The sequence below is a fragment of the Lepisma saccharinum genome, chromosome 5 (genome assembly GCF_977018435.1).
Source record: "Lepisma saccharinum chromosome 5, izLepSacc3.1, whole genome shotgun sequence".
Taxonomy (NCBI): domain Eukaryota; kingdom Metazoa; phylum Arthropoda; class Insecta; order Zygentoma; family Lepismatidae; genus Lepisma; species Lepisma saccharinum.
The window spans coordinates 4,034,338-4,106,426 of record NC_139233.1 but is presented as its reverse complement, the minus strand read 5'-3'; the positions used below and the strand labels follow the sequence as shown (position 1 = coordinate 4,106,426).

At 38.0% G+C, this 72,089-nt stretch overlaps 1 protein-coding gene across 1 annotated transcript; it reads left to right on the top strand.

The window, feature by feature from the left end:
* The first annotated feature begins 26,588 nt into the window (after positions 1-26,588).
* On the top strand, positions 26,589-40,067 carry eIF1 (eukaryotic translation initiation factor eIF1). Its single transcript, XM_083122005.1, has 3 exons — positions 26,589-26,770; positions 31,927-32,084; positions 39,005-40,067. Exons 1-3 carry the CDS (start codon positions 26,743-26,745, stop codon positions 39,149-39,151), a joined length of 333 nt encoding a protein of 110 aa, XP_082978131.1. The 5' UTR covers positions 26,589-26,742; the 3' UTR covers positions 39,152-40,067.
* The last annotated feature ends 32,022 nt before the right edge of the window (positions 40,068-72,089 follow it).

Here is a 72,089-nt window from a genome sequence, read left to right as displayed (position 1 = left end):
AAATTGAGGAGCTGACTACCAAAAAAAGTGTTCCTATTCGTAACCCCCCTTTCAAAAATCCTGGGCACGCCACTGCTTCTATAGGTGCCCTGATTGCCGAAATATTGCAATTTAAAGTTAACAAGATGTTGAAATCGCACATTTTGCACCCCCTGTAAAAAACCCTGTACAAAAGATATGGATATGGAACTTTGCATAGTTTTCTAGCTCAGTTGGCCCTCTCAGTATGGCAAATTTCAAATGAATCAAAATATGTGAGGTTGAAAAGTTCCTCTTCATTGGTGGAATGGCCCTATTAAGCCATTTCAAACTGTGTAAGTATTTTGAACTGTAGTCTCTTGCTTTGAGCTTGTAAATGACTTTCATGTTAAATTGTGCCCAGTCAGTTATGGTGTCTGTGGTTCTGTAAGCAAAAAAACAAAAGTAGGATTACAGGGGGGTCGGACGCTTGTCATATCCTGGTATGTATATTCCGGGTGTCTCAAACAAAAGTATACCCAAAGGTTACCACCACTTTTTTTTGTATACTTTTGTTTGGTACACCCTGTATAATCCTTGGCCTTCCATTCTTCTCTATCCAACTCACGCATGCATTTTCTTTTCTCCCTCCCACACCAAAGTATTCTCGGCTTTATTTAGCACCAGCGAATCGACTAAGTAATTGTGTAAAAGAAAATTTAAGCATGATAAATTAACTAGCATTGCTGCGATCTTTGCGTGACTGATGTAAAGGGTTTGGCTCAGCAAGGAGCGTATGTGTAGATCGGAGAACGCAGCAAGAGTCAACCAAAGTCGTATTCATTGACCTTGGCCAAAGCTCTGACGCAATATCGCGAGGCAAAAAAGATACGCGATTTGGAAGACCAGGGGGCGTTGAACTGACGAGGAGACAACGAAGAAACAAATGAATACTGCTTTAGTGATATAGACGCTCAACTCGAATGTTAAGTAGGGAACTGAACTTTTCTTTTTTATTTTCCCCTCAAATTCTAATTATTTAATTCGATGATATTATTCACGGTTTAGTGCAAACATCGGTGACATTAACTTAAAATCCATATCGTTTTATTATAGTTTATAAGACGTTTAAATTTTCCTTCTAAATGAACGAGGTGTTGTAAAGCATAGACAACTCGTAAATTTTATGCAACAACTTTGGAACAAGTTGCCTTCCACAGCTCTACTTCAGTTACAATGCTCAAATTACAGTTTTACTTTGTATTTGTATTTTTGTTATTTTACGTCGCTTTTCTGCCAGTTTTGACTTTCGCAAGGATGATGATAACTGATGATCAGATGAAATTGATGAATGAACATTTACAAAGAACACCTATGGCCCAGGTCGAGGTTCGAACCCGAAAAGTCCCTAAGCTGCACTTTATCTCTGTCTTTCTTCTTCTCATCTTCTCATATCAGTTTCACTTAATTCTTCACTTCTTCATTCAGAACAATCAAACACAAGCCGAGAGAGACCCTTGGTGTCGCAACGAGCTGCCGGTTCCAATAACAGTTAAAATTTATTTTACTAGAACTATAAATTTGATTTTACAGACGATAACATGAACAGAGAAAGATAAGAAAATAGAACACAGTGACGATTGTCATGTCTATTCTCTTGATAATAATAGGGTAAATTGGCGACCTAACCAAATTGATCAATGAATTTGGTGAATTATGGTACTGTATTCTGTTTAGACTTAGTGTGGTGCATATTCGCATGTGTTTAATTTGTTTGTATGTAAGTGTGTGTGTTCGCGTGTATATCAATTATACTGCTTATTTCTTCTCTTTTAAATGTAAATATGTTTAAAAGGTTTATTTTTGTGAAAACTGGACGAATGAGATTTGGATATGTATTTTGTGGCACTCTGAATATGAAATATTAACTGAATTATATCCACACACTTTTCTGAACACAACTTTATTTACAACCAAAGAATGAAATTTCCTGTTTTTGTAAATGACTTTTCACTTAAGCAACGAAAATATTGTTTTTTTTTACTTATCTGCAATGAGTGGAAATTGTGGCACGTTTCTATTAAACTTGGAACAATGCGTGTAACATACAACCTAAAAACTACAGAGAACGAAAATCCAATTTATTTATTACCTTAGAATTACAAAATTATTTTTTTCTATACTGCCTGTATTTCTGGGAATCGAACATGAAAATTACAGGCAGTAACCATAGCAATGGATTTTGTAACAGTATATGGGTTTGATTGATTTAGTTTATCTTACTTCGCGTTTTGTGCCTCTTGGCTAATTTGCGAAGATGGGGATGAGTGATGAAATTGATGAATGGACATTCACAAACAACCAAGTCCGAGCGGGATTCGAACCCGGGACCCTTGGCGTCGCAGCGCGATGGGCTAACCACTTTTTTCTTTTTCATATCATTTCATTCATATTTCAATTTCAGGACTTTTCAGGACAGACAATCACAAACATCCATGTCCGAGCCAGGATTCGAACCTGGGACCCCCGGCGTTGTAGCGCGATGTGCTAACCACTCCGCCACGGGGGCCGACTCCACTCGGCCACAGGGTCTGGCTAACAGTATATGGGGTAGAGTGCGGTTCATAAATATTACCAGGCAAATTCATCCACTTTGCTCTAGACAATCGAAGGTTCGTGAAAGAAAAAACGTAAGCGAAGCAGATGGATGACAACTTCTGTATCAAAGACATACTACTCTGTACAGTGATATGTCCTGGGAGAGGGGTTGGTGGAGGAGTCATAACCCCTCCCTTCGGCCTCAGTATTTCTAAATAAAAAGAACGTCAAAGGCGGGAAAATATGGCAAAATAAGGGCTGACTATTACAAAAATTATACGTAACCCCTGTCTTTCCAAAATCCTGGGCACGCCACTGACTGTATCGGCAACGGTACATTTCCATTCATTATAAACACATTCAGACGGGACGTAAGATGAAAATTGAAAATAATGATGAACAGTTTGCTTGGTAGTAATTATGCATCGCCCTGTTTATACAACGACTTCCTGCGATTCCGTTATATGCATTCCACACTGATGCAAGAAGACATGCAGGGTTGCCAATTCACGAAGGATTCCATCAAACCGTGAAGTTCAATTTGTCTCGCTCTGGTACATTACCTTTCTGAGAATGTAAAGGGTTTCGTGATGAAATTCTTGAGTTGATGGCCGGCCTCCGTGGCGGGGTAGTTAGCCCACCGTGCTACCACGACAGGTATCCCGAGTTCGAATCCCGGTGTGGGTACGAGTGTTCTTTTCGAGCGTCCCTTTATTAGTTGCATCATATCTTATCATCACTGATCACTGATCAAAAGTGGCAGAAAAGCGAAGTAAGGGAAACTAAAACAATCAGTCAAAATAACGCGCGTGTGTGTGTAAGGATGTAGCTGTAGGAAATTATAAATTTGTTTTGAAGAAAGTAATTAGGGCTACCAGGTGAACCTTCAAACCGTTCTATTTAACAAGATAATCACAAATTTCAGAAAACCAAGAACGTGGTTGGTTTCATAGAAACAAACGATGTCGTGAATAAAAAAACGTCGCCCTGTAGTTTATAGAAACTGACAACACAAATGGATCTGCTTGTTTTGGTTATAACTCGCAGTGTTAGTTGGAAACACTGTCGGTTTCCTAACTGTAGTTTCCATTGAGTTGAGTGGAAGTAGGACATGTTTGCGACGACGACTCTTGCGAAAGTTCTGTGGAAAAAAACGAAAGGTTTTGTTCGTTAGCACCGAAACAAAGTCTGCGCGGCTATTCGTTGAATTTGTTGCATATTCTTTCATTTATTTCCTCATGTTTAAAAAATCAACAGCAAGCTTCGTGTTTCAAGGAGGCACGTAACAAATAGTTGCCACCTTGGTTTATGACGACATGGCATGTGGGCGTTCCCAGATGTGCTGGAATCCTCAAATATTCAGAGGGTACACGCTAAGTTTGAGAAATGTTAGTGAAGATTTAACTGTGCAGATTTAAAGTGTTTCCAATAACTTGGGAGTATATTAAAATATATCGATGAAATAATTTAACTTAATAAAAAATGCAATTGGTTGTAGAGAACTGATTACTCATAAACTGGCATAAACAAATTTAATGAAGAAGGCATTTTAAAAATAAAATAAATAATACAAAACGCGATCGGCCACAGACCCAGTAATAGTAAAAATTGGGATGTTCTCGTTTAGGGTGAACCATGGGTTTATTCAGTTTTCATGTTTGGGTACGTGTAAGGTCTCTTTTATGGGGTGTATAGACATGTTTAGTGGCTGGACATCGCTCAAAAATATTTGAAGGTTACGAAAATAATCGGTGTTAGCAGGATTTTGGGAGTATGTTGGAGGTGATCATGTGTGTTCCACGTTTTTTTTTATCAATTGGAACATAGGCAAGGATTTTTTGCCCCCTAAAATAATGCTTGAGTTTGAAATGATCTCTTTCCTACAACGATTATACTTATATTATCAGTTCCTTAATGAATGCAAATTAATGTTTGTTTGTTTGAATTGCTGTTATGAGTCCACTTTATGCACAGAGAAGCTAATCGATAGTACAGTGTAAAGCGAGATCCCAACCTCTGTCATATGCCTCCACTGGGTATCGAACCTATGACCCCTTGATTAGAAGGCGATGACGGAAAATTAATGTGACCGAAATAAAATTACATGTGTTAAATATGTAAGTATAGTGTGACATTTATTTTCTACGGCTCAGGACACTCATGGCCACTGGCGTACGCAGGATTTTTTTTCGGGGGTACTGGAATTGCAAATGTGGAAATTACATAATTGTGTTATGTATACGTTCAGTGTAAAATACTTCGTATTTACAACTTTTGACATTCGTTTTAAAAGTCGTTCAAAGACAAAAATGGGAATCGGGAATCAATTTAAGGAGAATTTTCATTTACCCCTTTTTGTTTTTGCCCGAATTCTTGACTGCTTTCATAAGATTTTTTTTTGTTTTCTCAAAATTTCGGGATGGACTTCAGCCTCATCAGCTCCTTCCCTGCGTACGCCAATGCCCATGGCCGTAGCTGATCTACGACCGCCGACGAACCTAATGTAATCAGTGTCATTCATTTCACGCATTCCCCATAAGCTGTCTGTGAAGCCACAAAGTTTTGCCAAGTAATTTGTCTTCGTGTGACGCAAAAATGCGGTAGATAAAGCAGGCCTTCACGTGATGGCGATTTCAAGGTAAGGGCACGAGAAGTTACTCACCGCTTTTTACCCAAAACAATGTTCCTTGTTTTCAAGTTGCGAGCTGACTGACTACGATAACAGAACGTTTGTTATTTCGCCTATGCCAGTGACATTGAAGTTATTGTACTCGCAAGGCCTTACGGCAAATAAGGAAATCTATTTATCGACAATGACCGACGTCATGGATATCGTGATGATGATTTTATCGAACACAAAGCACAAAGGTTGCAGCGATCGAATAACCTTGAATTTGCCAACCTCCGTGGCGGAGTGATTATCCAACCGCGCTCAACGCCCGGGATCCCGGGTTCGAATCCCGGGTTGGTCATGTGTATTCTTTGTGAGTGTCCCTTTTTTCATTCTCATAGCATCACTCGTGTTTGGCGATATATCGCGATATTGAAAAAAAATCGCCCAGGCGATATCAACTAGACGATATATCGTCACGATATTTTGGCTTTATATATCATGTCGGCGATATATATCGTGTCAGCGATATATCGTCATGATATTTTGGCTTTATATATCGTGTCGGCGATATATTTTCACGATATTTTGGCGATATATATCTTGTCAGCGATATATCGTCACGATATTTTTATCTTTATATATCGTGTCGGCGATATATCGTCACGATATTTTGGCGATATACGTATATCCTGTCGGCGATATAACGTCACGATATTTTGGCGATATATATCGTGTCCGATATATCGTCGATATTTTGAAGATATATACCGTGTCAGCGATAAATCGTCATGATATTTTGGCTTTATATATCGTGTCGGCGATATATCGTCACGATATTTTGGCGATATGTATCGTGTCGGCGATATAACGTCACGATATTTTGGCGATATATATCGTGTCAGCAATATATCGTCACGATATTTGGCGATATATATCGTGAAGACGATATATCGCCGATATCACTATACGGAAAAATATCGTACCGTATCGTCTGTGATGATATATCGCGATATCAAATTTCCGATATCGTCCATCCCTAATCATCACCCATCATAATCTTCGTTGTTGATTTGGTGTTTTAAGTCCACTTTATGCACAGTAAGGCTAATCGGGACTGGACCTACAGTTTAAAGTTGGATCCGAACCACTTGTGCCTCCACCGGGTATCGAACTCGGGACCCCTAATCTTCGCGATTAGCCAATAGTGTCGGAAAAGCGAAGTAAACCAAAAACAAAGTTCCTGATTAATATTTGATGCATATTATTACAAGCAGTAGTTTGCAAAATCTTCTTTGGTACTGTCATTCAAAGCCGTATATACGTAAGTTTGGTGGATATAAATAACCCTAGATTGTACAACAAAGGGGCAAAATTATGATTTATGGTTTTTCACGTAAATGTATGGTCAATATTTAGTCACATGTTGTTTTCGTCTGTTGACAAAATTTCGACCTGCTAGTGTTGCCAGCTAAAGTGATATGCCCCTAAAATAGCACTTTTTCACTTAACCCATATAATCGCCAGTCATAAATCCATCAAATGCTGCACACTGCACATGATCAATATTGGTCGCAAATGACAGATTGACATGGCAGCAGTCATCAGCGTTTGATTATGGCCCTTCGATAATTTATTTTATACTTTTATCACCGAAAAGTGGCATTCAGGAAAGAAATTAACGCTGCCTTCCGCCAGTTATTAATTTATATGATTTTCTGTATGGAGTAAACTGACAATATTAAGCATTGAAAAATATCCCAATGGATGGGACTTTACAATGCAGAAAACTAGGTATAAATATCTCTTACGGATTTCATGATATAAATTTTCAAATTTTGGGTTGCGCGACTTTTGAAACAGTCTGTATATTTCCATTATTTAATTTCAGGACTTGGTATAAAAGTCATTGTGGTGGTGGTGGTTGTGGGGGGGTTGTCCGGACCCACGTCCTTGCCTGGCAATCACGATCAACTTCATGTGATTCAAATAAGCGACGACAATGGCGGCGATCAATTGGGTTCCAAAACCGGGGGGGGGGGGGCTGTTCCCCTTGTAGATAAGGGGGGATTTAGGTAGTGTATGCTGCCACGTTTTTTTCTGCTGTAATCCAAAAGAGACATGCGCGTGGCAGCAGACTCGGTCTTTGTTTTATCGTGATTTCATCATGCTATGTATGAAATTATGTCTGTAACACATACTGTGAAGTTTTAGCGATTACTTACACAAAAATGTTTTAAGATTAGGTCCCTTAGCATTCTTCTAATAATAAACCTAAATGCTCTCGTAGTTAGGTTATGTTCTGTTAGCATTAAAATAATATCCCTAAATGCTTTCTAAAGAAAAAGGTTCTAAATTATCTGTACATTCATTCCCACTAATCATAAACTTGCATTTTTATCGTCTTTATCTGTTCTTAAGATTTGTAACACCCTCTTAGCAGACGAATTACGTGGCAGGAGCAAATTTGACGCTTATTCTTACTGCTGACACGCGCGTGGCAGCAGACTCGGCCTAAGATTTAGTATTCGCGATTAAAATTACCACCTGAGCGCTAGTATCGCTTCCAATATGGCCGCTCTACGTAGAATAGATCTTTGTTTACATTCAGTAGTAGTACGTAATAGCAGCGTGTTTTCATTGCTGGTATGGAAGAAACGTTTAAATTACACGTTATATTTAAATATTGCGAATGTGAAGGTCAAGGTGAACCTGTGCTGAGAGCGAATAATTTAATTATGATAATAAAAATAACACGGGAAACGCACACGAAACTAATGTATACGCACTGGTTTTTCAAAGCGGTGCTGTTTCATCTGCACTGCACCTCGGTTGTAACTGCCTAACTGGGGCTCTCAGAAATGATTTGAAAATAAAGCAATTCACCTGTATTGCAAAGCTTGGGAGGAAATAAATAAAAACATGCTGTTGCAGTTTTTTTCCCCAAAGAGGCAGGTTGGTTTAATAACAACACCGGATAATTATAATAATAATAATAACAATAACAACAATTTCGTTGAGGCTATTTTCATTCTTCACTGAAAATTGACATACTGAATGAAAGAGCAACATTAGCATGTCAATTATGTTTTACTGACTTACCTTTATGATTACGGACATTAATTAATTCTCAAACTATTTTCATCTTCGCACTTAAGCGACTTGCACCTGTTCCAAATACATAATACATTGTTTTCGAGAAAAATGTTATATTCATAAAGAAGAATTTAAAACACTTTCGTGGCAATAAAATCATCTTTCCGAAAGATTATTAAGGAAAATATGGTGAACAGACTCGTACATTCTTCGTAATTTGTTTGCCGCATTTCAGTTATGGCAATCTTGTCAATCAGTTCTGTTTTCCCTGATTTATTTAAACATTTCATTTTGTTGATTCCACGTGGTTGAAAACACATGTAAGTTTTTCACTTGTCCTGAACCACAAAACGATTTAGAACAAAAAACTGAAGAGTATACGTTCCCCATGCTTTGAATGCCTTCAAGACGGCGAAGCGCAGCGAGGTGTCCTACGTGGAGTGGTACCTGAAAATCTCACCAGATGGCATATCGAATAATTTTAATCGCGAATAGTGCGGGGGAAAAAGTGGTAGAATGCCCTCCTAATCGCCGCCACTGAGCGACAATGATTATTAACTTTGTCATGTTTTCGACTGACTGAAATGACAGACATAATATAATCCGTCAGCTCTGTAGTGACGTCATCAATCATTTCCGTCACTTGTGCAACCTTCTTTTGTTCATTCGCCTGCCTTGCGTTAGAGCAAGGTTTCCAGCTGTAGACAAGGTCAAGCGATGTTGTTCTTGGGGTACCGTTAAATATACTCCCTCCCTCCAATGGCACGAGTCTAAAATTAGGCCCCGCGCAGAGAGCCTCATAGGATTGGAAAACCGACTTTTCCCGTCTGTCTTCGTAGCAAGGTCAATACATTGAGCTGGTGAGTTGTGATTCAGATAACAGCGGGTGGGAATGCACAGCGGCGGTTTATTTTTAGAAGCGCTCTCTCGAAATGAGGAGGGAGGAGTGGGGGGCTCTTTATTTTAATAAGTTTTGCTAAGACCAGGATGCGAAATCATTGAAAACTGATGGGGGGAGAGAAAGTTCTTCATTTACAAACTCCCTCCCTCACAAATATATGTGTAAATAAAACATTATACATATTTGTAGTGTTATTAAAAGTAAAAATAAATTACTCAATTAAAATATATTATTATTATTGAGTAGAGAAAGGAAAATAATTTGTTACTTGTATACATATCAGATATTGCAAAGCAACTAACTAATTCCTTTACTAAGTGTTAAAGACGTTAATAAATTATGGTTTTTATATGTGTAAGTTTTTGTTTAGTTTGTGCTTTATGTTAATGTAAATCAATTAGATTTTATAGTTATTATTTTCTTGCATTCTTGTTTTACTTTTATTGTGCGTATTGATGTACATTTGTTAATGATCTCTTCAGACAGAATGCATTCAATGCTCACAACTACACTAATTTGTGAGTTTTTTCGATATTATTCTTAGTAAAGTATAGCTATTTGAAATGAAAAGTAATTGCTTATCTTTTGTTTGTTATAACAAGAACTCTCCCCGCGGAAATTTTTATTGGGCGGGATTTTTGAGACCAAGATTCTTGGTGGGGGAATCCCCCCCCCCCCAGGATTTCGCACCCTGGCTAAGACGTACAATTTAATTTACAAATATATTATTTTCTAAACATAATATTATGACTGTTCAGTGTTTATGATGTAAGGAAATTACGGGGGCCGGGATCAGTTGAATTTTTTCCGTTAGTTTGGACCATAATATTGCAACTACAATTGTACGTTTAGCCAGCTCTAGCTGCAGTACTACAACACCACAGGATTGGTGGTCTCATGTAATACTCCAACAGCATTTCGCCGACCACCTTGGTGGAGTGTTTAGCAGAGCGCTCTACGACTTCAGGTATCCCTGGTTCGAATCCCGGCCTGGGCGTTTTTTGTGAGTATCCCTTATCATATTATCACTCATTCTCAACTTTGCGATTAGCCGAAAGTGGCAGAAAAGTGACATAAAATAATCTAATTTATTCTGTCCAACAGCATTTCGGATCTTCTCTTTGTTCCACAATTTCGGATCTTCGGGGGGCAAATCCCCCCCCCCCCAAGAAAATCCTGGTTAAGGGTGTGGCACACAGCATATGCAGAAAAGTCGTTAAGCCTTACAACACCGGAAAACTTTCCAGACCAATAACTTTTCTCGACATTTTGCTTCTCGAGTTTCTCTTCCCGAGATCGCGAAAAACGACAAATTTCGTCCTGTATGTATGCAGCCACGCAGCACAGATTCGTGCTTGCCACTATCACTTATTTTTTCGACGACAAAGTGTCACCAAGGAAGATCGTTCCTCTTGATGTCCCGTATACAGAGAGAGAAAGAGAAACATAAGGGAAAGGGGGAAGAAATGAAAGGTAAAGGGGAAACGGACAAGGAAATATAAAGAAAGGGAGTTTGAGAAGCAGAGGTAGAAAGAGAGAAAAAAGGAGATAGACAAGCAGACGAAGAGAAAGAAAGTGAGAGAGAGAAAGGAAAGTGGAAAGAGAGAGATAGAGAAGGTAACATTGGTCCATCTTACAGCCAAAAGGTCCACAAATTGGACCTTTATTGAAAAATGTTGGAGGGTGTTGTGTAAAATGAAGAGGTGTGTGCAGAAATCACTGCCAGTAGACTAGATCACCTCTGAAGCCAGCAAACGGTGATGTTCCAGACACATCTCATAGGAGATTCCCATATGTGGGCTGATTTGGCTCGTTTGCCGCATTCACTCTTGAAAGGACGTGTGGATGACCTTGGTAAACACGCACAGCTGTGAACAAAGGCCTTCACGTGATCCCCTTTGCCTTTGCGTGGCCTCTGCGTGGTCCGCATGGATAGAGAATCGACCGAATAAAATCCTCTCTCTCTCTCTCTTCTCTCCGAGTCGGATGCAACGGGGAGTTTCTACAAGCACAGCCTTTCCACGGACAGTCCAAGGTGTCATCTGATCTCAGCCCCCCGAGTAAGGAAAATTGCCCACCTGCTCTTGCCTGCTTTCTTTAATTTGCATCCTATTTTCTCTTTCTGTTTTTCTTTATAGCTTCTCGCTCTCCTTCTTTTCTCAGATCTGGAATCTGTTTTCCTTTCGCTCTTTCTTACTGTTCATTTCTTATGTTGCATTTTCTCTCCCATTTCTGTCTCGTTTTTTCCTTTGCTCTCCCTATCTTTTTCTATCTCTCTCTCTCTCTGCCTTCCTTTCTCTCCCTCTCTCCCTCATTTTAAGATTTCTATCTCCCTCTCTTTCTGTGTATATAATTTCTTCAAGCATTTTATATTTGTAAATATGATGCCACATGATTTTCAGAGGCGTATCCAACTGCAGACAAATAATTTGATTCTAAGCGTCACGAAATTTTATGAGCCAGTGTTCGCCAACAGATAAGAATGTGCCTAGGCATGATTCTCGTGTGTATATAAAACCTGAAATCAGTTCTTGTGCAAGCGTTTAATGCGTTATAACGAAACGAGACGTTTTCACATTAAATTCATGTGTTTTACGACCGTACAGTCAATGAGTTTGTGTGTACACTGTCAGTGTAAAGTTTGAAAGTACGAAATGTTACGTTATGAATAGGTTTACCTTTGGGAAATAGTTCTGTAACTATTATATTGTTGTGGGAATTAACCCTAGTGGGGGTGAAATCTTAGCTACTATTATTGTCAGGTATGCATGGGTCTAATCGGGGGAGGGGGAATCCCTCACACACACACCCTCCCCCTTAATTCGCACTATGTTTGTTTACATATATAATTTTATGTTGTCTCCTGTAGATAAACATGCATGTTCCTAGCGTAGCTCTATAGTTTTATTAAGCAGGTGTTTTTAAATCTGGTTATAAATCCAAATTTTATCTCTAAAAGGATTAAACAACAAGCATTTTGCTTCGATGCAGTAGCGGCGATTGGGTTCCAAAACCGGGGGGGCAAAGACGGTATATTTCCCTTTGTAGATAAGGTTTAGCATAGTGCTGGGATGGGGCAAAAGTGGCGAAAAGTGGGGGTGGGGGAACTGCCCCCCTCGCCCCCGCTATGTAACGAGTGCACTCACGGTCCCCGAAATGACGTGTCAATCATACCCCGGCACGGGGCCAAACGTCGTTATGTGTACGGGAGACCGGTTGTGACTCTCGGTCCAGGTTTTCAAGTTCGGTACTGAGACGGTCGTTTATTGTCATACTATTGCGAGGCGGAGATTAATACCTTGAAAAGTTACACTGTTTTGTTTACCTTTGATATGCAGATTCGAACATTCATAACACACTAATAGCATAATATCCGGTACCTGAAAAACGTCAAATAACAACACTGACGAACGGTAAAAAAGTGAATATATATTGTAACAACAAAAAAATATTGCAATCAACAACTGTTTACAAAGCCTCCTCACTCTCACAACATTCACTCTATCTCTCTTTCACACACATGAGGTATTTTTACATGTGAAGTATGGATACAAATCATGGATCTCATTAACATATCATTCCTTTTAATTTTTAAACCTTTATTTAAATTTAGGGCATTTGTCTGCCAGCTCCTGTGCTCTTTTAAATTAACTTGAATGCCAGCCCTCGGAAAGCGGTTAACTAAGACAATTGGGTCGGCGTGGTTAAATCTTTCGTTCGACTGAACGTTTGCACCCAGTCGTAAGCACGACTTTATACAAGTTTCTCGGACGGGGGTATTACACACAAGCCTCTCTCGTCCAATGAGAACAACTACACAATTACATAGTGATGCAAAAACTTAATTGGCTCCAGCTGCCGGAATACACTAATCAATCGTCGGCGCGAGCAAAAATTACCTTAAAAACCACTATGCAACAAATAATACTATTTCACGCACACGACCTTGCAATAAAATTTACGCCTTCCACAATTAAAAAGGACTCATCAGTCAACTATTGACAAATTAAATGGCGCGACGGGGCGGTCGGTTACACAAGAAATGGAGCACAATTTGACAATTTATACTAAATATTAAAGAACTGAAATGGAGCTTCTAACCCTGAATGCAGACAATTAAATTTGAACATCTGAACATGAAATTACCCTTTTTTATAACAATACCAAAACAATTTTTAGACGCGGAAGTTAGGTTTGGGTTTTCCTGAGTAACTTTGCAAATAAGTGAGACGTCGGCGTTAACTGTACGGTGTTGATACTAACGGCGCACGTTTACATGTACATGTGACCCTCTGAAGTATACTGTACCAGACTCTGCTACATGGCGTGGTCCTTCATCTCTCCTGGACGCGGGACTTGCACACGGTTCCTTTGTGGCGAAATTGTCCTCCGAGGTCGATCGCGACGAAGAATAATTGCGACGATATGGTGTACTTGCACCTCCTCAGAACTTCGGGCGTTCCTCTTGTCACTAGCGTCGGGTGTACGTGGTCACGCGTCGGTTCGGAATCTCTCTGGTGGCGGGCTTCGATTCGGCGTCGTTCTGGAAGCGTCGTTCTGGAGTCGTCCTTCAATCTCTCCCTCTGGCTTCGATCGGCGTCGTTCTGGAGTCGTCCTTCAATCTCTCTCTCTGGTGGCGGGCTTCGATCGGCGTCGTTCTGAAGACGTCCTTCGGGCTTTGGGCAGTGTTTGGCTTTGATGTCGTCCTTGGCGTTGGCTGACTGGCTTCATCGGAAGATGGCGATGCATCGTTGCGGGGTCAGGGAAGTCGACAGACTCCCTTCTCAATCTCCTTTAGCCGCCCATGATTATGTAGTTAACGCTTGGCAAAAAAAAAACAAATCACCGCGTAATCTTCACCAAAATAAGGCGCACACTGGTACCTCTCTATCTGCGATTCGCTCACGGTACGTAAGGAAACAAAGTCCACGGACACAAAACAATGATCACGCGAGAGTGTAGCGCGGAGATGCTCTCTCTGTGAAATCCGGGTAAAACTGTGTCTGGGATGGTAGCACCGCATATATATAAGAGATTCGAATTCTTCCGTTGAAAATGACGCTCAAGTGGCTTGGCTTCTGTTTCAGAGGGATGGAAATGACCTCTCTCCATTGTCTTGAAACGCGGTCAGCGACGCGTCCTGGATCCTTGCAGGCTTGAGCTCCAGCTGGTCTTCCTGGTCATCCGTGAACATGGGTTCGAACGCCTGCTGCGACTCGAGCCCGGTAGCGGCGAAAATAATCTTTCCTTATCTCCGTGTTGGTGCAAATATGTCATGTTCTAAGCGGCGGCTGTCACTCAAGAAAAACCCGTCCCCAGCTTCCGACGTCTGGCTCGGATACAAGTTTATTCACAAAATAAATCAAACCTCACACTTTCATGTTTGTGCATAAAATGAATCAATAAACAAAAAATAATTTATATCGAACTGCGTTTACATGTCACTAGATACCGTGACATCTCGCCCTCCTTCCGATCAAAAAATTCTGTAGGCGAATGCAATTTTTTACTACTCAGGGGCATGAAATTTTGACTACAAATTTTTTAACACCCTGTACAAGAAAAATAAAGCAGTTCGATAACACAAAACACATGATATAAATGATACCTCCAATTTACATAATAAATATACATATTACACACTCTGGGTATGGCGCAATGTTATTTTATACTTCTAAAATGGCGCGATGTCGCTTAACCATGTTTCGCCATCCCATTCCTCCCTTCGGCGCTGACGACCTGACGCCCCGGCTGTGGAGATGTGTTGCTGGGATTCGGCCCGTTCGCGTTTCGCGTCGGGCTCCTTTGAACCCTCGGCGGGCTGAGCCTTGTGTGCCCATTGTCAGAACGCGGGCTCTCCGGTCTACTGTCGGGGTGACGTTGATAATAACCATTGTTCACTCGACCGTTGTAAAAGTTGCTGTCGCCGCTGTTGCCATGGTGACCCGGCGACCTACGAGTTTGACCACCTCGACGTCTCCGTCCCCGATACTGGCGTCTCTGTCGTGGCGAAGGCGGATCATCTCGAAACTGGCGAACTTCGGCTCCTGGAGCGCGTTGCTGCCCATCGTACCTCCTCTGGACGAAATGGACGCGTGGGTGCTTGTTTCCCCGGTTTCCTTCATCCTCTGGTCGTCTCCTTTTGTTCCATCTGTCACTCCGCATCCTCTCGCGTTCCACTTCGCACTGGTTTAGGTTCTCGAGCGTGAGCGACATGGCCTCTGCATCGAAAACGCACGCCCCGTTGAGATGCCGTCTTATCTCTTGCGGGTAATGATAAATTAGGGCCGCAATTATCTCCGACGTGGTCATCTGTGGCTGGAGAGCTTGAAACTCATTGAACTTACGCCAGAAATATTGCGAAAAAGTAAGTCCCCCGTTCCTGTCGTACCTCTCGTTCCTCAGCTGGATGAGCATCCTTTCTACTTGCATAGGGCGCTGAAAATGTGTCAGGAACGCTTCCCTAAACGCCGAGTATGAATGAAAGCGTCTTTCATTCCGATCCAGCCAGTTCTTTGCCCGATCTTGCATTAGGCCTTTCAGCACGAGTAATCGCTCCCCATCCGCAAGTCCTAACTCCCGCGCTGTTGCTTCGAATTCCTCGATGAAGGCAGACGGCAAAATCCTGTCGGCCCCGGAGAACTTCTTGAAATGTTTCTTATATTCCGGCGGGAACAGAGCCCTTCTCGTCGGTGCTGGTTCGGACCGTATATCTTCCCGGTTTGAAGTTTGGGCTTCGAACGGTCGCGGCGATGGAAGATGTAGTCCAGGTTCCACTTCGCTTCCCCCGTTGACAAGCGTAGTCGGTCTTGCGTCACTCGCGCGCCTTGAAGACGAGGGGACCGCAGCTGGCTGTGGTGACGTCATAGCTGCCGGCTCTCGCGATGATCCCGGGACGTCAGCTACGTTCAATTGTTGCAGTTTATCCTCGATTTCCTTTATCTTGTCGGAATTCCCTTCCGCTATGCTCGCTGCTCGCCGCACTTGTCGCTCGAGGGCATCGTTGCTCCGATTGCAGGCCGTCTCCAGCTGTGCACACTGCTGGCCGATGTGTTGCAAAGCTCCTTCCTGTTCACGCACGCTCTGCGCCAGTGTTGCCACCTTGGCTTCCTGTTCATCGATGCGAGCGTCGGTCCTGGCGATCCTGGATTCGATTCGAGCCTCGGATTCTTGGATCGTCTGAAGGAGCCGTTGCGTCACTTCTTCTCCGGAGGCGCGAACCGTCCCTTGTAGGCGTTCTTCCATTCCTCGCACGTCAGTCTGCATCCCTTGCACCTCAGCCTGCAATCCCTGGATGTTGGCTTGCATCTCGGTCTGCATTCCTTGCATGTTGGCTTGCATCCTGGTTTCCATTCCTTGCATGTTGGTCTGCATTCCCTGGAGCATCTGGAGAACCAGCTGGAATTGGTTGGCACCACTGCCACTTCCTACGTCATCTTCTTCCTTGCTGTGGTCGCTGTCCGCACGTGACGATGTACCCCCTTGGGCACTTGGTATCTCCCTTTCCGTTTCCAACGGGCCCTTGCACTGAAGACAAACCGGTCTGGCCCCCTCGCTGTTGATTTCGAAATCAGCAAATTCCTTTCCACAAGCCTCGCAAACCATCATGACGTCACTCTTGTTCAAACAGTCTATACGACGATTTCTTAATCTCATGAAGGCCTTTCGCAAAATATCTGCTCGATTTTCTGTCGCACTTTGGAACAGTAACGCAAACTTACGCGAGCTCACACAAAATGTGAATTACAAATCGATACATAAAAAGAAAAAGGAGGTCCGTCGGGAATCCCTTATCCCGCAACTCAGCCTGATGCCATAAATTACGCCAATAACCAAAAATAGTACACAAAAAGTACATAAAAAATGCCCTATGCAGCTGCCCTTCCTGCTTTCGCCGAAAAAATATCTGCCCTATTGTTACCAATTACGCCGAATAACGTGTCCTTACACGTGAACCTACGACAAATACATGAAAATGGTGTCGGGAAAAATGCGCCCGGGAAAATTGCGCTCTCGCAATAAAAGTGGGAAAAATGCGCCCTCTCAAGAGTAACCACAATGAAAAGTGGGAAAAATGCGCCCAGCACACACAACCTTCACCAATATTATAATATGTTGATTAAAGCAACCTTTACGCAGCTTCCCCTCACACTTAACACAGACTTGGGACTGTCAGGAAAGATCATTTTGTTTTTAAAGTACAGTAAAAATATTCATTTTTCTGGCGTGTTTAGAAGCTGGAGATGATTGATGTCCGTTGTCATAATTTTTTAAAAATTTTACTTTTGTAATTTTTTTTTAATATGTTATAATTTTTATTTTATTTCATTAAAGTTTTTATTTACATTTGTATTTCCATTTCTTGTGACCTTCGTTGACGATCATTTACTCCATTTTTTGGGTGTACGCCAGACTTCTCAGGCACTTGGTAAGGTCCTTGGGTGTGCTTGTTTTGTAAGTATGTAAAATTTTGCTAATCAGTTCATCCAGTTTTATGTACGTTCGTTACCTCTTCGTTCCTTCCAAACCGATGCTAGCCCTGTCATATATGTATCCGCTGTATTCCGCTTCCTGCTTCAGCGTCTTCAGAAGGGTGTAGAAGTTGGGATGAAGTCGAACTTTCTCCTGCAGCTTATTGTTCCACCCTTCGACAGCATTGTTCGTGCGGTGCTTTGCATCTCCACAGTGCCACACATCAACTGGTAGATTTGGATTTTGCAGCCATTGTTGCACAAAGTAGTCAAGAAACGCTGTCAGTTTCTCTCCTGCTGACTGGTCATGTGTGCTGGGCGCATTTTTCCCACTTTCTAATGTGGTTACTCTTGGGAGGGCGCATTTTTCCCACTTTTATTGCGAGAGCGCATTTTTCCCGGGCGCATTTTTCCCTGATTCATGAAAATAAACCTCGAAATACAAAACGAAAAACACACAAATCATCAGGAACCTAACACAAGAATTTTATGCATGACGTATACAACAATGAAATTTCTACCGCTCTCGCAACCTGGTTTTCTTGGAAAGGAATGACAAAAGTTGCCGTCCCATGTTCGCGGCGCCAAATGTAACGAGTGCACTCACGGTCCCCGAAATGACGTGTCAATCATACCCCGGCACGGGGCCAAACGTCGTTATGTGTACGGGAGACCGGTCGTGACTCTCGGTCCAGGTTTTCAAGTTCGGTACTGAGACGGTCGTTTATTGTCATACTATTGCGAGGCGGAGATTAATACCTTGAAAAGTTACACTGTTTTGTTTACCTTTGATATGTAGATTCGAACATTCATAACACACTAATAGCATAATATCCGGTACCTGAAAAACGTCAAATAACAACACTGACGAACGGTAAAAAAGTGAATATATATTGTAACAACAAAAAAATATTGCAATCAACAACTGTTTACAAAGCCTCCTCACTCTCACAACATTCACTCTATCTCTCTTTCACACACATGAGGTATTTTTACATGTGAAGTATGGATACAAATCATGGATCTCATTAACATATCATTCCTTTTAATTTTTAAACCTTTATTTAAATTTAGGGCATTTGTCTGCCAGCTCCTGTGCTCTTTTAAATTAACTTGAGTGCCAGCCCTCGGAAAGCGGTTAACTAAGACAATTGGGTCGGCGTGGTTAAATCTTTCGTTCGACTGAACGTTTGCACCCAGTCGTAAGCACGACTTTATACAAGTTTCTCGGACGGGGGTATTACACACAAGCCTCTCTCGTCCAATGAGAACAACTACACAATTACATAGTGATGCAAAAACTTAATTGGCTCCAGCTGCCGGAATACACTAATCAATCGTCGGCGCGAGCAAAAATTACCTTAAAAACCACTATGCAACAAATAATACTATTTCACGCACACGACCTTGCAATAAAATTTACGCCTTCCACAATTAAAAAGGACTCATCAGTCAACTATTGACAAATTAAATGGCGCGACGGGGCGGTCGGTTACACAAGAAATGGAGCACAATTTGACAATTTATACTAAATATTAAAGAACTGAAATGGAGCTTCTAACCCTGAATGCAGACAATTAAATTTGAACATCTGAACATGAAATTACCCTTTTTTATAACAATACCAAAACAATTTTTAGACGCGGAAGTTAGGTTTGGGTTTTCCTGAGTAACTTTGCAAATAAGTGAGACGTCGGCGTTAACTGTACGGTGTTGATACTAACGGCGCACGTTTACATGTACATGTGACCCTCTGAAGTATACTGTACCAGACTCTGCTACATGGCGTGGTCCTTCATCTCTCCTGGACGCGGGACTTGCACACGGTTCCTTTGTGGCGAAATTGTCCTCCGAGGTCGATCGCGACGAAGAATAATTGCGACGATATGGTGTACTTGCACCTCCTCAGAACTTCGGGCGTTCCTCTTGTCACTAGCGTCGGGTGTACGTGGTCACGCGTCGGTTCGGAATCTCTCTGGTGGCGGGCTTCGATTCGGCGTCGTTCTGGAAGCGTCGTTCTGGAGTCGTCCTTCAATCTCTCCCTCTGGCTTCGATCGGCGTCGTTCTGGAGTCGTCCTTCAATCTCTCTCTCTGGTGGCGGGCTTCGATCGGCGTCGTTCTGAAGACGTCCTTCGGGCTTTGGGCAGTGTTTGGCTTTGATGTCGTCCTTGGCGTTGGCTGACTGGCTTCATCGGAAGATGGCGATGCATCGTTGCGGGGTCAGGGAAGTCGACAGACTCCCTTCTCAATCTCCTTTAGCCGCCCATGATTATGTAGTTAACGCTTGGCAAAAAAAAAACAAATCACCGCGTAATCTTCACCAAAATAAGGCGCACACTGGTACCTCTCTATCTGCGATTCGCTCACGGTACGTAAGGAAACAAAGTCCACGGACACAAAACAATGATCACGCGAGAGTGTAGCGCGGAGATGCTCTCTCTGTGAAATCCGGGTAAAACTGTGTCTGGGATGGTAGCACCGCATATATATAAGAGATTCGAATTCTTCCGTTGAAAATGACGCTCAAGTGGCTTGGCTTCTGTTTCAGAGGGATGGAAATGACCTCTCTCCATTGTCTTGAAACGCGGTCAGCGACGCGTCCTGGATCCTTGCAGGCTTGAGCTCCAGCTGGTCTTCCTGGTCATCCGTGAACATGGGTTCGAACGCCTGCTGCGACTCGAGCCCGGTAGCGGCGAAAATAATCTTTCCTTATCTCCGTGTTGGTGCAAATATGTCATGTTCTAAGCGGCGGCTGTCACTCAAGAAAAACCCGTCCCCAGCTTCCGACGTCTGGCTCGGATACAAGTTTATTCACAAAATAAATCAAACCTCACACTTTCATGTTTGTGCATAAAATGAATCAATAAACAAAAAATAATTTATATCGAACTGCGTTTACATGTCACTAGATACCGTGACAGCTAATCGCCGCCACTGCTTCAATGGATATTCAGTTACACTTTTCAGCTCGTCAGGAGTAGTGTTGCCCACGAGACGAGACTTTGACCTGTCTCGACTCGTGGAGTCTCGAGGAAATGCTGTCTCGTCTCGAAAATATTCGTTTGTCTTATGACACATGGTCAATCTCGTCTCGTCTCGAATTTTTAAAAGCCTGTCCCGTCTCGTCCCGTGGGCAACACTAGTCATGAGATAGAGAGGGAGACAGGTGACATAATTTTAGTGATTAACTCGACAAATCTGTCCGCTGACCCACATGCTAACACCTTGTAAATTATTACGCGATAGTTAACAGTGATTGTTTCACGTGTTCAAGCTCTCTTTTTCGACTACAACTTTCTACGCCTTTGCTAGTGTCGTTATGTTTTGCTGCGCTCGTCATTAAGATAATGCAAAGCAAGTTGTATTTAATTAACGAGAACAAGTGATGCCTTTGTAAGTGATAAGTGTATTAACGTTAATACAGTGTAAGGTGTATCTATCGGGCCAACCACGTATCATACAACATATTTCAAAGTGTCTCGCTTGTAATAATAATACTAATAGTTTATTAAATTAATATAAATATAATTTATATTAATGGTATTATTTGCATAAAGAAAACGAAGTGTAAAATAAAGATATAACAGTAACACTATTCTCCATCCACTGGAAGAATGAAGTTAATGTAAGCAGAATCACTGATTTCTAAGGAATGGTTTATTTCTAGTTCTGACAGACACTTGTCTGTGGTTCTGGTTCTGCAGTTCTCTTGCAAATCTCTTAACATCGAATTATCTCTGGACGAACTTATTTTAAAATGTTTATCAGACTTTATGTCGCATCGTGATGTATGTCAGGCAGTAGTCTGAATTACTAATCGGCACTGTTGTGTCAGTAGAGTGTACGATAGGTGGATCATCCGCCGACCTCTATGGTTAGCATGGGTATTCTTTCTGAGTGTCCCTTCAACTTCATCAATATCATCACTTATAATATTCATTTTCGCGATTAACCAAAAGTTGCAGAAAAGTGAAATGCGTTCGTCTACTATTGTTTTAGAAGCGCTTATGATTCTGGTAGGTTTTTTAATGACTTGCGTCATGCCGAAAGATTTCCTTGGTTAGTTGAGTGTGCGGAGGGAAACAAAATATTGTTTTGCTACACTGTACTATGTTTTGGGCAAAAGACTCCGAATGGCGTAAGGTGTTCTGACTTCAACAACCAAATTAGAAGCTATGAAACACAAGTCTTCCAAACCTTTGTTGCATAGTGAGGCATCTCAATTTCTAGCTTTTAAATATTCATGGATCATGTTTTATCGGAAGCCGACTTCAGGCAACAAAACAATATGAAATTGTACCTTCAAGAAGATAATACTTATATCGACTAATCCCATAAGTAAACTATTAGGCAAGATAGAGCATAACCTTCCTTTGGACTTGGCGTTCCCACCAGAAATGCTCATGCTACGCCACTGATATATATATATGTATATATATATATATATATATATATATATATATATATATATATATACAGATGGGGACAAAATAATACGAACACCTGTGAATGTAGAGAAAATCTTTATTAATAGGGGGTTGGACCACCCTGTGACTGAAGTACACTTTGTATGCGACGTGGGATGGACGCATAGAGGTCATGCACAATGTTTAAGGGAATATGGAGCCATTCTTCCTCCAGAGCAGTCTAGAATTCCGAAAGTGAGGCTGGAGGCGGACTTCGAGCACGAAGTTTGGATGGACTCCAAATATCCCCACAAATGTTCTATAATGTTCAGGTCAGGAGACTGTGGGGGCCATTCAAGATGTCCTACTTCATCGTCATGTTCTTCAAACCATGTTTGGACAGACCCAGCAGTGTGGATAGGAGCGTTGTCGTCTTGAAAAAGCGTCGGTCCCCAGGAAATAAAGTCTGGACAAAAGGATGGAGATGATCCCCCAGAATGTTGCGATAGTGACTGGCATTGATCTTCCCATGCAGAAAAACAAGTGGTCCCACACCATGCCAAGATATCGCGCCCCATACCATAATGGACCCACCTCCATGCTTCACAGTCGGCAAGAGGCCGTCAGGATGAAATGCATCTCGAGGCGTTCTCCACACATAAACGCGCCCCGTGGTCTGAAATAACGTGAATGTTGATTCATCAGACCAGATGACTCGTTGCCACTGCTGTGGACACCAACTTCTGTGAGCTCTGCACCATTGGCGTCGCTTGACAGCATTACGTGATGTCACCAATGGCTTACGAATTGCCACTCGGCCATGAATGTTTGCAGCATGGAGTTCCCTTTTGACAGTTTTGGTTGAAATGGGGTCCTGGAGATGCCTGTTCATTTCAGATGTTATCTCGGATAACGATTGCTTACGCTTTCGGGCCACTATGCGCTTCAACACCCTCCTATCCCGAGCAGCAAGCTTTGTCTTTCGTCCACTGTTGTGCTTTGAAGATGCCATCTTACCTTGTGTTGTGTACGCTGTCATAACGGCTGATACTGTGCTCCTTGCACACCCAACAAGCTTTGAGGTTTCAGTCACCGTGGCTCCAGCTGAACGTGCTCCAACAATCATGCCTCTTTGGAACTCTGTCAGGTCTGACATTGCAGTGTCTCTTGAGAGCGTATGATAGACGAATGCACCACCAATGACTGCTGTTGGCAAACTAATACCTTCCCTTTCACAGCCACTAGGTGGCAGACTTCAGTACCAGGTGGTGCTCCTGTACTGCCGGTGTGAAATGTGGCATACTTTTTCACAGGTGTTCGTATTATTTTGTCCCCCATCTGTATATATATCATACATTTGTAAAGTAGCAAACTAATTCCTTTACTAACAGGTTAAAGATGACAATAAATTACAAAATAGTTAGAATAATTTTATTATCTAAGTTTTTGTTAAGTTTTAACTTTCTATTAATATAACTAAATTAAATTTCGTAGTTATATTTGTCTGTCATTCTTGTTTTACTTGTATTGTTAATGGTGTAGATCTTTAATGATATATCTTGAAAAAGAGAGAGAAAGCATACAACACTTACAACCACAGTACTATGTATGTGTCTAGGGGGTTCCTCAGGGGGACACTTGTTGGGGGAATTTTTTTGTGGGGGGAATTTTTAGGACAAGATTGTTGGTAGGGGAGATCCCCCCACCCACCCTAAGGATTTGGCACCATGGTTTCAATAACATTATAACATTTTACTATAATATAAAAAATCGTATTCAAAAATGTCTGCATTAATTTCATATTGTAAATAAGAATCTTACTGTTTCTTGTTCAATGCAAAAATGAAATGAAGGACAAGGAAAAGAAATAAAAACGATAGTATGAATTTATCATTTGATCTTTCACTACAGTTTACATGGTTAAAGTGATTCCTTGGTTATGTACACGTACTAATGCTAATTCATTTCCTTTACTTACTGCAAAGGCACGTTGGTAAATCCCATTCAAAGCTCATTCCTTTGTCTTTTCCCCGTATTGTTTTAATTGCGTCAGACGTATTGGAGAGCCCTTGCACGAAGATTTTCGCGCACGGCGCACAAGTAGGTCATTTCCCAGCGAGATTTGGGTCAGACTTCGGAAATTATGTTCACAATATCTTTATTGCTGTAGTGCTCGTTCGGCTGTGTGACAAGGACTCTTTGTAGGAATTCGCAAGAAAGCAAGAGTTTTTTTTAGTCACATACTGGGAAAGGCACCAGTGTTGCTTTTTGAAAGTAACTAAGTTATTTTTCTCTAGTTAAGATATAACTCGTGTAATAAGTAGCTACTACGCATGAATTACCAGTAAAGTAAAACTAAAGTAAAGTGCTCCCCTGTGCTTTGCACCACGCCATGAAGGCGTATAGGGGTTGTGGAGTTACGGCCTCATACTTTCTTGATCACAGCCGAAGGTGGGGGTGATGTGATCAGCACCACGCCCCGGGCCTTATTTACCCCCTCCCCCCAGAGTTTCTTCCGGTGGGCGCCGGAGCAGCTTGAACAGGTGGGAAAAATCCCTGTTCTCCCCGCCGGGATCGAACCCGGATCTCTCGCATGTTAGTCATACGCCCTAATGACTGAGCTACCGCGGCTACAAGTCGATTTTTTTTCCACTGATGACAAAAATAACATTAATTTTCAAGGGAACACGAGGAACGTTCGAATTATCCAAATAACGAATTAACAAAAACATCCATTAAAGATGGTTTCCACTTCTTTTCGAATTGCCTAGTAATTCGAATTACGCATGTTCAAATTAAAGAGAGTCCACTGTATGTATAAAAATATATAAAGCATATAGAAAACAATACAATTAAAAGTAAGCCTGTGTACTTGAAATTGAAGTTAGATTATTTATTATTTATAAAGATTAAATATATTTTTTTAATTACTGTGCAACCAAGACGTTGTACACACAACAACAAAAGTAATAACAGGCAAATTGTCCATCACCAATTTCATTCCGTCTGTTTTCCACACTGTGGTGATCTTGAATGAAAATAAGCCATTCTCCGTGGCAGAGTGGTTCGCACTGCTAACTACGGTGCAATGGATCCCGGGTTTGAATCCCGGCCTGGGCATTTGTGTTCTTTGCGAGTGTCCCTTCATCAGTTTCATCGTATCATCACTCTTCGCGATTAGTCAAAAGTGGAAGAAAAGTGAAGTAAAATAAATCAAATTAATCAATTGATCAGTGAATTGAACTAAAATTGTCAATAAGTAGAGGACAACAGCTTATTCAACATACTCCACAAATCTAGATGAAGAAAATTTTATTCCATGCGTAAAGTAACAGTAATGTCAGTGTCGGCGATCAGGGTGGACGAGGTAGGGGCAGTTGCCCCCCACTTTTCGCCACTTTTACCCTCGCACTATGCTAAACCTTATCTACAATGGGAAATATACTCTCATTGCCCCACAGTTTTGGTATCTTGCCCCCCGGGTTTGGAACCCAATCACCGCCACTGTGTAATATTAAGTATAAATTTCATTACTAGTTACTCGAACAAAAAAAAAAGACTCAGTTACAGTTATTCATTTCAAAATGTAACTACTTTGGAATGCTGGTACGCACAATCAGTGTGTGCGAATGGAAATTTTCCTCGTTGGTATAATACGTACAAAATATATATACCTGCGCTATTTTCATTATCTAGCTTTACAAGTAGTTAAGGTCGCTGAAATTTGTATAAAAACAACTTCCCTGGCAAGGAAACTGATGTCAAAACATTTTTAAAAGGGAATATTAAGTGAATAACAAAAATGGATATTTTGTCCAGTTGATGAAAAGGAAAGTTTCTGATTAATATTATATTAGTAGTAGTAGTGTGCACAAATATTCTTAGGTATTGTCAATTCAAAGCCGTGTGCTTCAAATGTATGTAACCCTTGCCTTCGTTTGATTCGATTTTTGTTATTTAGCGTCACTTTTCTACCACATTTAGTTAACGAGAATGAGGATAAGTGGTGAAATTGATGAAGGGACACAACACTCACAGAGAACGCCCATGCCCAGGCCAGGAATCGAACCCGGGACCCCTGCCATCGTGTACATTCGGCGGAAATAAAGAACCCTCGTTTATGTACAATGCGAAACAAGTATATTTTGATTATTTAATAAATTACAAGTCTTTTGGGGGCGAGTCCGAACCATCTGGACTCCCCTCTAAATACGCCCGTGATGTACTTATATTCACGTATGTGAACACACACACGCTCACAAAAATGTATGTATTATGTAAATAATTATGTAGCATGCATACAAGATACATACTCTTGAGGTTATAGGTTGATATTGGATGCAATATTATTTAGAAAATATTTACTGAATTTTGTTATGCGTCATCATATGCAGTTCGCTGGTTTACTGCAAGTAAATTTATTTCAAGGTAGGAGTGAGTAACTTTCATGGAATTTTCGCTAACGTAGAAACCAATGAACACCCAATGAACATGCGCGAATTGCGAGACGAAACGGGTTTTACGTCACATCGATGACGTAGCAACCAAACCACTTCCATCCGGGTTTCCTCTTGTCATAAAGGTCTAGGAAGTTTTGAGGGTAAATTGTGAAAGGGAGTATCTGAAAACATCTTAAACTTTTTGTTGCGTGCAGTGCAGCTTGCAGGTGTACAGGGAAGGGTGAAATATTTTCTTTGTCGTATGTCCATCCAGAATCTCAACACATTCGGTAAGTGTACTATAATTAGTGAAGAAAATTGCAGATGTTGTGTCATGTTTTGCTCAAAATGGCGAAAGTGCTTCTTACAAATAAGTGCAACATATACAGGGATAAAGATTATGCTGTTGATGTGGGTGCCTATTGAAAATGTAATATTTACATTGTTTTAAACAAATTTAATTTTGTATCTACGTTGCAAATTTTGTTTTTATTTCGAATAGTTTTCTTGGCGTAGGTCTTCACTCGTGAAAGTAGATTTCTTTGGCGCATGAGAATTAGTTCTTACCTTACGAAAAGTTGAAACTAAATTCAAATCAGTTTTGTAGAGCACTCGTTTAAAATGAGGAAAGTCTTGTATTTTTCTACGTGGAGAGAAATGTAACTAGCTTAGGCTACCAGTTTTTCAATATTTTGGGTTGGGCTGATTCTGTTGTAACGCGTTCTTTGTTTCCGTATAATGCAAATTATTAGACTTTTTTTTGGATTTTAACTTGCTAAAGTAAGTAAGAGTAGATTCTCACTGAATTTGCTAAGGGCGGAAATTGAATGAATCATTAAAGACGTTTAAAATAATGTCTCCCACTCCTAATGAGGTTCAGCAAGTTTTAGTAGTGTTGTACGGCTATGCTGTTTGCTAGTAAGATTGGGAGATAAATGAGAAACTAATTGGAAGTGAAATTAGCTTTCTGATGGATATTTTGATGAAACACACCAGGTAATTTACTTGAGGTAACTTTTCTGTAGTATATAAGGAACCATGTTGAAAATGCCATAACTACTCTTTTAACTTCACTGCACCTTATTTAATAGGTCCACTGGTAGATAAGTACAGTTATCTTCAAACAAAATAATATTAATACAGCTTACTCTCCTTGTGTGATGGGAAAATTTATTTGATCTGTCCATATTTATTAACCTGCGCTAGTCTGGTGGTGAGAGTTACTGGAAATAAATATCTTCTAATTACTAAAACAACCCATCTTGAGCATTGACTTTCAGCCTGATGACTACAGAACCAAGTGAAGTATGATCTATATCTATGGTCTTTTATTTCCCAGCTATAAATATATATGGTACTAGTTATAGTGAAAACACAGTTAACTCCTTTATTTCCGAAATATATACATTTGTACTTACCTTATATGCATAGTGAAACATTTTTCAACTTGGGATTGTTTTTTTCACAGAAAAAGCGTAATTTTTAACATTACAAGTATTTATTGGTCGTTGCTAATTCGGTAGGCAAATCTAGACTCTCGTTGTCTATCGTCAGCTGATATGCAGTGTTTCCAAGCTGATGAACCAATAAATGCCACACAAACTATTCACAAAAGGTTTTTTGGTAACACTTTACTATACCTGAGACAGATTTCTTCAAATTTACAGGAGAAAGTACTTACGCAAATCATTTTCTGTAGCGTTGTTGATGTTCGGGAATGTAATTTTGATTCATTTTAATGCGAATGCATGTGGTTTTGTACGAAAATCTATTTCCGACGCGCTATTGCTGCTGCTGCCATTTGCTTCCTGCATGAGAGCACAATGCACTCTCGTATTGTCCGTATATGCTAAATTGAACGAAAGGAGTGCTAATGGAACCAAACCTAACAGGCCTAACCTAACGTAGTAGGCATACCTCGTCCCCGTGATGGTTTGTGGGGCTATCGTGAATTTTTGGGCTAACGTCAATGGTTTTTCTGGCTCAAGGAACGATCAACGGTAAGCTATCGCCATGTTGTGTGTGGAAATAAACAAGAACAGTAAGTACTCATAAATGTAAGAAATATACATTACTTTCCTAACAAATTCAATTATTTCACCTAAATAAGTGTTCCGGAATGCAGAAAAGTACGTTAGCAATGTAAAAAAGTGCGAAAGAAATGATTCCCAGGTGTCTCAGGTATAGTAAAGTAGTACCGGTTTTTTAAGCTAAAATTGATCCACAAACCATTCATGGAAGGTTAGGTTAGGCAAACATAGAAAATTAAATTGAAAAGAAAACCCGCTCACACATCATCTTGTATGTAAGAGTACTGCGTGGTTGCTACACTTACAGGGGGTTACATAATCAAACGCATGGAACATTCGTTTCACATAGTAGACTGTAATGGCACGAGCTATTGTGCAACGGAGATACATGAATGTCGAAAATTACATTAAGTACTTTCCCATCTTTTCTTTTGTAAATTTTGAAGAAATGTGTTTTCACTATATCTGTTACCAAAGCCTGATCAGTACAGAACCAAGTGAAGTATGATTTATATCTATGGTCTTTTAATTTCCCAGCTATAAATATATTTGTATTTTTGTTTCTCAATAAAAGTTCCAGGTTCATAATCTTGATACAACAGCAAAGTATGTGAAGTAGGATACATAAGTATTACCAAGCATATTGTCCATCACCATGTTTGTTTATTGTTTTACACAATAAGAGCTTCAATAATTCAAAATGGTAAACAAGCTGCTGGCAATCTCTGCAAGCTTTATGTGTGAGATTTTACACACACAATTTAAGGTTCTAGATGTGTGATTGGATGAACATATTCATAATGAACTGATTGAAAAGAATTGGTGCCGGATGATAGATGAAAAAATGAGAATGATGTAGCCCGAATGCATGGAAAGCATAAGCGAAATTGTGTTAAGTCTGTGACAGTAAAAATGTAGCATAATTTTGACTTCATTTGACTGAAGCATGCACACTACAGATGCTAATAATTTTTGTTGAAGTATGCAAAGTATATGCATTCACAAACATTTATACCTTAATGCAATTAAAAACACTGATAATTTGGCGATTAATTCATTTTGTTCCTTACATAGATTAGGACAAGTACTGCTTTTCATGGAATTCCCCATGGTATGGAGTGACCAGCTTTACTGGTGAATCTAGCTTTTGAGCCGTTTTCACCAGGTTTTAAACAGCACATGCTCATGATGTACAATCTAGCCTTGCACACCAATCTGCACACTCTTTATTGGTGTGCATTTATTTTTTCTGCACACCATAGATACTGCTAATGTATTACATGATGTAGGTTGTTGTTAGGGTAACGGTTCAGATTGTTTTAGGATTTCTCCTAGCACAAAGACTAATTATCGTATGCAAATCATTGTCACGAAATTTGAACCTTCCTTAAAGTAATGAGCACTGTTCGGACTCGAGAAAAAGTAATTTTTGTTGAAAAAAACAACTTGAAAATTACCTTACGCACTTCTCATGGACAAAATATTCTCCATCGACAAGTGACAGTAAATATCGTAGAAGCATGGGAATGAATGTAGGAGTAAATCGGAACTTTAGTATAATGCATTTAGGGACTTTGTTAATGTTAAGGGAACCAAAACCTAACCTGCCTAACCCAACCACGAAAGCATATATTGAACAAAATCTTAAGTAATTGCTAAAACTTCGCACTATGTGTTAAGACATACTTCAAAATCGAGCCATGTAAAAATTGCATTCGTATCATGATGAAATCACAATAAAACAAAAGGAACTTGGGCCGTTGTTAGTGCTGTTAGCATTAAAATTATTTCCGGAAGTACTTCCAACACATGATCATCAGTACTTTTTTGTTCTGCATACCATGGAATTGAAAAAATACCAGAAGGCACCATGTACCCTTTGTTGAAGTGCAATAATCTTGATATTTTTAGTATGATAAGTTTGTAGTCATAGAAATATGTTTGGTGTTCAGGTGAAAGAACATTGACTATGGACATTTTGGGTTGGTATTTTTTTTTAGTTTAAATTATTTTTGAGTATACCTGCAATTAAATTGATTAGTAATAGTTGCTTTTTTGGCCAGTAATTTTTTTAGACAAAAAAATGTGATTAAATATTAACACATCTGTTGACCAGGAACAGAATAAAACCACCACTAACAGTAAAAAAGAATATGTTCTAATTGTTCCGGAGTAGGGAGAAATTTTAAATTATTTCATAGCTATGGAAAGCTTGAGCAATAGGGTTTAAAATTACTCTCTATTTGCCATCTTAACCTGCGGATGGTAGACATGTTAGCACGGTTCTAACAAACATTTTTTCAAATTTTGTTTTATCTTTTTTTGGTTCTCATTATTATTTGCTCATTATGTGAATATTCTACACTGATGTTTTTTCATGTCCAGTTTTCTGTACCCCATGAACCTTTCCTTGATCGTGATTGTCATCTTTGTCAGCTGTTGCTTTCATGATGTCAGGCTGCTTCACAGCATCTTCTGAAATAGCACTGCTTCTCACCTACACTTTCATAGTCTGTATTGTCCATTAACCATTGCAATATAAGTGTTTGAAAGAGTCACTAAAAGCACGAAGACCAATACAATCCACAAAAACAAATGAAAAAGAGTCCTGCAGCAGGTCGACACGTAAGCGCCATGCTAACATCTGACAATGTGTTGACAGGATCCCTCCACCCTATTATATTTTCCCACCCGTAACAATACAAAAGACTGTAGACTTGTCTCGAAGAGTTTTCGTATTTTACAACAGAATTCTTGATTTCATTAAAATCTCTGCAATCTTTCACATGTTATTGAGCACTAAGTTGATGTAAGAGTATCTTGTTGAAATCAATATAGGGTCTGCCTGCAATTGATACTCTACAAGCACAGGTAAAAACAGCCAATGACAAGGATTTGAGCAAAAGTTGGCGGAGTATTTGGCTGCAAAGTCTAGCATATCTGCAAACCTGTCCCTTGAAAAAAAAAACTCATTTAAGAAAATGTGTAACTTAGGTCAGTGTTATTGCTGGATGTCAGAATTAAATGAATTTATAGTGGAGGGGGCTAAGGGATCATATTTTTAGAAGGCCCTCAAGTGTTAACCTAGCTTCCACATAGTACACCCTTGGCTGCATCCTTGCAGGCTAATGATATGTGCTTTAGCATTAGTAAGGAATTTATCTCCTTGTAGTGTTATTATTTTAATGCCTTGTCAGGAATATGAAACTGAAAACCTCTTTTATTTTCAATAATGCTGAATAAATAAATTATTTTGAATGACATGCAAAGTAGAAGCCGTAGGTAGGTGGTGTTACCTAGTAGAACTACAAGGAATTTATTTGGAAAATGAGCGTGAAACCTGATGGTGTAGTTTTACCAATGTTGCATCTGTTCTGTGTTGAAAAGTGGATATTGCTAATTTTCTCTCTTTTCAGACCCCTTTGCAGATGCAATTAAGGGTACAGATGAGGCGGTCCAAGATGGTCTTGTCCATATAAGGATCCAGCAGCGGAATGGTCGGAAGACACTAACAACTGTGCAAGGACTCTCTTCTGAGTATGACTTGAAGAGAATTGTCCGAGCCTGTAAGAAGGTAAGAACTCATTTGGCATATATTTCCAGTGAAAAACAGCTAGGTTTTTTTATATATATACTCCAGTACCTGGTGAACAGTGACTTTTTTCTTTTTTTCCAGCGACATAGTTCGTTGTTTTTGTTTTAACAGAGTAGGGTTAATTTCCTTGGAGAGTAAGTTATTTTTTGCCTTCAACAGAGAAGTTCTCCAGTCTCAGATGGTGATATGATATACATATTATATGTGTAATACATACATATAATGCAAATACAATAGCAATCAGATAAAATTTATCTCGTAAAACTGCTTAATATCTAGAAGGTTTTCCAGATCCATTGCATGAGCAACTAAGAAATACAGGATTATTCGAGAATTGCATCCTGTTACTGCCAGCTCTTGCATTTGTATATACAAATTTAAATTAAATTATTGGTGTCTACACATGATAGATGCTTAAACCATATAAATCTTTGGATCCCTACAATTATGTATCAGATCAGAACAGAAAATTTTTAAAATCCTGTCATTCGGGGCAGAAAAAAATTGACAATTCCTTACTAAATTGAGAAAAATAAAAAAAAAACTTCCCGCCACACAACCCCCTTCAAGTGATATTTTTTTATTTTTCAAAAGATTTCCGACATGTATGGTCAAGATTGCCTTGATTGCATTTTACATCCTACTGCTATGCACCCTTCAATTTCTTTCCTATATGACACAATGGTAACTCTGTAGCTACATGTTGTGGGCCTATAAATTGAAAGTTGTAGTGCTAAAACTATGGTGTCTGTGCAAAACACTTCTTCCGGTGGATATCCCCTGTACTACATGTCAACATATATCTTAACTCTTTAAGTTGCATTTCATAGCATTAAATCGCATTTGTTGAAGAAATACTATTGTGTAACATACAAACTTCATGAGTAAGATGATATGGTTACATGTGATTGATTCTCTGTGGTTTCTCCAAACTAAGAACATACGACGAAAGTAAAATGCTACGTTTGACATTGAGTAAAATTTTGTGCCTAAAATCAATAATTGACTTAAGAGAAAATGTACACTTTCATAATTTTGAAAAATGACCGCTTCATTAGCTATTTTAAAATACTGATGTGTGCACTTTGAAGATTGTGCAAAATATAGAATTCAAATTATGTAAATGAATGTTTCATATAGTGTAATTAAATTCTTTAAATATGACTAATCATTCATTTTTTAATGTTTATTGATGCATGGTATGGGTGACAGATATAAAACTGATATGATTCCATTTAACAAGTTCTGCAGTGGAAGTGTGTGCATCCATGCCTGTGAATGCATGAGGGCAAAGTAGACAAACCAAACAAGATTAATGATGCAGAAGTGTAAATGGGGAATAAAAGGGTTCTGCTGTTCATGATTTATTTGTAGAGGCACATATTTTTGGTAAATAAAAAAAGCAAAATTTCAGTACAAAAACGGTGAATTTCAGGTTCAAAAGTGGTAAATAAAATCAAATATCTGTGTTATAGCGGTGAAAAATTGGATGAAAAGTGGTATATAAAAAGACATTTTGGTTTTAAAATTGTGAATATAATCCTAAATTTGATTTAAAAACTACTTATTCCACAGAATTAACATTTCACTTCTAATAGCACATTTATGTAGTTATGAGAGTATTAAGTTTATTTCTGTGTAAAGGAGTCCACTTTTGCTTCTCCAATATTAACAGCAGAATTAACAAATTTTCCGGGAATTGCATAACTCTCAGGATAATTCCGACCTCAGAAAGTGTCGCGTCAGTGAATAAACCCTGAATTTCGTGTTTAAGAGTAAATTTCGCTTTTTGCAGTTCATTTCGCATTATTTCGTGACAAAACATGGTCACAAAATGCATCTCTCACCTTTCAAAAACATGAAAAATTAACACTACAATGTGTTTTTTCAAATTTCGTTTTTTTTGTCAACAACGAAATATGCATGCCCCTATTTATTTGCAACCAAATTATGCTAATGACTTGGAATATCTTACAAAAACTAATTCAAGGCCCTATTGTAATGAAGGTTTTGTCTGGAAATTAGGATTTGAATGAGGATCATATTATAGTAGTAACCCGTGGTGCAACAGACCGTGAGAGTACTTACACTTGGCAGCCTCACTCTTGCACACCTCAGCAGAGGTGAGGGATCATTCAACCAGTTACAAGGTGGTGTGTGGTCAGCACAACAAACCCCCAGTGATCGTTGTAGGTTTCCGTAACTACTCATTCGTAACACCCAATTTCCTCACGATGGGTGGCCACCAGTCCCACATATGGACCGAAATATCAGGAGAAAAATTGTTCTGCTTTCCTCTAGGCGATTCAAACCAACACTATTCCCATAGACAGTCCAAAGCCTGATTCCTTAGACCGCACGGCCAATGTGAAAGACATATTATACTAAATATACTATATTACTATTTAACATGTTAACAAAGCTTAAGTCTTGAGCTCAAAGTACAGTTAATGTGTGCATGCTTTTTTTAGGATGTATAAATGTTCATGACTGAACTGCTATTTCTCTCCTTCCTAAAATTTAATTTAATTGTTATTTATATGTAAAATATATGGATGCATATGAGATATCTGCAAGAGTGGCCTATTGTTATTTTTTGCCAAAAATTTCGAACTATTAGTATCCACAGGACCAATGTCGCAACGAAATTTTCCAGAAACTGCTTTAGTAAAATTGATAATACTGCTTTTCTTTTTTATACCTGATGGAGGCTCCACTTTAAAGTTTAGCTCCAGCCTGATGAGCCTTTCTGGCTCTCATTTTGCTGTGAACTGGTGTTTGCCCCACTGTGATGCCATCACTGGCTCTGACCCACGTAGACCAACTTTTGCCTTGAGTGTACATTTTGCAAGTGATATTGTTATATTGGCTGCATCGTTCCACCACCTCTTACATCCCCAATTACTTATTTTAAGAGCCATGGCTGATGTGAAGATGACATAACATCTAGGAATCCTTTATTTTGGATTTCATACGGTCATTGGTGGATTTTTTTGATGGGTGGTGCCACCAGACCTAGAGTGAAAACTAAAAATAAATTGACATCACTTTAAAAGTTAGCAGTAATAGCAGTGCCCCATCCCCTTTGACACCTAAAATTACTTTGTGAAATTTAGCTCTTTTATGCACATCAGGTTTGGCAACACTATCAGGATGTCCATAGGAAACAAGGAGAAATGCATTACACCTAAGTCTATTAAACTATTGATAATATCTAGATAACAGTGAAAGCAAACTACACGAAAATTCACGTCTAGGCTGATGTAATTTTTCATATTTTGGAATATCACAGCAGTTTTTCAAATGGATAGGATTTTTTTAAAAAAATTCGCTCATTCGGGTGCAAAAGGTCCAGCTGAGCCTTAAGGAGCTAGCCACAAATAAAGAAACTCATAATTGCAATAACTTCTAGTTATTTGCCAATCCAAACTTTCAATAAACTCCTCCTGAATGTGTTAAAAATTTAGTTGCATAAGACTTTTCCAAAATGCTAACCATATGTAAGGGATGTTTAATTATTCCTTGTTTTGTTGCCTGTAAAATACATGAGTATATAAATAATAAATTTGTCTTGGAACCATTTAAACATTCAACATAAACCAGTACTTGTTATGAATTCACACCTTTTGCAATTGAATATGTACCTCAGTAGGCCATCCAGTAAAGAAATGAGTTTATTTTTAAAGTGGCCAATAGTTTGACCAATGCAGTATATGCTTCAGGCTGTACTTGTGTAATTCTCATGTCACAATACACATTAGTTGTCTACACAAGTTTAATTTTTATGGAAATGTTCAAATGCATACAGTGTAGTGTTTGTGGTTATTGCATTTTTGTGCATAAAGATTTTTCCTTCCTGTGCCTGGTTTGATGCTCCCATTGTAATTACTCTTTTACTTGCTTGTGATGTTATTATTTACAAGTCCTTAGTACATAATGAGTTTTTGATTTCCTTAGTGTTTTGAAATTAACCTGTGTATGTATAAAATATTTTCAATGTTCAAACAATGGCAACTTAATGAATGCAGTGACTTGCAAAACCTACTTTTTTATGACACCATTCTTTAGAAATTAATATTTTCTCTTCAAAATGCTAAAACCGGGTGTCCCAGGAAGAATCCTGGCCTGGACATGAATGTTTGTGAGTGTCCATTCACCATTTTCATCATATTAGTCAAAAGTGGCACAAAAAATAAGTAAAATAAAGCAAATCAAGGCCAAAAAATTACTTCAGTACCTTCCAAGTATCAAATTATTACAGCCAAAAGTGTAATTTTGTGGCCTAAGAAACCCACCTAGTTCTCCCTTATTGCAACACAATCTCAAATGATGAGCTGCCTGATGTCTTGCAAAGCCAGAAATATGCTGGCAAAGTGGTTACCAGATTTATGCTTGTAAATATTCTTATTTGGTTTTTTGTACAGTAAAACAAGATTAATTCAAATTATTCTAACAAAACCAGCAAATTTAGTGTAGTATACTTGTTTGCAGGAGAAGGCAGTTCAATAGAACAATACATACTATTCCTTTCATACATTTTATGTCGTCTTTTTTTCTAATCTGTAGAAATGCACATTAGACAAAGTAAATGGAGCACTGTATCCTTGTCCTATATCTTTCCGTAAAAAAACTATAAATTGTGGTGCCATGCAACCACCTATTTACAGACTGATCTATAATTTTAATGTGATATGAACTAATACGATTGATTAGTTAACGTTGTCATTTTCATATTGTCATTGTGTCTATTGCCATTGCAAATTTTTATTTTGGTACCTTTTCTATATTTGTAGTTTTCCATATTGTACAAGTAAGAATTTCAGAAACACTGCATGAGGAGGTTGTGTAGCTTCAAACAGCCAGCATTCAATCTTTTCTTAACCACTTCCTTAAGGCTTTAAGCACATAGAAAGCAAATTGGCAGGGATTGGAGATCTCGTGGTCAATGCTTCTGCTTGTATATCTATAGGGTCCATGGACACATTGCTTGTAAAAGGAACCCAATTGCTGGTTTCTGAAAATTAGTTTTGGATGTCGACATATTTGGATCATTCATTTTCTTATGTATGCTATCAAATGAGAGGTGTAAAGGGTGACCCTTTCTGTAGATACCCAAATGCCAACCTCCCTTCCAAGTCACACACCCTGGACTGTAATTTGCAGACTAATGGGGCTTTGGCATCTGGACTCATGGCCAGTATAATCATCTGTGGGGGCGCATGTTGTCGTCCATATGTTTGTCCTTTCATTCATCCTATCTTAACACCATTCATCCTCCTCATCTTTGCGATTAGCCAAAAGTGGCAGAAAAACTAAGTAAAATAAATCAATCGATGCTTTTGAGTGGCATTGTACAAGCCTGTAAATGATGGCTGCAAGATAGGAACCAAAAATCTCATGATTCACTCTTGTTAATAAAGCATCTGTGTGTGGCTTTGCCTGGGCTTAGTACCAGGAAAAGGCGAAAGCTGTAGCGCAACTCTTGTCTGTATAGGATTTTATGGTTTTTGACCTGTGTATACCATCTACCAACTACCTGCAAATTTACCATCTCCTGTGTACACACAGCCTTAGTGTTTTATCCCAACATTCTGTTTTTCTTTCAAATCTAAATCTTCTGTTGAATCAGTTTGCTACATCAGATGTTTACTTCAAAAGTTAACCTCCATCAGGGTTAGGATCAAACAATATGCTGCAACCCACTTGGAATTTGCAGAATGGTGGTCTCGCATGTTTTAACATAATGGGGAAGAAATGGTGAGGGAAAAGTGCTTATTTTTGTACGTCTGACATGCTTGTTACAATATAGGGGTTTTGAAATCTTTTAGATAGGTTGTTCATATTTTAACTTTGAAAAAATTGATGCATAGTTATTACTGTACATACACTTGTATGAAGAGAAGGGAGTGAGTTTGCCACAACTGTCCACTTCTGATTTTAATGAAATCTCATTTTAGAAGTCGCACAATATAAACACAAAGATGCACAATATAAACACAAAGATCCTCACTATTTCCAAAATGTACTATTCATGCGTTTACGTGATGTCAATAATGTTCCATGAACTGTTACTCAGAATTGCTAACAAGTATACTCTGCAAATAATACATTAAAGCTAAGCAATGTTAATTTAGTGTGCACTAGAGTACTGCATTGGACCACTTTAGCTCAAAAATACTCAATCGAATCACCCACGCTCGAGCATAATTCCCTCCAATATATAGAATATCAAATATTTTTTAATGGGACAATAATCGTACAAATAAATGCGTAAAAATCTGTCCTGGTAGTTCCAGGCCATAATCATCTATTTTCATACATTGCTATGTGTTGTAAAGATGGACTAAATTACATTTTAACATGAAAATGATGACTATGTTCACTTCAGTTTCAATTTCACTTCGTCTTTCACTTCACGATCCATGTTTGAAGGGCCAATACTACAGAAAAATTACCGTTACACGTGAACTACTGGGTTTCGAGCATATACTAATTGTTTTGCCTGTTCGAGCGAAATTCGCTCGTGATGTCATGGTGATCGAAGAGCTGTCAGTTCCTAACGCTATCTAGAGTCATCCGTGTGAACTATTTGTCGGTCGAGCAAAAAACTCTCATTGCAGCACTCTAGTGTGCACTATGCATATGTGTGTACTTAAAATTAGGCCATTTGAGGTCAACAGTAGGACCCTGGATTTTTCACTTTTCCTACATTGTCCATGACTACTCATGGTCCCAACAGAGCATTTGAAGTATTTCTCGTAGATAAGTTCAAGGTTTCGCTGTTCATGTAGGCCTAAGACTGAAAATTGCTGGTTTATATATTTTGGCCTGTGAATAGGGTAGTAAGGAAAGTTAACGGAAGAATTTTGATGCTATTAAAGATGTTCTGTTCCTTCCAGGAGTTTGCCTGCAATGGTACTGTAATTGACCACCCAGAATACGGCGAAGTTCTCCAGCTTCAGGGTGACCAGCGTGAGAACATATGCCAGTGGCTTACTAAGACTGGTTTGGCCAAACCAGATCAGCTGAAGGTCCACGGCTTCTAACTCATCTCATCCACAGCTCTCCAACAGATGGTGTTCCTAGCCAGTTGGGGTTTACACTAAATTTTCTGTCATCAGTAACTCGAAGGATACCAACTGTGGGACTAAAATAAAAATAATAAAAAAAAAATAGTAGTTGCAGATTTGTGGGTACAATTTCACCTGGTAGTGTAGCAAGCAATAAGGATTTTCTTCCTGGGCCTTAATATTTTTTCTTTCCTAATGATAACTATAAATTTTTGTTCTGTGTAATTATCATAAATCCACATTTCCAGAAAACAAGTAAATGAATGCCCTTGGAAAAAGTTAACATGTATCTGGGTGCCATTGATGTTTTTAGAGAAATTTCGGTCTAACAGTAGGATGAAAAAGTCAGGAATGAAACAGTTTTACTTTATAGCGATAAATTTACATGCTTTCAGAATTTAATCATTTTTGTAATGTACAGGAAATATTTTTGTATGCAACATAATTGTTGTCTTTGAAATTAAATGACAATTGGTTACATCTGTTATAGGTCTTTTAGATCAGTGTTACTTTACGTACAGCAGACATGAATGGCACTTCCAGGTCAAAAACAAAACTACAAAAAAAAGAAGAAAAATTAATAATGCAGACCTTCAGGTAGCAAGAGACAGTTTTCAACATATATCCTGTGCCTTGTATTGGGTTTGATGTTTGCTGGGTACATTTTTCAGGGGCATTTCTCCTTTGTGTAATGAATTCTGAACCATTATATAAAGCTTGTCATAGGTAATAGTATCTGTACACACATTCTTCAGTGATTACCCTGTTTTTGAATTTTTAATGTGGTTTTTCTTTTTCTTATTTGATCTTAGAGGACATGTTAAACCTTCATCTTAAATGTGCATGTATTTCATTAAATGTTTGGATATAATAAACTCATTATTATAAAATACATTTTTCTTCTTTAATTTGTGTTTTTTACTAGGTTATACAGTGGAACCTCGATTTTGAGTTTCTCAGGGGACCAAGTCACTTAAAATGAGGGAAAATGTAAAATAGAGGAAAATTTTATAACCTGTTGCTATGTTGGGACAATCAAGATTGAATGTATAATGTGGGAAAATGTAAAATCCGGGAACGTAAAATCGGGATGCCACTATACAGGAAAATGTTGGACTAATTCAAATTATGTATTTTATTAAATTATGTTACCAGATTGTTTCCGTAACTTCTGTGAATTACTCTTGTTGATAAAATTTCTTGTTTTCATGTTAAGTTTATCTGGTGAGATGTTCTATAGTAATTTGCATGCTAATTTTAGATCTGTTTACCAAACTATGTTGAGGGCAAGGTATTTTAAGTCATAAGCTGCTATTAAACCATGTGTGTCTCAAATACCTGGACATGCCATAGGTAGCCAGTTAGAATTTTGTGTAATTGGGATCATTGAATGTACACATGAGATTTTCTAACTCCATTACCCTCAATTATTTAAAAAAAATCACTTTGGTCTTAGATGGTTGTTGAACTTAATTTGCACATTCATAGAATGAATATCCACTCTTTGCAATCACTATCAACTCTATATTATACAAAAGAATTATCAATATGACGGGCATTCTGTATGTTGAACTCAACCGCACGCATGTTGGATATTAACCATTTCTTAGTTGTTGTACCAGTTTTCAAAGCAGTAGTTGTTAATATTGTAATGTCCAACATTATGCACCCATTTGTCAAACGTGAATTTATTTCCATTTCGTCAAAATGAATAAACTAGGAAAAATTTTCAAAAAAATAAAAATACTGGGGTGGGGCCAGTATCCAACTCTAGTTTTTACATTATTGCTGGTATTGTAGTTAGAGGTGTATTGAACATTAAATTGAGGGGATATCAAATTCTTGTGTATTTACTATTGTCTTAGACTGTTGTGGAAATTCTGGTGTAGACTGAGAATTAATTTTTTTGGAGTATGAAATGTTGTCTAAAATTAGCATGGAAATTTTGGTGGTAGGATTGAGTATTAAATTTAAAGGAGGAAATAAGAAGCTCTTGATAAAGTATTAAATATTAGATTGTCAAGAGCTTTCTGTAGGGGAGAGAGTTCAAACATTAAATTTTGGAGACTGTATTTAGCAATATTGTATCTACGCGTTTTCGACCCCAAACGTGCCAAAAGAGAAGCTGGAAAAGACCAAATATCTCAGGATCTTAAAGTATTGACACCCCATTAAATTAATATTCTTGAAATCCTGCAAAGAAATGGATGTAAACATTTTCTTGCTCGCTTCACTCGCAATCATGTGTTGCGAGAATGAGTGTTTGGTGCTTTACTGAGGTGAATGTGAAGTTTTATACTATAGCTGCATTACAAGACATAAGCGATATTCTCGATGTTCATTAATAATATCACTTCTTAAAATATAATGCTTAGTGTTGGTGTACTGCTCAATTTAAAACGGGTGCATTGCATTTGCCATACAGCTGAAGCATATTATTTGGTTTGCCTAGGTTGAATTATTCTATCTTTATCTTAAGTTCGGTAACAATTTGTGTTAAATACTGAAATTGAGTTTTATAAACCCACTCAAAAATACTATTTATATGCATATTTTAAGACATTTAACCAATCAATGTGCTAGCTTCAAGTTTTTTCGAAAATCGAACAATCAAAAATTATGGACAATGTAACATGGTATTTCATTCAAATATACCTCAAGTATTACACATTCATCCAAACTATTTTCGAGGGATTATGATGAACGATTTTAGGAGTGGTCTTGAGTAATGGGCTCCCTGTTTAGGGAGGAGGGTCAGATCAAGTATAGTGTTCTGTAAAGCTAAGGAAAAAGTTACTTTCGGTAGACACGCTGTCGTAATTAAATACTTTGTGGGGATTACGATATGGTTTGATGGTGCATATATTTTTTTGGGGGGGCGCATGACATGATTTTTGGGGGGATGGGCACCTCTGCTCTCTATGAAGGAAATATCATGCAGTTTGGGATTTTCACTAGCAGCCGTGAGTGATAACTTGCATTATGCAAAGTCTAAGTAATAAACAAAAAGCACAACACTATAACAAAGCAACAAAACAGCACCATAACACAATACAACTAGTTAAAGAAAAAATCAACTCCGCACCAGGTTATGGTGGAAAAATAACGATAGGCACCTTGCAACTACAAGAAATGTAAAGAAAATGGTGGCAACAACGTCTGAGTGCACGTGCTTATCGGGAGAGGTTTGGCTATTGTTGCCAGTGTTAAGTTTCATGAAAGGGTTGCCGATGGGGACATAATAAATGCGGGGACTTTACTTGAGGCCAGTGTATTACCCTGTATTAATGGGGAATATGGAGATGTGATCTTATGTTGTGGGCTTGAATGCATCCTGAAGAAACTTCACGTGCATCGAAATGTCCACATAAGTAGCACTGATGGGCTACAACTAAAGTGATCTCATTTTACAAAAACTTTTGCTGTTACTAGAATACATTATTTAGGTAATTGAAACTGCCTTGGATACTAAATCACTTATTAATGTCGGGAATCTAAAAATACTTATTTTTTGTTTAGAAATGTAACGGACATTAAAATTATTTTACCCTGAAACTTAACTGTCTTCAAATATTGACCAAACCTGTCTTAGGCTCAGCTGGACCTTTGGCATGCGAGTGCGCAAATTTTTTCAAGTTTTCCTCTCCATTCGAAAAACCTCTTGGATGTTTCAAAATATGAAAAATTACATATGCTTAGAATTTCTTCTAGAGCATTGACGTGAATTTTTGTGTATTTTTCTTTCACTGTTGTCTAGATATTATCAATAGTTTTGTGATTACGTAAGTCTAGTAAACTATTGATAATATCTAGACAACAGTGAAAGAAAACTACACGAAAATTCACGTCGATGCTCTAGTAGGAATTCTAAGCATACGTAATTTTTCATATTTTGAAATATCGAAGAGGTTTTTCGAATGGAGAGGAAAATTTGAAAATAACCGCCCATTCGTATACCAAAGGTCCAGCCGAGCCTTAACTACAGAAACTAATGTCTTCTCAACTCTTTTGGCAAAGAAGAATGTATATCTTATTTTTTGGATACTTATGAAAACTTGCGTGTCTGCTGAATGTTCTGTTGCAAATCTTTCAAATTTCCGTTCATAACTTGACCACTTGATAATAGCAAAAGTGATGTTTCTTTGTTTTTCTCTACTTGTTCTGGCATGTGTGCTGTACATTTGCTTAGTGTTAATGTAGCCATTTCTGCCTGTATTAAAATTGTTTCAGGTTGGCAGTACTGTTTTACAAGTTATATTGTAACTTTGAATTTGTATGCAGAATTTAAGACCTGTAAGGTACGTGGTAACATCAATTTTCAGAAAATAATGAAAAAAATGGGACGTTTGTTATGAAACAATTTGACAGGAAGCCTTGGAGCTCAAAACTACTGAGAAAGATGTAGATTGGACAAATACAAGGTGTGGCTAGAAAAAAGATGGATTGATGTTGCTGTCGACAAATGGCAAGTGCGTCAAGGTCAAGCAGTGCATGAGTGTATAACGTGATATCCTGCCTATCGACTGTGTGATTGCTCAGGCTGCACAGCGCTCAGTTCCACTGTAGCTTGTGGATGAAGTAAACCGTACGTCTGTGCTCAGTCGGAAAAATGTTAAGTGTGAAAGTAGAACAGCGTATCAATTTAAAGTTTCTTATGAAACTCGAAAAATCCGCCACAGAAACTTATGGTTTGCTGAAGGAAGTGTACGTAGATGAGTGTGTGAGTGGTTTCAAAGGTTTAAAGAGGGACAAGAAGTGATTGCGGATGACTTGCATCTTGTATGGCCTTGCAGGTCAAAAACTGAATCAAACATTGTAAATGTCTGTGAATTGATTCGAAAAGATCGTCGCTCAAGTATTCGAGCTATTGCAAAATAACCAACATTATTACATCACTGTGCTGACGACCCTTCGTGAAGAAGGCGACGACCTGATTTATGGAAAAGCAAGTAATGGATTCTTCATCAGCACAATGCTCCTGCCCACACGGCATTGTCATTCAAGGCTTTTTTGGCCAAGCATGGGATCACAGTGTTAGAACATCCACTCTATTCATCGGATCTCGCTCTGTGAGACTTTTTTTTATTCCCAAAGGTCAAATCAGCACTGAAAGGAACCATATTTACGGCCGTAGAATCTGTAAAAACAAAAGCAACTGAGGTCATGAACATGGTTTCAGAAAATGATTTCCAGCAATGGAAGATTCATATGGAGCAGGCTATAGATAGTTCAGGGGAGTACTTTGAAGGGGATAATGTTCGCATTGTACAATATAACCAATAACAGATTTTGTAGCAACAGTTTTTTTCTAGCCCCACCTCATATATGAAATAAGTATTCAACTCGCTGCATCAAAATAGGTGGCTGGACAGAATTGTGCTGGTGCGTGCCACATATGGGAAAAGCAAAGAGAACTGGACAAAAATCTCTAGTTCCCGTGCGCTGTGGTATCGTCAACCAGGCTGCATTGCCTAATTCAAGCATCAGACTGATCTCTTTCTGGGATACTTTGCCATTCCTGATCTTTCCAGCAAATACTGTCGGTTTGTTTGCATTGATTACAAAGAGAGATCTTTCGTTCTCTTAAACTTCTGAACACATGGGGTTGTGCTCTGACGTGCCAACACCGTGAACTTCTGCCACCTGCCTAATTTCACGGCCATGCGTTTAGTTCTAAGAAATGTGACCACCTTGAGAAAATCTGAGTTCACATTCTGAATCAACACTTCCAAAAATCGTAGAAAACACCAAAATTAATCATTTAACAAAATTGCTGCGCTTAAACTTACAGAACGATTATCAATACAAATAAAATTGCGTAATTAACGATAACCGTTATAATTAAAATAAATACAATACAGGCGCAGAAAATCCCACTACTTCCATCACCATTTTAGTACTTATTATTTCTCGTTGCTATGGTTACATCAATTCCATTTGTATTTTATACAGCGTGATAAGATGATTATAACAATATATATATAAAATAAACATGCATAAGTTAAAAACAACATCAATAACATAAATAATATTAACTTTGAACATGACAGTTTGAGAATAGGACAGTCTCAATCTCTCCCCTTCTCCTGGAAAAAAAAATGAACATAACATTTTTTTTTTATATATAATATATAAGATTTGAGTCCTGCTTTTAATATACACTCGTCAGGATAATGAGAAAGTTCACTTGACATAATGAACCAATTCACAAATTTACAATACTCTTTTTACTAAAGTTCTGAAAATGTCATCTTAGTGTTCGAATTTACAGCTACTTATGCATTACTACATAACAATTACATTAGTTTAAGCAATTCTTCCCTTTTCTCATCAGAACAATTAAATTTCTTGATATTTGACAAGTTCTGCCTTGTTGTTATCTTATTTCCGTCCATAGACATCAAAATTGTATAATTGTTTTTCACAGCATCAACTATATAGGGTCCAAGCCATAATTCCATAAACTTATGAATTTTCTTGTTAATTGCACTACTATGTTCATGATTTTTCACTAAAACAATATCACCTGGGACAATCTTCAATTTATTAGCATCACACTCAATAGTTTTGGGCTTATATCTTTCCTTAATACGTGCTTTGGCGATAAAATACTTATGTTTCCAGGGCACAAACTTTAAATCATCTGGTCAGTTAATTTGACTGATAATTGAATCCTTTAATTTGTGATGAAGAAAAAGTTCACTAGGTGTGAAACTTGTTATTTCCGAAACGGAATTATTAAGAAGTCCTGTTACATGATTCAAATATTTTACCCAGTCCTGATGATTTTGCAAAGTATATAATCGTAACAATCGTATTAACTCTTTGTTGTACCTTTCCACAGGATTTGCGAAAGGCGAATAAACTGACGTGGTGATATGTTTTATGTTACAGTCATCCATATATAACTTCCACTCTTGTGATTTAAATTGGGAACCGTTATCTGATAATATTACCTTACATGCTGGATAGTGGTAAAAATACTGGACCTTGAATTTGTTAATTATTTCACGTGACGTTGCCTTCCTTAACGGATAAGCCATTAAAAATTTGGACATCGTGTCAACTATTGTTAATATGTAACTATATCCTTGTGATTTGGGTAACGGTCCAACGAGATCTATTGATAACATATCATGTGGAGTAGTAGAATATACATGCAATTCATCCTTACTAATTTTTGTGTGAGCTTGTTTAGTTTTTGCGCATGTTAGACAGTCGTTCAAATACTGCTTGATACTAACTTTCATTTTAGGCCAATAATATAAACTTCTGCACTTATTAAATAATTTATAGTATCCAAAATGACCTTGTAAGTCATGTAATTTATGTAGAATTTTGGGTACAACAACAATAGGTACTACAAGTTTCCACTTGTCCTCTTTCAAATGTTTCAGGAATAATATATTACCTTGAATCGAATATTGCCTTTTTATATTCTTTGACAAATTCCCATTTTGAAACTTTTGTACAATGGCACTGCAATAAGAATCCGAATTTTGACTTTCTTGCCGAAATGTTACACTATCTTCGTCAAGAAAATCAAGACTTATGTTATTTACATATAGTTCCGATAGAGTTGGAAAACCTGTACTTAAATCAGGATATCTGCTTAAAGCATCTGCAGCTTCATTAGATTTTCCCGGCACGTGATATACATTATAATCAAACATTTGTAATTTCAAACTCCAACGATTTAATCGTGGATTCAAAGTTTTAGTAGATTCTAGCCAAGATAAAGATTGGTGATCGGTAAACAATTTCACCTTAGTTCCAGCTATGTAAATGTAGAATTTTTCGAAAGCAAATAATATCGCTAAGCATTCAATCTCGTGAGTATTGTATGATAATTCATTGCCTTTAAGAGATCTGCTAACGTATTGAATTATACGTGGTCCTTCTTCAGAATTTTAAGTTGAGTCTTGCCATAGAACAACTCCTATTCCTTTCTTCGAACCGTCTGTGTTGACATTGAAAGGCTTCGTGAAATCTGGTTGATACAAAGCCTTTGGAGATATCAGTGACTTGCGGAGGTTTTCAAAAACTGAAGCATGAACATCATTCCATTGCCATTTTGATTCCTTTTTCAACATTTCATACAAAGGCTGTGCCATTTCAGCAAATCCTTCAATAAACTTTCGCCTCCAATTAGCTAATCCTAAGAACCTTCTCAAGGAGCGTTTGTTTGTTGGAATTGGAAAATTAATAATTGCTGAATTCTTTGCAGGATCAACCATAATTTTATCACCGGACACTATGTGTCCAAGGAAGCAGATTTCTTTGTAAGCAAACTTACATTTGGAAAATTTAATAGACATATTGACACCCTTTTATCTTTTGTAAAACTAGTTCTACATGTTGCATATGTTGAGACCAATCTTTGCTGAAAATTAGAATATCATCCAAATAACAAACAACAAAATTTCTGCAATCGGTGGAGAATATTTTATTCATCCTGTCCTGGAACACTGAGACTGCTGATCGAATCCCAAACGGAAGATAGCGGAAAAGATATTGTCTGCCTCTATAAGATAAGGATATGAATCTTCAGTCAACGGTATTTGAAAATAACCGCATGATAAATCAATTGAAGAAAAGTAAACACATCCTAGGAACCTCTGTAACATTTCGTTAATTGCTTCTACCCTCACTTGTGGAGAGATAACATGTTGATTAAGTTTCCTAAAATCGATCACAGGTCTCCAAAGACCTCCTTGCTTTGGCACTATATGTAGAGGGTTAAGATATGGTGAAGAATCCTGGTAAATAATTCCCCATTTCTCCCACTTTGAAAGCTCTTCTTCTAAAGGTTGTCTCCTTGATATTGGTATGGGATAAGGTGTGCTTGTAATAGGTGTTACAGTATCTAATTGAATCTTGTAAGGTTCAACAATTGCTTTTCTAGGTTTATCTGAAAATTGTACGTGATAATACGACAGAAGTTTGAATAAATCAGCTTTCTGCAAATTGTCTAAATTATCATTTCTAAAAACAGACTCATAAATGGACTTGTTAGCTGGCATATATTCTACATCATCATTCAAAGTTGACGCATCACGTAACAATCTACATGAATAACTTTCATTATCATTTAATGTATCTTCGGAACAAAAGTTAGACTTTGTACAATACTTCAAATCTTCTGTAGAAGAACATTGCCGAGTTAAAACAGGAAATTTCCTTTCCTTTATCATTTAGCAAACTTACATTCCCTTCTTTAAAATCAATTACAGCTTTATATTTCCTCAAAAATGGAACTCCTAAAATGACATCGGCATTCAACTCTTTAAGAACAAAAAATTCCATAGAAAAGTATTCGTTCTTTATCTGCAGATTAATAATTTTACTGCCAACAACTTTACACTTCTTGGATCCAGCGAAACCGGTGAGTTTTACATCTTCCACGTTATCCAGTTTAATGTTGCCAATCAAAGGCGATAGTTTACACCAAACGTCAAAATTTAGAACATTTGCCTGACTTCCAGAATCTATAATACAAACTACAGGTATTTGACAAATAATTCCATGAATAACTGGAACTTCAGTTAATGAAACCGGAATATCATAATCACTAACAGTCCATTCAGGTTCTTCTTCAAACCATTCCAATAAAAAATTCACTTGTAGTGGTTCCGATATTAAGTCTTTATCATCACGTACATTCATAATTTCCTGTGTTTGAAATGAATTTCGTTTGTTCAACTTTGGCCTCTCTGAAAGAAAGCAGAGTGAACAAGGCACTTCAATCCGCTCCTTTAATTTAAATTTGTTGTTGATTGGTAAGATGTTCCAATACCAGATTGTCGTGTAAAGGTCCTTGATACATTTCCAGAAGGAGAATTTGATATTCCAGAAGTTGTAGATGCATCTTGTGGTTGTAATGAAGTCACATTAACAGGTTGACTGTAAGTAGGAGCGAGAGCAGGCTCACTTGAATACTGCGCTTGCCTATTGTAGAAAATTCTTCCATTCTGACTACTGTTAGGTAACTGAGAAGTTATAGCATCCTGATTATAATTCCTATTTGTAATGTCACCGGAAATACCAGAGTATGCATTATTTCTTTGGAATCTTAAATTATTTCTGTTATTATATGTAAATCCTGAATAGCCACGATTATTTCTACGTCCTCTAAAACTACCATTGCTACCTCTAAACTGTCCATATCTTGAATTAGCATTGCCAAATTCATTAGTAAAAGGTACTTGAGCATCCATCGCCGAAGTCTGAGTAGAAGATGAGCAAGTGTTTTTGGTGTGTTTAACATTAATTTGCTTGACACTAAATTTTGATTTCATACTGTCAGGATTCTTGTTGGGTTTAACCTTACTACTATTATCGGTTTCTTCCGGTAGGAAAATAAGTCCTCTTCTACTAGTTCGGACAACATCTAATTTCCTTAACATAGTTGTTAACTGGTCCATAGAACGTATCTCATGACAAGTTATGTTATTAGCTATATTATTTGGTAACTGGCTAATAACTAATTGAATAACATCCAATTCGTTTGGATTCTCAACTAAATTGCAATAATTTGAATATGTTTTCAACGCAAAGCTTTCTAATTCACCATGTACTGTAGGATTATACTTCCTGTTCCTTAAGCCTCGGCTGGATGTTGAAAGAAATCCAAATTTCGAGCGTGTCGTTAGTTCCGTTCTAACAACAGTACCAAGGGAACACGAGGGAGGCGCTGACGTCGCTTTCAAGAAATTCTCCTTTTTCCCAGTCACAAATCTCCCATATTCTTACCATCGTTACCCAGTTTCAGCAACCCGACCTCGCTGCTTTTACGATCTGGCAGGGAGAGGGGGAGAATGAATGGTCGCTCCCACTGGCCATTGACCATTGACAGATGTGCCGAAACCCTGAAGAATAACTGTTTTCCTTTCCTTAGTTGAAAAAAACCTTACACATCGTCCTTTGAGAATACCAGCCTATGCACTGTGAAGCTGCATGTTTCTTCTTGTTTCCGTCGTAAAATGGCCAACTAACATAGATTATGTAGTAAAAGACCTAAAATATAAATTCTCAGCTTTGGAATCAGGATTCTGTTGTTACTGTTCTCCATAGGCGTAGCTACGGGGTGTGCCTAGGCACACCCTAATGGGCTGCTTTATCAACGAGAATTAAAGACAGATATTTCAATAAGAGAGAAAATAAGCGGCAGTTTGTAAGAAGTTGAAAATGTCATTACTTGGTACAGTGGGATCCACTAGTATTATCTTGCAAATTGTCCATCACCATGTTCGTGCACTTTATTTGACCCAATAAGAGCTTCAAGAATTAAAAGAAAACTCAAAACAAGCTGTTGACAACTTCTGTACCAGCATACATAAAAATCCATCGCTCAAAAACGCATACTGTGTAAGAGAATAATTAATGAAAATAGTCCTGGACAATTTGCAGGGTAATACTAGTGGATCCCACTGTACAAACGTGTGCATTATCGCTGATGAAACGGGTGTCTATAGATTTTCGATTTTTTGATGTCATTGGAGAAAGAAGATATTTACTGCATTTTATTCTGTACTGCAGCGCTTTTCTTCTATACCTGTCACAAGCTGCACGTGTGAGAGAGCTTTCTCCAAGCTTACCCAAGTTAAAACTAAATTAAGAGCAACTCAGAAGCAGGATAGATTGGAAGCCCTACTCTTGCTATTTGTGGAACAGGAAAAAGCTTGGTCGATTGATGTAAATGAAGTTATTGATGAGTTTAAGAACATTGTACCGTTTGACAGACGTCTCTTGTTATAGATGACGTGTATTTTGAGGTATTTGTTTGTAACATTTATGAACATTTTGTGTGTGTAATTTCTATGCAATTTGATTTTTTCTACTACGTATATTCAGAAATTTTCAACACTGTCCTTTAGTGAATTTATATTCCTTTACAAACATCAGTGCAGTTAAAGAGCCAAGTGGTTGTGTTGCAAAATATACTATTAAAAAGGTACAAGACCTCATTTTCTTCTTTGTGCACACCCAAATATAAAGTTCTAACTACGCCTATACTGTTCTAATACAAGAAGCTACACACTTCGTGTTATCAGGACCTCTCCGATGGCGTAGTGGTGACGTCGTCGCCTTGTAATCAAGGGACCCCGGATTCAATACTCGGTGGAGACGTAGTGGCTCCAGTGGGGTAGCAGCCACCCCCGCAATCCCCGCAACTAGGGGGGGGGGCGAGGTGTAGGAGCCCCACAAAGAGCTCTTGAAGTTTTTATATAATCGCAGAAATTCCACATATAGTGTCGCTTATAAAAAAATCGATTTACGAAGCAGAAATCTGGTTCCCAGTAACATCATATACGACGTCTGCGATAACAAGCAGTGACGTATTATCTCAGCCAGAGGGATCCCAGTAACTTGTCATATGGGTCCCCCTCCGAAATGCAGAATTAACTTACTTGCTCGCAGATGTCCATCGATAGGAAAATATCCCTCATCTCATACCTTTCTATCTACGCAGTTTGTCGTAAACGTAGTGTAGCGTGTCAATTGTCTACAGTTATGAATCCAGTAGAAATATTCAGTTGCTCAACCAGTCTATCCTTATTTTACAATAAACATCAAAATTGTTAATTCGTAACCTTTTAGTTTTACACGTGATATTTAAAATGTAACTTCCCATCTAATATTTTCAAGGGGGTTCACAATTCTTTTCATATTGAAATAAGAGCTGCAATGAATTTCGCATATTATCTACACTTGTTACGTTTTACTTCAAAGGGCCCGAAAACCTCAGTTAAAAGTGGGTCCCATAGTAAATTATCCCTTTGCTGTAAAGACCATTATCCCATCCTCTGCCACGCAGGGTATACAACGTATGAGTTAAATGTGACCATTATTTTGTGTAATTTTGTAAGTTCATTTTTCTTACAATTTGGCATTTTGTGGACATTTCTGTCGAACTAGTTCTTATTTTCCAATGTGTTACGATTTTTTGATCTGCAATGTTCGAAGGGAAAATTCCTCGCTGCAAATTTCCTTGTTCGCGTTGGGGATAGAAAAAAGGAAAATTCGAGCACTGATGGTCTATTAATAAAAAGGTTCTTGTTTCATGAAAAAGTATTTAAGAAAGTATGATCACTGGTCTATCGAAAAAAGAATGGCAGCATTAAAATTATGAATAATGATGTTGAGGTCTACTAACCTGTGGCAACCTTCTTTTATTTTGTTGGGTGCGGGGGAGGGGGGGGGTCAGTCCTTCCAAGCTGCATTTCATGGAGTGACAAATTTTCAGTGAATAGAGTTCCTTCGCAGCTTTATTATCTATCACTCAAGACTAGAGTCCGCAGTCATTTCTTCGTAGCAGATTGAAATTTACCTTGTGATAGGTTACTACCGACAATCTAGATATCCGGTTCAACCCCCATTACTGAAGGATAAGTTTGTTGCTTGAGTATATTACTCACTCAGTATTAGAAGGCTAATATGAGCGACTCTTACGTTGAATCTTGGCCTGGAGGAACCAGGGGATGGCTTAGGGGCTGAAGGCACATTCACCTCAAAGTCCAAAAGAGGAGTGTTTACTATCTTTTTACAATTCCACCAAAACAGTATTTTTTTAATATCTGTGTAATATATGTAACTTCATTAAAAAAAATATTTCAAGCAAAAATACAAAGCAACAGGAACAAAATATATGGCAGCGGGAAGCTTCCCCCTCCTCCAAAAGTGATTCCTGGCTGTGTCCCTGCGTTGAAGTAGAGAAAATATTTCCAGATTCTTCTTCCAGTTATTTTTCAGAGATTCAGACCATCCTGATTTAGTTTCAAGAAGGTACTACAGTGATATAAATCGATAACAAAAAAATGGGAAGGCATAATATTTGAGGCAAAAGTTAATTTCTTGAACAACGAAGGGGGGAGGACAAATAACTATCTAACTATTGTGCCTCCGTCCCACTCTGGCATCATATTTTTTTTTTTGACACTAGGGAGGCCCCTCGATATTTTACTTGCGGGGGGGGGCAAAGATCTGCGCTACCCCACTGAGTGGCTCGGATCCCACTTTAAACTATACGTCCAGTCCCGATTTGCCTTTCTGTGCATAAATTGGTCTTAAAACAAGTATAACAAACAAACGTTTTGCTATCAGTTCACAATCATAATTGGCTGTGCTCTAATAGTTGGAGATATTGATAGATGCACGTAAAGAGTGAGGTATTTGCAAAATTTCCGGCAACTACTCTTGAAGCATCGATATATTATAAATTGTACATATATAGTCTCCCCACAATAACCAAATATTAGCAAGCAGATGAAGGACTTCCCCTTCCCTTTCAAATACCATTCTGTACATAACCACCAACTCCGGACTTCTATTACTCAAGATTAGTCTGTCCGATACCCGGTGGAGGCAAATGGCACAGTGGTTCGGATCCCACTTTCAACTGTAGGTCCAGTCCCGATTAGACTTCCTGTGCATAAAGTGGACTTCAAACAACAAATCAATCAATCAAGATTAGTCAAAAGCAGGCACGTATCAAGAAATATATTTCGGGGGGGGGGGAGAGTCCGAACCAAATCTCAGAAATAATAATAATATAAATGATGAAATTAAAGTATTCACATTAGATTGATGACATTAATTAAATATGTAAATTAATTAATAATGTATTATTATTATTATTATTACTTGAATAGGCAAAAAGACGGTGTAAGAACAGGTAAGAACAGGGATATAACAACACATATTCTTTATCTAGCTTAGGTGTAGTTAATATCGCAAACAAATGAAATGAGAAATGAATGTCAAATAGATGAAGGATCGAATATTTATTGAATATGAATATGGTCCTATTAAATACACACACATGGCATTTAGACGATTAAGAACGTGTTATTTATGGAATCATGTCAGCCAAGACACATTTTCACCTCACTCAAGGTCAAGGATTATGTGAATTCAATTGAAATTGTACCAATATCTACAATTGAATGTGAATGCAGGTTCCGTGTCATGAATCTAACCTTTACTGAACAGAGGCAGATTAAATATTTGGTTGAATCATAGAATACATTGCCGTAAATCCATTTCAGTGTTGGTGTTTTATTTTCATTTGGTATGAGCTCAAATTACTATTTTAATCCTTCGTTTTAAAAGTAATTCAAACACAAGAATGGTTATTGGGGGTCATTTTGAGTTTTTTCTACTTTATTACTACCTTAATTTGATTTTTTTATTTTCTAAAAATTTCGGGGGGGGCTGTAGCTCCTTTAGCACCCCCTCTGCGTATGGCAATGCCCTCTGGATCTCCCTCCCCTAAATAGTCCTCGGCTCAAAAGTGACAGAAAAGCCAAGGTGAATTCCTTTATATAATCTCTAATTCTCCGAAACTATTCTTTTTGGAATGAAAAAATAGAGATTAAAGTTGATTCCCCCCCCCCCAAAAAAAGAAGAAAAGAAGTATTGAAGGACAATAACAGGGAAGTTTTCTCTTTGTAAAGTCGGCTGGGCGTCTCACTGGCCTGCTGGAAACTAAGATTAGGTTCCTGGGCGTGTTTTGTGAGGTCGGATTTTTGCGGCCTTCTCTCTTCATAAAGCGGCTCTGGGGTTCACCAATTCTCAAATAAACAGGTACCATTGAAGGACGACACCCCAAGGGGCGGGGGAGGCTAAAGGAGGCTGGAGCGTGATGCTTAAAAACCAAAGGATAGAGAATGAAAGTGAAAATAAAGATTGATTGATTGATTTGTGGTTTTAAGTCCACTTTATGCACAGAAAGGCTAATCGGGAGTGGACCTACAGGAAGAGAAAAACCAACCAAAACAGACTATAATAACAGAGTGAGGGGTGGATTGAGAGAAATGAAGATAAACATTTCTCACGATGGAGTGAGAAAAGGAAAAGAAACAGTACAGAACGATAAAGAGATAAAGGAAGGAAGAGAAACAAAAAGATAGGCATGCAGAAAAAACTATAGAAAGAGAGAATGAGAAACAGAAGCAAAAGGTAGAAAGCGAAATAGAGAACAAGCAAGTGGAGGGAGAGAGAGAAAGAGAAGGGCAAGAAATGAAGGAAGCTCTATATCTGAAGAGCCAGGGAGAGAGAGCAAAGAACGCAGGAGGGAAAATGGAACAAGACCTAATCGTGAAAAAGATACTATGGTTTTACACACACAGAGATAAAAGAGTTATAAATAAAAGTTAGTTTTCTGTATTACAAGTTCTAGACTCTCCCAAGTATCATTCCAGCTCAAATGAGGCGAAAAAAAAGTCGCCCTAGTTTCGAGTGTAAACGAAATTTTAAAATTTTACTCGCTAAACTGCTGGAAAAGGAACACAATTCAATTGTATTCAAATATTATGCATTACTAAGGAGGGCCTCCCAGGTGGCTTAAAAGAAACACCTTGTAATCAGAGGGCCCCGGGTTCAATAGCCGGTGATGGCACGTCTCTCCCGAAGGAGTGGTTTGTATCCCACTTGTAACTAAATATTAAGATTTCACCAGATTTCTGACTGTGATGCACCGCAAGTTCATAAGTCCTATATGCTCGAATGTCAGTTAATGAATGAATGCTTCCTTAGTTAATGTTACCAATGTCAAGTCACTGTTCAAATTCAAGGGGATTCCAGGAAAGTGTCTCCTGTCTCATTTTCCCCAGCCTCTACATCTTCCAACCAGTAACATAAATTTTCCCCTTCGTAAATTTTCTGTTATTTTTGTGTAATTTGTCTTTTAATTTTTAGGTTCATTTAACGCCGACACGTCAGTCAAAATTGTCAATTTTTACATAATCTTACATTAATTTTTGTATTAAGTCCTATGTTATGTACAGATAGGCTAATTGGGATTGGACCTACAGTTTAAAGTGGGACCCTAATCCGGGAACCCTTGATTACAAGGTGATAACGTTACCACTATGCGATCGGGGAGATCATTAATTTCAGATGAAATTCATGGTTTGGAAATAAATTTATTAAAATTTTGTTACTCCACACCAAACTCACACAGAGCATTGTCGTCCTATTAAATTTTGCGCTTTACGTTTTATAATAATAATATGATGATGATGAACGTTAATTTAAATGTTTATTTTATTATTTAATTTGAGCCTCAATAAATTAAAATAAGTCAGTTCTTGGGTCTCAGATTTAGTATAAGTATAATTATTGTATTAGGTAAAAACAAAAGTCAAAATGCGAAAATGGGAATCTCTGAACCACCCTCTTCCATCCTACATTTTCTTCAATTCCCATAATGATGCATATAACCTAGATATGTAAAAGAAATCGGAGAGCATCACAGAGTAAGTCAACGAAGTAACTGGCTTTCTTGTTTCGGATCAGACTTGTACGAACCGACGTAATTTGTGTAAACTAAGTGAAGGCGATTCACTTCCTCGACTTCCAAGACTGTCTGTCTTCTATTTTGAAAGTAGCCACCCACTGAAGGAATGAATGCACTTCCCTGAGTTTCCAAGGTCTTTGCGCGGACAAAACATAAACCAGATGTCAAAGCAAGATAAGTTTACAAATTGCGGTGTGAAACCATCTCCCTCCCCCTCCTCCGCTCCGAGCGGCACATGACCGGTGCCGCAGATGGGAGCATACACATTCAGAGGGTTGCTTGCCCAGAAACGACCATAAGCGGAAAATCCTCGAACTTGCAGAAGGCATGGGAACTAAATACTTGTCTTTCTTTTAATAAAATTATGTAATTTCTGTTGAAGATATTGTACAAACGCTTGGAATTATCTATATAAATTCACGACACTAAGATGCACAATATTGAACTTAAATGCTAAAATGGTTTAAAACTCTTCAAACGCCCCATTTAAAGCTGCTTTCAGATCCAATTAATGCTGAATTTCCAATTTTTTGTACGCCAAACTAGAATCCCAAAATGATTTTTTTATCATTACATCCTTCCGTGTATCCTTCTAGAAAAGCCTTGCAGAGTATCATCGAAATTGGAAGCATATGTTAGGAGATTCTGTCAATAGAAGGAGAAGCAGTTTTCAGCTGTTGAGAGAAACATCCAGCCGAGGCTTAATACTGATAACTGAGACTGTAGTATTTCCGGACTTGCAAACTGTTTCATGAATTCCCTTTGAAAATGATCATATGAAGAAAACATACGTTTGTGAGTTCTATACCAGTACGCAGCTCTGTTGGTGAAACACTGCTGAATACTCTGTAGCCTTTTGTTAATTGGAATACCCATAAGATGAAGCATAGAATTAAGATGTTCTAGATATTCTCGAGCCGATTGGTCTTCTATTTTCCCAGAAAATTTGGGTAAATGAGACAGTTCATTTATCTTCACATATCTGTTTCCTCTATCCCCAACAGTAATTACAGGTAAAGACGTTGGAGAAATACAACGATCAAACTGACTTTGTGGATTATCACAGTAATTGTTATTTGTATTTGACTTATTAACACCAATTTCAGCATTTGGACAACTTGTGCCAGTCATTAAATTTGCATTACGCCTTTCACCTTGAAACCATGGTCTGCAAGCTTCATTCTGCAAGGAAGAAATATGACGAAACCCAAACGTTTCACCAGGGACATTACTATGATTAACGACAGGGAGGTTAGGTTCTTGCGAGTATGTAAACATTTGATTTATGTAACTATTTTCACCATCAGCAGAACAACATTGTTGAACATTGGAATGTTTATCAATATTTGTAACGGTAGAATTCAATCTAGAAGTTGTCTGCATATTGTTAATCGCATAATTACTTGTATCCTTAAACTGTACACTATTAGGTGACATATTAGTTCGATAATGTTCCTCATTGCAGGTTGGAATAAATCTTTTGTTTCGCTTCCAGCGAACACGATTTCGAACATGCGGTTCATCGAACGTTGTTTTCACATGGGTTGTTAAAGATTCATCAGATGAATAAGTAGATGAATTAGTCACCCCAGAGTCAACTGCATTTCTAGCCCTTTCACGTGATGTCTTAGTTTGAGAACTATTTTGTGCAAGGGAGGTTTCAAATTTCCTTTTGTGTTGCGTTGAGAATTTGCATAATTAGTTTGCAAAACATCAATACGAGATTCTATATGTTGAAACCTATTATTACAATCAATAAGATACGTTCCAAAATGTACATTTTCCTTACCAGCAACTTCCAACGATGATAATCTATTATTAATATCAGTTATTTTGGATGAACATACTGTAATAGATTTATCGTATTCACTAATCAAATCTTTATTTATTAAAATTTGTTGTCCTTGAATGTCTTGTTCTGTTCGGATTTGAGAAATATTGCTATTTAAAATACTTCCCAAATGTTCATTTTTCTTGACACATTCAGAAGCTATTGAATCAAGTTGTGTTTTAACATCGGAAGTCAAGTTGTCTAATCTTTGATTAACAGTATTAATTTCTTGATGAACCGATTCAAATTTTGAAGTTAGGTTACTATAAATATCCAATTCCAATTGTTCAAACTGAGACTTAATATTCTCATTAAACTCTGCAAATTCTTGATTGCATTGCTGTAACTGTAATTTCATATCTTGGTTAGCAAGATCCATTCGGGTTTTTAGTTCTTCGTTAGACTGTTCTAACTGCAATTTCATTTCAGCATTAGACTGTTCTAACTGCGATTTCATTTCAGCATTAGACTGTTCAAACTGCGATTTCATTTCAGCATTAGACTGTTCTAACTGCGACTTCATAGACTGTTCTAACTGCGATTTCATTTCAGCATTAGACTGTTCTAACTGCGACTTCATAGACTGTTCTAACTGCGATTTCATTTCAGCATTAGACTGTTCTAGTTTCGTCTTGAGGTCTTCATTAGAAGCGACCATAAGCAACTGAATACTCTTAACAGTACTTAATAAATCACCAAAATTCGGGTTAAGAGTTTCTAGATAAGCTGGCAAACTAAAAGGATCATAATCTGGTTTGCAACCTTTACAATAATAATTTTCTAGTGTAGTCGAATAAATTGTCCAGTGAGTGACTGTAAGTTTGAGACAAGATATGTGATGCCATGACGAGCACTGTGTACACTGAACATATCTCAAATCATTGTCAGGATCATTACAACAAGATAATTTGTCGGGTTTTGTAGAACAAACATCATGTTCTGTAGTATTCGCATTACTGGAAGCGACTAAGGGATTACCAGCATCAAAATAAGTAGTCATTATATTAGCCTGAATGTTTGTTTCTTTACGCGACGATTTAGATTTACTTTGCTTTAACTTATCAGCCATTGTGATCTTCACACATATGACGATTCACTTAAGAAGTTACGTTATACACACTGAAGATTGTGACGTAAGTCTTACTTCAACATATGACAAAAATTCTGTTCCATTACAACAGACATTCTTACCACTGTCAGAAGATTGCACACTTTTTAAACAATCCTGGCTTCTGGGTCGCCACTCTTGATAACCGTCGCTGCGCTTAAACTTACAGAACGATTATCAATACAAATAAAATTGCGTAATTAACGATAACCGTTATAATTAAAATAAATACAATACAGGCGCAGAAAATCTCACTACTTCCATCACCATTTTAGTACTTATTATTTCTCGTTGCTATGGTTACATCAATTCCATTTCTTGTATTTTATACAGCGTGATAAGATGATTATAACAATATATATAAAATAAACATGCATAAGTTAAAAACAACATCAATAACATAAATAATATTAACTTTGAACATGACCGTTTGAGAATAGGACAGTCTCAATCAACACTTCCAAAAATCGTAGAAAACACCAAAATTAATCATTTAACAAAATTGCTGTTGACCACTGTTAATTCTGGGTCAATCCAAATCAAGTGGTACAAAAAAAAATATATATATATTGGTTGCTTGACCATTTTTAAAAATGCCAAATTTGTGTGGTGCAAGCCTCGTATGTTGACAGTTCAGAACTACTGTTGTTTTATTTTTGCTATCACTGATTTCAAGATGGCAGGCATTTGTTTTATCATGGTGCGCGTCATTTTCTCCATTCGTAAGCATCAACGGTAACTTTTTATCTCGGTTCCGGTAAGTAATCTAAATCTAATAATCTAAATATTATTCCTTGATTATACATTTTAAGGTAAAATTTGTGTATCCAAATCACTCAAAATGTTATTTTCAGATAATTTTTTATGGGGAAGGCAGTTTTTCACACTTCATTATTATTATTATTATTATTTGCAATTACCTGTGTACTAATAGTGTGTCAAAATTATTTGAAGCGTGAGATTTGAACAACTTTTTTTCTACAGGGTCATAAACACTTACTATTGGATAAAAAATTCAAAGTTCAGGGTTAAATATCTTATGGGCATTTGTTTAAAAGTCTGAAATTTGTACATAATACAGTTCTCTATGGTAAGTAACTTCAGTTAAAATTTTGAGTTTGAGATTCAATTGGTTTTAAGAAATACGGTCATTCAAATCTCATGGAAAATTCATTAATTTGCAATAAATAAGGTATGACTAATTTTATTTCGTATTAACACATTTTGTGTTAAAATTGTGCAAACTGTAATTTGGAATGTAAATGAACATCATTACAATCCTGAAATGCATCTGTAATAAATTATATATACGAGGACATGTTGAAAATTATTTCCTTTTTTTTTGTCACAACACATTTTGGATTGTGAGCAAAGATGCATTTTACTTGTCAGACTTTTCTGTTTCTACATTGAAAGTTTCAAACTTCTATCGCCAGAGGGTGCTGAACTATAGCGAGGAAAATGACAGCATGTAACCATGCAATGTTCGTGGAACACCTGAAGCAGCCTGCAGTGATAGAGTTTCTAACCACAGAAAATGTGCCGCCAATTGACATTAATCTGAGAATGAAGGCTTTTTAAGGGGATCAAGGTGTAGACATCAGTACTGTGCGACGTTGGGCTGTTCATGCTTGTAATGAAAACCCCAGCTGAAGAACTCTCAACCTATGTGACAATGGAGTGGAAGGTCGCGTACTGCAACTAATGGTAGTTCATTGGAATTGTGTCGATGAAGTCATGAGAGAGAACCGTCAGCATAACACAGCCAAAACTTGAATTCAAGTGTGGCATATCACGGGAGCGAGTGCAGGCGTTAATTGCAGATCTAGGATACCGAAAACTTTGTGAATGGTGGGTGCCTCGGAAGCTCACTCCTGACATGAAACAGGGGGCCTGTTCCGAAAGTCGCACGAGTTTAACGCGTTAAACGAGTTATGGTAACTGGCTGTCCACGTCCGTAGGCAGGAAAAAGTTTCGGAGGGGGGTGGTTCATTCATAATTGTTCCCATGGGCGTCGTCAGAAATTTGAATAATAGAAATAATAACAATAATTGTAAAATAATTATTAAAATTTCATAATAATAAAATAATTTTATTCCATAATAATACTAATAATAATTATTATTATATTATTGTTATATCCTTGAGGGGGGCTTACTCAATCCAGCAGATGAGTGAATATCCAACATAAGTTTCTTTTTGTTTTTTTACGTTTCATACAGTGTGTACTGAAATGCACAATTATTATACTTCGTCATTAAACTTTAGACACCTTCAAGAAAAAGCTTTAAAAGTTAGATGGAAATTTTAGTCATAAAGTTTTTGTTGTTTAACTTTAAAATTACATTTTTGGAAATTTGAAAAGTGTTGAAGCAGTTATTATTTTTAAAAACTTAGCCTGGTGCATGGATTGTAACCTCAATCGCGAACGTAGCGCTACGAAACTGGAGATTCTAGGTTTGAACTCCTATCAAGGGGGTATTTTCAACTTTATCGGACAGGAAATTTAAAAGCTGGAAAGGGAATTTTGGGACAATCATAAGGGAATCTTCAGTCTATATTCCTTGTAGGGATGGGATCGATTAATCGGTACTCTATCGGTATCGGCCGATATAGGCATATCGGTGTATCGGTAAAATTACAGATTATTTTACCGATCCGATATATCGATAAATATCTTATAATTTAGTGCAAAATTCTGCCATTTTGTTGTAATTTTTATGGATAATACTTTCTGAAAAAGTAAATGTCTAAATATTAAACTTCTTTTGCATTGCAATCAGCTCAAAACACCCTTTTATTACGGAGATCAATGAAAATTTCAGGTATTCAAGGACCATTTCTAATTTTATATCGGATCGGTAGAATATCGGTTATCGGTATCGGTAAATTTTATATCGGTACTGTATCGGTATCGGTCAAAATTGCATATCGGCCCATCCCTAATTCCTTGTGACGCAGGAACAACACTGGAAAGATGACAGCAGAAGTGAAAATGGAGGGGTCGCGGGTTGGTTACGATTCTGAGAATAAATCCTGTTTCACTCAACTTTCAGAATTCCAAATGTATGAAAATTCTAGCTCGATCGTTTCAACATTGTCTCCTTGTATTTTTGTGATGCTTCGAAAAAAAAATAATTGAAAATTTGTTACAGATTTTGGTTTCTGAACTTCCATTAATCCAACATGTCAGAAGTTTCGAGGGGGTTTGAACCCTAGAACCCCCCTCGAAATACGGCCATGTGGCTGTCCCATAAGTGCTTCCGTGCGTTTCGTGAGTTTCATTATGCTGTCCCAAAAGTCGCATTCAGTGCATTTCGTGCAAGAACGAGATTTACCAAACGCACGGGCTAGGAGGCTGGTTTGTTCCGTGAGAATCGTATACTCCTTGCAGACAAAGTGCGTGCTGATGGATTTAAACTGCACTAGTTCGGAAAATGTATTATAATTTTAACACAGACCGATATGAAGCAACGTGCACAAGATGAGTATGCCTTGACCGTTTTTAGAATGTGATTAAAATGAGTAACAGTGTCCATAGTAGAGTTTATTTTTGCCATAAGGACATTCCTTCTGCTGACGCCATGTGGAAACTTTCTCTAAACAAAACGCTGCGCCTGCGCTTTTGCCTAGAGTGTCCCATAAGTGTAAAATAACTCGTTTTACCAGATTCACGAGCCCAGATATTTTCGTTGAATGCGTTCGTTTCGTTAAGACTTTCGGAACGCACCCAATAATGACTGGGCAGGTGCTTCAATGAAGATTATGCGTTTCAATGCTTAAAGATCTCTTGAGGAGAGAGCACTCTGATTCTGATGATGCAGTGTGAATAGAAGTGAGGCTGTGGCTTCATCGTGAAGATCAATAATTCTACAGAAACAGCATTATAAACTGGTCTGTTGTTAGCAGACGTGTATTGATTGCCAGAGCAATTCTGTGGAAAAGTAATTGTGCAGATATGGACAATAAAGTTCTAAAAAGTTACCTGCGTTTCTTTTATTCAAATAAATTCAACAGTTTTCCAATAAATTAGGAGGTATTACTTTTCAGCATGCCTTCGTACAAAATATTTTTAATTGAGATTACAATTTATTCTTCAATGTAGCTATGGCTTGCATTGAAGAATTATTTTTCTTGTAGTTTATGGATGTTAGAAACGTAGATATTTCATGTCATATTGAGATTACAAATGCTTATTGTTAGCTATTTACTTTAAATTACGCTGTTCATTGCTTACCTTAGCCTATTTTTTATGTTTAACAACACTGAAATTTCTTCACATAATGATGATGAAATATTGTGTGAATATCCAGTTGCTGTAGATAGTTCCGAGGGGCTGAGTTTAGATTTAAATTTTGACCTTCCAGTTTTACAATCTGCATTTCTTTCTTTGAACTCTCAGTCTTTCTTGCGTGGACAGAGTCGACTGTAATCATCAGTTTCATAAAACTCTCAGACTTTAGTTACGGTCTCTGGTTCAATGACATCCCTCTCCCCTAGTTCTGGTAGAATGCACTGATCTTTCTTTAGGTCTCTCAAGCTTACCAGATGCCTGGTTACATTGAACTCTGCAGCTATTCTCTTTTGAGAAATACTTTTCAGCATGCCCTCGTATATATATACTTTATTGTAGATACACTTCAGGATTGTAATGTTGTTCATTTACATTCCAAATTAAAGTTTGCTATGTTAATTAGTCATACCTTAATTAATGCGAATTATTGAATTTTTCATGAGTTTTGCATGACCGTATCTCTTAAACCACTTGAATCTCAAACTCAAAATTTTAACTGAAGTTACTTACCATAGAGTACTGTATTGTGTACAAATTTCAGATTTTTAAACAACTGCCCATCAAAGATATATAACCCTGAACTTTGAAATTTTTATCATGTTGATGACCCTGTAGAAAAAAATATTATTCTCAAGTTTCAATTAATTTTGACACACACTATTGGTACACAGGTTATTCCAAAAATTGAAGTGTGAAACAAACTGCCTTAACCGTAAAAAATATATCCGAAAATGACATTTTGAGTGATTTGAATACACAAATTTGACCTTAAAATTTATAATGAAGGAATAATATTTAGAATATTATACACAAATATAATTGTAGCCTATAATGTGATTAACATCACAGGTTTTGTCTCATTGTCCTAGGACTTACCGGAGCTGAGGAAAAAGTTACCGCCGATGCTTACGAATGGAGAAAATGACATGCGCCATGATAAAGAAATGACCGCCATCTCGAAATCAGTAAAAGCAATAATAAATAACAGTAGTTCTGAACTGTCAACATATGAGGCTCACACTACACAAAATATATAGTTTTTTAAAAATGGTCAAGCAACCAGTGTTGTAGTACCACTTGATATAGATTAACCCTTCTGTGTGTTCAGTGACATTCTCATGGAAGTTTGGTAGGTGAAAAGGGTAACTGTGAATACACTCAAATTTCAACATCTTACATGTAGTACACCCTGGACTGCATTTTGCAAACTAATCTGAATCCACGGCCAGTATAATCTTCTGTGGGCTGCTGTCCATTTGTCCTTTTATCTTTTTCCATTTCATCTTATTACCATTCATCCTCACAATTAGCCAAAAGTGGTAAAAAAACAAAGTAAAATATAACTAAATTATGGAAGTTTTATATAAAGTGGATATACAGTCACGGACACTGCTGGGTTGTAATAATGCCATGGAATGTAAATGAAGTTGTTACAAGCCGTAAGTGTTCGTGACGGTACAAGGTCGTTTTTTGCTGCTTTCACTAGTGAGTAATAGACATGTTCAACAGTGTTGCAATTTGTATGTCTCAGCAGGTGATGCAGCTACTTGGAGATATCACCTTGCCTCCACTTAGGGTGACTGATTTGGTCCCCTTTTCAGAATTCATCAGTATGCATTAGATTGCTGAACCCATGAATTCTGGACTTCGTGCTGACAAATGAAAACTAGATACTGAAAAAACATGCATTTTTCTGTCAATTTTTTTTGAAAAGTGATACTGATGAAGTTTTCATGACAATTACATCTCATATTAAAAACCAATTATATATGTTTGCTACAAATTGACATTCTTTGCAAAACAGTAAATATGGGATATGGAACATTTGTGCCATTTCCAACAGAACAACATATGCTTCAACGGCTCAGAATATTTCAGTTTGCAAGTGAAGTTACATTACTACTTAAGATATTGACAGTATATGCATCCAATTTATTCACCCTTGGTGCAATTATTTGCAATTAAGATCCAAAGTTTCTGAGCAGATGATGTAATTTTGCATCGTTGTTGTGCAATCTAGTGAACACAGGTGATTTCCACCAACTTCATATTGGGAACCATCTAATAAAAGAACCCCAGATTGTAAGTACCTATTAATCTTTTTCATTTGTTATTATTATTGATTTGCTTTATTTTATTTAGCTCTTTATGCCACTTTTGGCTAATTTGTGATGATTCGGATGAGTGATGACATGATGAATGGACACTCAAACATCCATGCCGAGGTCGGGATTCGATGTGCTAACCACTCTGCCATGGGGACCAGCTTTTTTCATTTGTATCATCTCAATCATATGTCATTATGACTATCCCAAATGTGTTTTAACTGATAATTTAAACCCTGGTTACAGCACCTTGAATAACGTAGTGTGGAAAACGACCAAAGAAACTGGTTCCCGCGACTGATGAGAACATAGATGGCAGTGCAATCAGAATCGGTGTTAATTTTGTTATGAAAGTAATGCGGCTTAGTTAGTTTTTGGAATAATTGTGTAGATTTGTTTCTCTAGAAAGGCGGTAAGTGAATTGATGGAAACAGTTATATTTGTGGAGTGATTTGCAGTCACGAAATGGCATTAATTTGGAAAGAAAAGTAAAATAAAATTAATAAATAAATAGCATGCGTAACACAAGAAGAAACATCGTAATGTGATTCCGGACGTCAGGTCTTGGACTGTGTATTAGAGTTTATTTTTCTATGTTATTAGAATATAAGTAGTATCCTGACAGATATTTCATACCGAGGCGACAAACCACAAATGTCGCTTTGAAAGCGAGCAGTCGGAAATCAATGCAGCCTCTCGAACCGTAGGGACAAAAGCTCTGACTGCACCGTTTCCTCAAGGAGATTTTACACCAAAGCGACACGCGACAAACGATACGAGGATTTCACACCAAAGCGACACGGGTCATTCGGTCCAAGGCAACTTTCATACCGAAGTGTAACATGTTGCTTGGACAGGAGCCAATCAAGAGCAACATTTCACATCGTAGAGGCATGATGGGAAGCACAGGCCAGCGTTCGGTTGGTGAAATCCTCAAGCGATAAGTGTCGCGTGCCGCTTGTCGCTTTGATGCGCAATCTCACTAAAGCAAGACATTCATTGCATCGCATATGCACGAACAACAAACCACGGCAACATGTTGCAAGCTATTGAGGAAATGGCCCAGTTTGAGCGATGCAGAAGCGACAAAGCGACACGTGTGGCTTATCGTGTCGCCTAGATCTGTTGTTGTAATGTGCGATTTATCGTGTCGCCTATCTGTTGTTCACAAGCAATGCTTGCAAATAGACTGAAGGCACCATGTCGCTTGTCACTTAGTTGGTATCTCCCCCTGTAGCGTGTCGCTTCGGTCTCGGCACCCTTCCTTTAAGGAGCTTCCGACCGAAGTAACAAGTAGCACGCGAATACGCCATATGAACGTGTCGTTTGCTGTTTGGACCCTCATGTGCAATGAATGCTATTTTACAGTCTGGAAGTGTGTGTCACTAATGTGACAGAGTGAACATCCCGTGTCGCTTGTCCCATTGGTTTGAAAGTTGCCTTACACTCATGTCGATGGCACTAAAAAAGTTTTGTGGGGTTCCCCTTGTCGTTTCATGCAATCATCATTATCATCATCGCCGCGATTAGTTTAAAACGGAAGAAAAGAGACAGTAAATATCAAAAATACAAATGCTTCAGTGTATATCTTTAAAAGAAATGATGATGATGATGATAATAATAATGAACCTAATTCATACCCAAAAATTTAGTTGCCAAGAGCATTCCACGCGTATTTTTTCTCCCGTATTATTAACGAAAGTATGACGATAACAGGACGTGGTTGACTGTCTAGAATGTTCGTTAATATCTTCGCGACCACTGTACCAAATATCATAGCAATTATCACATTCATAGAAATGCTTCATGTAAAAGAATCAGACGTTGCAGCGAAAACTCCATTTACTTCCATTATAAGCAGACGAATACCAAGCACCGGGTTACAGCGCCTAGAATAACGTAGTGTGGAAAACGGCATGCTTCTGCGCTCTCAGGCTGGTTCCACTCGAAAATGATCCGCTAGAGGCGCTGGTGTTGACACCGGTGCTTGGTGTTCGACTGCTTATAATGGAAGTAAATGGAGTTTTCGCTGCAACGTCTGATTCTTTTACATGAAGCATTTCTATGAATGTGATAATTGCAATGATATTTGGTACAGTGGTCGCGAAGATATTAACGAACATTCTAGACAGTCAACCACGTCCTGTTATCGTCATACTTTCGTTAATAATACGGGAGAAAAAATACGCGTGGAATGTTCTTGGCAACTAAATTTTTGTGTATGAATTAGGTTCATTATTATTATCATCATCATCACCAATCTTGTCGAACTGACAAACTACATTGCACCCAGTATAGCTAATAAAGGGAAAGTTGACGTTTTATATACAGACTTTTCAAAGGCATTTGATACAGTTCACCACGATATATTAATACAGAAATTTGCCAACAATAGCCTTTCTCCTCCACTTATTACCCTTCTTTCTTCCTATCTGCAGAACCGCCGACAATATGTCGTGTATCAAGGCTGCAGAACAACCGAATTCGTGGCCAGTTCGGGAGTTCCACAGGGGTCGAACCTTGGTCCCTTGCTATATTTAATTTTTATAAACGATTTGCCAGAACTACTCACAAAATGTGAGACATTAATCTTTGCTGATGATGTTAAAATATACAAAAATATCGAAAACGCTGATGACTGTACAATATTACATGAAGAGCTGAATAACTTGCTTCAGTGGTGTGAAATTAATAAAGTCAGCCTAAACCTAAAGAAATGTAAACTTGTATCATTCACCCACAACAGACACCCTATTCAACATTCATACACTATTTCTAATGTGTTAGTACAAAGTGAGAATATAGTTACCGACCTAGGGGTCACTTTTGACCAAAAGTTAACATTCCAATCACATATTGCCCGCATTTTAAGCGAAGCTCACAGAAATTTGGGATTTATAATGAGAATGGGTCATCAATTTAGAAAAAAGGAAACATTTCTCTTGCTATATTATACGCTCGTCAGATCTAAACTCGAATATGCTTCTCTTGTTTGGAACCCGCAATTCAAGAAAGATATCGAAAAATTAGAAAAGCTTCAAAATAAATTTCTCAGATATCTACTATTTAAACTTGATGGTACATATCCAAAACTCACTCCTAGCAACATATTACGCGAAATCTTTAATATTCCGTCACTCGACGAAAGGAGGCAAACAAGTCAAATAACTTTTCTCTCCAAGCTTATCAATGGTAAAATAGATTCTTTTAATCTGTTGTGGAATTTAAATTTTTATGTGCCAAACTGTATGTTAAGGCCCAGAACTGATCTCTTTCAAATCCCCCTTGGAAGAACCAAAATGACCGAAGCTGAACCCATGAGGAGAATGTGCAAGTTATTTAATTTAGTTTCTAAGAATAATCCAAGCGTAGACCTATTTAAATGTAATTGTAACATAAGATCTAATCGCTGAATTTCTGTATGTTTTGTTTTGTTTTGTTCATTGAATTTTGGTTTTCATTCGGCTTGTAAGGTTATATCCAATAGTTTAGCGTCATTTATTGTTGTTTTGTCTCTGGGTTCCCTTTGTTTCTATAATCTAATAGTTAATTTCTCACAATTATTCTTAAAAGTAAAATGTATATTGCATCATTCATATTTCTTGTTAATTTTCTTAGTAATGTTCTTGTTTATGTAATGGTGTCATCCCATATTGAACACTGTAATTGGGCATGCGCCTGTTGTGTTTCAATTAAATAAATAAATAAATTTCTTTTAAAGATATACACACTGAAGCATTTGTAGTTTTGATATTTACTGTCTCTTTTCTTCCGCTTTAAACTAATCGCGGCGATGATGATAATGATGATTGCATGAAACGACAAGGGAAACCCCACAAAACTTTCTTAGTGCCATCGACATGAGTGTAAGGCAACTTTCAAACCAATGGGACAAGCGACACGGGATGTTCACTCTGTCACACTAGTGACACACACTTCCAGACTGTAAAATAGCATTCATTGCACATGAAGGTCCAAACAGCAAACGACACGTTCATATGGCGTATTCGCGTGCTACTTGTTACTTCGGTCGGAAAGCTCCTTAAAGGAAGGGTGCTGAGACCGAAGCGACGCGCTACAGGAGGAGTTCCAACTAAGTGACAAGCGACATGGTGCCTTCAGTCTATTTGCAAGCGTTGCTTGCGAACAACAGATAGGCGACACGATAAACCGCACAATACAACAACAGATCTAGGCGACACGATAAGCCACACGTGTCGCTTTGTCGCTTCTGCGTCGCTCAAACTGGGCCATTTCCTCAATAGCTTGCAACATGTTGCCGTGGTTTGTTGTTCGCGCATACGCGATGCAATGAGTGTCTTGTTTAATGAGATTGCGCAGCAAACTGACAAGCGGCACGCGACACTTATCGCTTGAGGATTTCACCAACCGAACGCTGGCCTGTGCTTCCCATCATGCCTCTACGATGTGAAATGTTGCTCTTGATTGGCTCCTGTCCAAGCAACATGTTACACTTCGGTATGAAAGTTGCCTTGGACCGAATGACCCGTGTCGCTTTGGTGTGAAATCCTCGTATCGTTTGTCGCGTGTCGCTTTGGTGTAAAATCTCCTTGAGGAAACGGTGCAGTCAGAGCTTTTGTCCCTACGGTTCGAGAGGCTGCATTGATTTCCGACTGCTCGCTTTCAAAGCGACATTTGTGGTTTGTCGCCTCGGTATGAAATATCTGTCAGGATACTACTTATATTCTAATAACATAGAAAAATAAACTCTAATACACAGTCCAAGACCTGACGTCCGGAATCACATTACGATGTTTCTTCTTGTGTTACGCATGCTATTTATTTATTAATTTTATTTTACTTTTCTTTCCAAATTAATGCCATTTCGTGACTGCAAATCACTCCACAAATATAACTGTTTCCATCAATTCACTTACCGCATTTCTAGAGAAACAAATCTACACAATTATTCCAAAAAACTAACTAAGCCGCATTACTTTCATAACAAAATTAGCACCGGGATCGATCGCACTGCCATCTACTTGTCATCGTCTCGGGTAACCAGTTTCTTTGGTCGTTTTCCACACTACGTTATTCAAGGCGCTGTAACAGGGTGCAACACCAGCGGCTCTAGCGGTATTATTTTCGAGTGGAACCAGCCAGAGAGCGCAGAACCGTGCCGTTTTCCACAGTAAGTTATTCAATGCGGTGTACCCTGGTGTCGATATTAGAAATAATACTTTTCCAAATCTGTGACTGTAACCACAGACTAAGATATACTTCTTAGTCTGTGCTTTAACTGACATAGTTACTTCAGCCAATTAGCTCTGCTTTCGAACTTGTGGCTAATCTGAGGCCAGTCCTCCACAGACGGTTGTTTCATGTATTCAGCATGAAGACCATGCCATATGGCCACACAGGTTTCTCTGACAATGTCAGCAATTGTGGCACGACCAATTAGAAAATCTAAATGCAATGTCCGAAAAGAGCATCCAGAACCCAGGCATCTGAAAAAAAGCAGGAAGTGATCTTAAATATAGAATAATTTAATTGTAAAAACAAATGTGTAAGTACCATCTAGTTGATGTCCTGTGATTTAAACTGAGATGAGTATGTTCGTTGTGTTTACAGAGTTGCTTTCAGTTACAATTATGCATAAATTGTTTTCAGACACTGTCATGTGGTATATTGTAGCTATAACCATCTCAAAGCTAGTGGCGATTTTATTAGGTTAACGCAATATAAAATACATGTTCAAACTAAAATCCAAATAGCTTTGTTATTGTACTTTCGCCACATGCCAACTGTAGAAACTAGTGATTTTAGAAGCGTTTTCAAAGACATGACTGATCGTTTACAGGTTTAATTGTTTATTTAGTTACGTACACAGGAGACGCCACTAATTTTGAAATGTTTGTACCTTTAAAGTTACATTTGTGACATAGCATTTTGCTTGTAACAATTGTGTGAACAGAGTTCGAATTTTCCTCATGAATGTTATGATTAATTTAGGTAAGGAGGTTCAAAAACGTTGGAAAAGCTTGAAAGATGCATTTACAAGATCTGTGAAATCACAAGATGGACTTAGTGGCAGTGGTGCGACTACAAGGAAACCTTACGTTTACCACAAACAAATGTGTTTTCTTCTTCCGACTTTGCAATCTAGGCAGTAAGTACTACCTTATTTAATTACTACACTAAACTGTTGTTGGACATAGATTTTGTTTCACATTCCAGTACATTAATATATAAATTTCAAATCAGCAGTTTGCGTTTGTTTCCTTGAAGCATGGGCGTATATATAGTTCACGTAAGG

Excerpts from the sequence above, each read along its gene's own strand:
- eIF1 (XM_083122005.1), top strand. The coding sequence starts at position 26,743 with ATGTCCATCCAGAATCTCAACACATTCG. Across the intron at positions 26,771-31,926 it reads CCAGAATCTCAACACATTCG|ACCCCTTTGCAGATGCAATT; the intron begins GTAAGTGTACTA and ends CTCTCTTTTCAG. Across the intron at positions 32,085-39,004 it reads TTGTCCGAGCCTGTAAGAAG|GAGTTTGCCTGCAATGGTAC; the intron begins GTAAGAACTCAT and ends TGTTCCTTCCAG.